The 72,089-nt window shown below is 37.8% G+C and overlaps 4 protein-coding genes and 2 non-coding genes across 8 annotated transcripts in view; 4 read left to right on the top strand and 2 right to left on the bottom strand.

Annotated features, from left to right (window-relative positions):
* The first annotated feature begins 21,182 nt into the window (after nt 1–21,182).
* Nucleotides 21,183–21,289, top strand: LOC130470967 (small nucleolar RNA R71). Its single transcript, XR_008931677.1, has one exon. It is a non-coding gene; the product is annotated as a small nucleolar RNA R71 (small nucleolar RNA).
* A 7,692-nt stretch (nt 21,290–28,981) lies between these two features.
* Nucleotides 28,982–29,088, top strand: LOC130470901 (small nucleolar RNA R71). Its single transcript, XR_008931617.1, has one exon. It is a non-coding gene; the product is annotated as a small nucleolar RNA R71 (small nucleolar RNA).
* Nucleotides 29,089–35,695: 6,607 nt separating this feature from the next.
* Nucleotides 35,696–44,591, top strand: LOC110799402 (homogentisate solanesyltransferase, chloroplastic). Of its 2 annotated transcripts, XM_056840070.1 has the most exons (11): nt 35,882–36,133; nt 37,314–37,435; nt 37,540–37,686; nt 38,465–38,690; nt 39,205–39,278; nt 40,254–40,346; nt 42,287–42,404; nt 42,548–42,610; nt 43,267–43,299; nt 43,438–43,492; nt 44,367–44,591. In XM_056840070.1, the coding sequence occupies exons 1-10, from the start codon at nt 35,933–35,935 to the stop codon at nt 43,471–43,473; spliced, it is 1,113 nt and encodes a 370-aa protein (XP_056696048.1). In that variant the 5' UTR covers nt 35,882–35,932; the 3' UTR covers nt 43,474–43,492; nt 44,367–44,591. The 2 variants fall into 2 exon arrangements, with proteins under 2 accessions (XP_021860357.1, XP_056696048.1); XM_022004665.2 differs by lacking the exon at nt 43,438–43,492 and having other exon boundaries at nt 35,696–36,133.
* Nucleotides 44,592–44,783: 192 nt separating this feature from the next.
* On the bottom strand, nt 44,784–48,502 carry LOC110799403 (IQ domain-containing protein IQM6). The gene is made up of 9 exons (XM_056840069.1): nt 47,550–48,502; nt 46,893–47,262; nt 46,689–46,803; nt 46,528–46,593; nt 46,361–46,449; nt 46,182–46,272; nt 45,831–46,070; nt 45,631–45,732; nt 44,784–45,546 (listed from the first exon to the last, which is right to left on the bottom strand). Exons 2-9 carry the CDS (start codon nt 47,159–47,161, stop codon nt 44,875–44,877), a joined length of 1,644 nt encoding a protein of 547 aa, XP_056696047.1. The 5' UTR covers nt 47,162–47,262; nt 47,550–48,502; the 3' UTR covers nt 44,784–44,874.
* Nucleotides 48,503–48,640: 138 nt separating this feature from the next.
* On the bottom strand, nt 48,641–54,571 carry LOC110799404 (mediator of RNA polymerase II transcription subunit 7a). Its single transcript, XM_022004668.2, has 5 exons — nt 54,348–54,571; nt 54,136–54,205; nt 50,935–51,101; nt 50,762–50,835; nt 48,641–49,010 (listed from the first exon to the last, which is right to left on the bottom strand). The coding sequence occupies exons 1-5, from the start codon at nt 54,480–54,482 to the stop codon at nt 48,950–48,952; spliced, it is 507 nt and encodes a 168-aa protein (XP_021860360.1). The 5' UTR covers nt 54,483–54,571; the 3' UTR covers nt 48,641–48,949.
* A 12,402-nt stretch (nt 54,572–66,973) lies between these two features.
* The window catches only part of LOC110799407 (pre-mRNA-splicing factor RSE1), a 16,846-nt gene continuing 11,730 nt past the window's right edge, over nt 66,974–72,089 (top strand). Inside the window, exons 1-7 of one of the 2 annotated variants that reach the window (XM_022004671.2) lie at nt 66,974–67,363; nt 68,086–68,220; nt 68,316–68,395; nt 68,539–68,622; nt 69,201–69,288; nt 69,461–69,690; nt 69,865–71,836. In XM_022004671.2, the coding sequence (XP_021860363.1) occupies nt 67,187–67,363; nt 68,086–68,220; nt 68,316–68,395; nt 68,539–68,622; nt 69,201–69,288; nt 69,461–69,690; nt 69,865–71,836 (2,766 nt within the window). In that variant the 5' untranslated portion in view covers nt 66,974–67,186. The remainder of the gene's footprint in view (nt 67,364–68,085; nt 68,221–68,315; nt 68,396–68,538; nt 68,623–69,200; nt 69,289–69,460; nt 69,691–69,864; nt 71,837–72,089) is intronic. The other variant, XM_022004670.2, reaches the window with a different exon arrangement.

Here is a 72,089-nt window from a genome sequence, read left to right as displayed (position 1 = left end):
GTTTCTCTCAATCAACGTGCACGTTACTGCTCCCAGTAACTGTTAGTGGCCGTTGAGGGGAACATGGGAAACTGACCAAGAAAGTTCTTCTATAAAAGGAAAAGGTTTTTCATTTCTCAAATAACAACTGACAACGTGCAATATTTCTAAAGAACTTAAGAGTTTTTATAAAAAGTCAGTTTGCGAAAGAGCGTGTTCCTAAAGTTCCTTTATTGTACATAAGCTTTATTGAATACTAGAGTTTTCATAATTCGAGTTGTAATTGTGGGGTTAAGGATCGAGTGATCCTTGAGTTGTGGGGTTAAGGATCAAGTGATCCTTGAGTTTTGAGTGTAAGGGTTGAGTGATCCTTAAAGTGACTTAGAGTCAAGTCAGCGAGAGAGTGTGAAAGGAGCAAGCACAGTAATCAACGGGGATTGCTGTGAGGAACTCGTGTTCAAGTGGAACTCGAGTTATTGAGTGTGTTGTATTCGAGCGATTACAATATATAAAAGAGTTTGAGGTTTTCGCTTCTTGATAAGGATCAAGAAGTTTCCTCAGTTTTCACATTCTTCGTACTAATTTGTTAGTTGTTCCTTTAATTTCTAAATTCCGCAAAGGAACACCCTAAGTTCAACGAAACAATTCACCCCCCCTCTTGTCAGTGTTCCTACTGGAATATCAGTGAGGTTGATTTTTCCCAACACAGGCCTTCGGGAGTTATCATAAGCTCGTACCCCTTGCGTGGAGGTTTGGAAGTCATCACTTCCTAGCCCCAAGCAATGGGCGGTTCGTAATGGGCAAACATTGACCGCCGAACCGTTATCTACGAGCGCTAGGGGGATGTTTTGTCCTTTGCATCCAACCACTAGATAAAGGGCTTTGTTGTGAGCACCCCCCTCCTTGGGCAAGTCTTTGTCAGTGAAAGCTATGGTCTTTTCTCCGGCATCTCTCGTGACATGGCTAACCAGTGAGTCAGGTGTGATATCTGTAGATACTGAGATGAGGTCGAGTGAGCGAATAAGCTTTTCGCGATGTTCCTTTGAAGTACACATGAGATCCCAGATGGTAATTTCGGCTTTGGTTCTTTTTAGTTGTTTCAAGAGAGGATTTTCAATGACTTCCGCGACAGTGGTGTGCCGTCCATTCTCAGGAGTTTGCCTAACTGGGATATCGCCCATAGGAGGTGGGTGAATATCCGGTTGGTATATCCTTTCGGATCGGGTGAGGTTGTCGACCTCGGGCTCCTGAGGGGCGGTGTCAATGAGAGCATACCCGGGCCAAGTTTCAGTAAAGAGGTCCTAGCCCGACACTTGAGATAGGTAAATATCTTCAGCATCATCATTCCACACACCACACACTTCTCTCTCGATTCGATCCATAGGGACCACAGCGAGTGGTGCACCTTGGGGTGTAATGTACACCGTAGGGTCGAAGTTCTCATTTTCTGGTTGGTCGAGAGAGATGTGACAAGAGCCGAGTGGCTCTTGTTGTTGTTGTTGGGCTTGCCAAAATTAGGGAGAGGTATCACTTCATCCTCTATCATGTCCTGGATCGTATGTTTTAGATTCCAGCAGTTTTCGGTGTCATGCCCATTTCCTTGATGGAATTTGCAGTAAGTACCTTCGACCCAATATTTGTTCTTGACACGAGGGTCACGGGTGGGGCCTATAGGTCTCAACTTTCCTTGATTGGTTAGTCTTTCAAAGGCTTGTACCAAAGTCGACCCGAGTGGGGCAAACTTTCGGTCTCGAACCCATCTTCCAGAGGTTCTTCGGGCGGGAGTCTCCTCTACGGCATGGACTTCTTGGGCTTGGGATGTGTTGCCCCTGTTGTAGGTATTGCTTTTGTATGCGGGTTTACTTTGTATTGTTTTTGCGAGATCATCCTCGATCTTTATTCCCACATCATAAACTCTTTTGAAAGTGTCAAGTCCCAGGTACCTAAGGTGCTGTCTGTAGGCCGGGTCCAGATTGTCAATGAATTTTTGGACCAATTCTGTTTCGGGAGGCCTATTGATTAGCTGGGCCGCCTGATCTCTCCATCTAGCAAAGTAGGTTGTGAAACCCTTATTTTTCTTTTGGAAGAGAACTTCCAGCTCGCGCATGGTGACTTGAAAATCCATGTTCGACGAGTATTGCTTGATGAAGACATTGACAAAGTCTTCCCAAGTGGGGAAGAGCTTAGGGTCCTGGTGATAGTACCATTTGAGCGGCACAGGTTCCAAGGACAAGGGAAAGGTAGGTAAATACATGGACTTGTCCACGCCTTTCAAGTTAATGGCATTCACAAAGCTCAATAGATGATCACGGGGATTGTCCGTGGCTTTAAACTTTGGTAAGTCAGATGAACTAAACTTTTCTGGTAGTTTGCCAGGAAAAGGTTCAGGATCGAGGGAGAAGTACTTGCTCCCCATGGTTTGCTGTAGGACCATTTTTTCAATCCTCTTCTCGTTATCGAGGTCGTTTTTGGCTTGCGCAGCCGCTAAGGCTTCGTTTTCCATTTTCAGTTGTCCCATGAGTTGGGTCATTTGAGCCATCTGCTCTTGCAATTCTTCGATGGACATGTTTGAGGGTGCGAATCGAGGTTGGGGAAACGGAGATCCTTGAAATGAGGGATGACGGACGGAGCTTGGAGTCACTAAACCTGGTGTTGGCGATGTATCTTCGAGGCGCACTAACCGTTGATTTCCTGATCGGCACCAAGTGGCAGGACCAGTCCTATGCATAAGATAAGCTAAAGTTTAGGTCCCAAAGTTTCAAGTATTACTTAGTCTAGACTTCGACTCTCTCTATTGGTTTTTCACTCTTTCTTTTGTTGGTACACTTTTTAGTTTTTTTTTTCTTTTGGTCATTCTTTGGATTTTCGAAACACTTGCCCGTGTTACACTCATAATTATTAGCATGTTCGGTTTTTAGTGCCGAGCATTGTCGTCGTAGGAGGCCTAACAACGACACAAAGAGTTATTAATTTTTTACGAGTCGCTTTTAAAATCGAGTGCTTTTCTTACGCCCCCGTAGCAATTCTTTTTACGAACGTTTTTTTGTGCTATGTATTTTCCTTTTGCGCGGGCACCGAGGCTGCTGCGCCTGACCAGAAGGCCAAGCAGCAACTTCAGCGCCCAGCGTAGGGCGTGAGAAATTCTGGCGCCCAACCAGGGGCGTTGAAAATGGGCCCCTGTCTGGTTCTCGTTTTCTGTTTGCGTCTACTTTTGTTTATGCGACTTCGATTTTGCGTGCTTGCCTAATAACGTCCTTTACGCGTTGTGTAACGTTTTGTGGGATTCGTTACAGGCCATCCCGAGCGTCGCTTATTTTTGTGGCGATCGTTCGGGTTTGCGGAACACGTGTTTCGGTATAACTCTTTGGCAAATTGGTTTATGAATGTTTGGGCAATTTTTAAGGTCGTTGGTTTTTCTAGGACGGTTTGTCACACACAATCATATATTTCGCTACACATAACTAACAATCCATCATGAGGCAATAATAATATGTCACGTAGTTTATGATAGGCTTCTATGGGTAGTTATTTGCGCCTGGCTTGGTACCGCTTCTATCGTAGATCCAACACATGCCCCGGTCGAGGTAGTGTCTTCAGCAGACGAATTTGGCTCAAGAGGTCAACCCGCAAGTGCAAGCCAAGGGGGCATGTAGGCGAGAGGGACCTAATGGGCGAGCGATTGGGTTTGGGACGGGTGTACTACTAGCGAAAGTGCCGAGTGGACAACATTCGAAGCGTATGCACCCCCCGGTTGGCGATGGGTATCCTTAGTCCCAACTCGCAAGATGAAACACCAAGGGAGCCAAGATTCGTTATGCGGTTCTGTCCTCACATTAATATGCTGATTTTCAGGTCGTCCCAACTTGATTGGGAAATAAACGCGGGGTAGGATCGTTTCACCCTTCGGCTATTTTGATTACCTACAAGCACGAGTATTTCCTTCACTATCCCCAGTGGAGTCGCCACTGTAAGGGGTCGAAAAAGAACGAGGCTAATGCGTGACCTCGTCCCTCGTGGGTGTGACGCTTCTTTTGGTCAAATCAAGTGTAATTGGATTTCCTGTGAGTTTACACCCAATTGACTAGTAATATAGGAGTCGCCATTCAGTTTTTAACGACAATGAGAAAAACTGACAAAACCCGGTTATCGTGACATAAAGGGAGTGCAATTATGTTTGACCACGACGGCCGTAGGTTCCCTTGTGATCCCTGGTGGTGGGGATCGCTCAACGTACACCCGCAGGGTAGAGATTGAGGGTTCGGGGGACTGTAACTACCGAGAGGAGTACTCGCTCTTCGATAACTCCAGAGGCAAGATATCCTTACTAGCTCAGCATAAATAATTGAAGGGACATGCGTTAACTATTAAACTAATCTGAGTTGATTTTATCAATATGCAACATATAGTACTAGATCGAACGCGATTATCTGATTTAGATTGTTTTAAGGGACCTAGCATGATAATCCAATTTCCCAAAAATATCATATTTATTAAGCGTGATAGAACAATCAGATTTTAGTTAGTTTAACAGTTCATAAAAGGGCGAGGAAAGCAATTAAACCATGGAAAAGGGACACATTACGACGCACCCTTGAGAGGTGCATCACGGTTCTCAGAAAACTAACCACTTTGACTTTGTTATTTCTCCTTTTATTTAACGAATCTCAAATTATGGGACGGGATACGTTCTGTTCGATTTATGGATCGATTGCGACAGAACGCGTGATCAGTTTTGCAGCGTGAGGCTTAGGCTTAGGGGTTTAGAGTCAATACTCAGAATATAATTGTGTGTTGTTGTGTTCTTTTCACGTCGAACTTAAGGGTCTATTTATAGGAAAGAGTTCGTGGAAAGATAGAATTGCAGAACTCTAATCCACGAGGAATTAGGAAAAAACACGTACCAGGTATTTTCAGCGCCCAGGCCTGGGCGCCGATGATTTCGGCGCCCAGAGCCAGGCGTTGAAAATAGGGTCTGGGCTGTTTTTCTTAGTCAGATTCGGATTCCTAGAATCCGGAGTATTTGAGATTTAATTGAGTCCTTTAGTGCTTATTAACCTTGTGACGGGATGCGTCTGGGCCCGTTACGAACTCTAGGCTCGTTAGGATTTTAATTAATACGTGACTCTTACTTTCGAATCATATTAGGAATAGGATTCTCTCGCAATTTCTATCTCATTTAGGATTTATGTTGGAGTGCAACACCTAATTCTGACAGGTTTCTATCTTTTATGACTTGCCACTTTTAACAACTACCTATTACGGCAGTTACTATTTTTAGCAGGTTTCCATAAATAGCAGGTTTCTATAAATAGCAGGTTTCGGGTGAAATGAAAAGGGGATTTGAGATTCATTATTTTATAGGAGATGCGTTGTCAAGTGGAGATTTATGTTTTCATCATCGAACCTTTCTCTTTCGGGAATGGGGACAAAAGTAGGTGTCAACAGTTAGCCCCCACTTTGACTGAGTCTCGGGATGAGACGATGGTCAAAGTACTGGACGAAGTGCGCCACACAAGCCATGGTGTATGTGACCTGTTTTGCGAGGGTCTCACGAGCCCCCAAGTGATAACATTTGACTTAAGGGTCATCACTTGAAATGTCGACATATCCCTCACGTGTCATTGGGATTTGTCAACGGATAGTATAGAATACTCCCTCACTTTGTCATTGGAAGTATCTAAAGAGGCGTAGAAACTCCCTAACTTTGTCATTGGGAGTAGCTACAGATGTTTTCGAAATCAAAGCTATAAAGTGTGATTGGGCCTGGCCAAGCCCAACCACGAGGTAAAAATGTTTTTTAAAGATTCTCATTTTCAAGGCTAGTTTAACGAGAAAACCCCCTTGTTTTTATGGGACGTAAAACGAAGGAAAATCCAACACATCGTTCTTTTTTGGAAAAACGGAAAACCAATCCTTTAATTTTTGGAAAAAAGGGAAAACCAATTTCATCGTTCTTTTTTGGAAAAACGGAAAACCAATCCTTTAATTTTTGGAAAAAGGGAAAACCGATCCTTTAATTTTTGGAAAAAGGGAAAACCGATCCTTTATTTTTTGGAAAAAGGGAAAACCGATCCTTTAATTTTTGGAAAAAGGGAAAACCGATCCTTTAATTTTTGGAAAAAGGGAAAACCGATCCTTTAATTTTTGGAAAAAGGGAAAACCGATAAAGGTTATCGCTGCAGCGACTAAGGACCTGCGCGGTTAGTGACGCAGACCCCGCCGGCTAAAGATGGCGAGCCTGTCCGCTAAGGGTGGACACCCCGTCCGATAGAAGTGGACGAATCTATTTTGAAATTTGTTTTGTGTTTATTTTTTGGAAAATGAGGACCTACGTGGTTTGTGCCGTAGACCCCGCCGGCTGAAGATGGCGAGCCTGTTTCATTTTGAATTTTTGAAAGTTTTGTTTTTTTGGAAAACTGAGGACCTGCGCGGCTAGCGACGCAGACCCCGCCCGCTGAAGGTGGGCGAGCCCTGTCCGCTAAGGGTGGACATCCCTGAATTCATTTTTTTCGATTTGGGAACTCGCGTGGTTTGTGACGCGATCTTGCCAACTGAAGATAGGCAAGTTCCTATTTCTTTTGTGCTTTGTGATTCCTTTTGAGGATTTATTTTTATCCATTCTTGCAAGAGCGAATTCTTTTGAGGGATGCTCGAATTTAGTTGTAACCTGAACGTGGGCTGACAACGTGTTCAGATGGACCTTTGTCTTGCGACCGTCCGCTTTCGTGGTTTTGAGCTAGTCTTTATGGCTCGATTTTTGCCACTACTTGGTCTTTGATCAGAGGACCATGTACAAATGTCAATGATGACCCTTTTCTGAGGTCGAACCTGTTCCTTTGAGATCATCCAAACATGGGGCGGCGTATAGCGCAGCCCGGGAATGTGATTTTGATTGCGCGCTCTCTGTCGGAGTATACTTTCGCGAGCCCCCAAGCACTCGGGCTTTGGTGGTCATTTTTCGCATACTTCACAACGTCTTTTAATCATGTTTAGGGTCGAGCTCGTATGTGCGAGCGACCTTTCATAGTGATATGCTACTTTGGCGAAGTCATGGGGTGCGACTTCAGTCTTCGGGCGACAAGATTTAATATCATTCAGTTTAGCTTGGCCCGATTTAATCCTTTGACAGACAAACATTTTTTTTTGAGAAACCAACGACTTATCAACATTTTTTGGTGTTTCGAAGAATGACCCTGATATTTTTTTATTATTTTTTTTTTATTTTGAAAAGTGTACATACATGTTTCTTGAGACAAGTCTAAGTTTCGACCAAGTTTTACCATTCATTTTTGCTATTTGGGAGCTGAAAGGTGCTTTTGGGCTTGATCTTATTTTTACATAGGGCCTCGTGTCTAGCAACACGGTTTTAAGTCTTTTCCTGCTCCGCGTTTTGTGAAATCTGGGCCTTGGGCTGCATTTTCGGCGCCCAAAAATATCATATTTATTAAGCGTGATCGAACAATCAGATTTTAGTTAGGTTAACAGTTCATAAAAGGGCGAGGAAAGCAATTAAACCATGGAAAAGGGACACATTACGACGCACCCTTGAGAGGTGTGTCACGGTTCTCAGAAAACTAACCACTTTGACTTTGCTATTTCTCCTTTTATTTAACGAATCTCAAATTATGGGACGGGATACTGTAATACCTCGTATTTTTATAATATTTATAAATATATTTTATTATATTTATAAAGCATTTTACGATTTATTAGCATTTAAATAATATTTAAATGTATTTAATGTATTTTAATTAATTAGAATAGTTATTATTTTAATAATTACGAAACGAATTTAATCCTTGAGTCGAGAAATTAAATGAGTTGCAAATGATTTTAAAGCTTCGGGTTTTAAATAAAAAGTCCAATTCGTTTTATTAAACGAGCCCAATCCAAACAGTTTAATTTAAATCCTAAGCTAGCCCAATTCATTTAATTCCTAAGCCCAACTCAAATATCCTAAGCCTAGCCCATCAAGGGATTAAGGAGCCTATAAATAGGACTCCCCATCATTAAATAAACCCCCAAAATTTCATAAAGCCCCTTTTTGATTTCTTGCACCTCACTCCTCTCCCTCTCTTCTCTCGTCCGCACGCACGCATGTCGTGCCTCGTGCCCTCGTGCGCTCGGCCTCACGCCCCGCACGCTGCCTTGTGCCCTCGTGTATTGTCGCGCCCAGCGCCCAGCACTCCCTCACCCCTTCTCTCGCCCTCGCGCGCCAGCGCCCACACTCGCTCGCTCGCTCTCCCTCGCGCCAGCGCGTGCTGCCCCTCTCGTCCCTCGCCCGCAGCCTCGTTGCGCTGCTGCTGTGTCTTGTTGTTGCTCGCGTGCTCGCGCACGCCTTTGCTCTCGCCCCTGCTCCCGCGCGCACGCCCAGCGTGCCGTGTGCCCTGTCCCGCGCGCAAGCGTTGCTGCCTTTGTTCCTTCGCTCGCGCACGCGCCCACACGAAGTGTGTGTGTGTGTGTGTGTGTTGTTCGTGTTCGTAATTCAATTCCTTTTTCGCCCAATCACCCTAATTCGTGATTGTTCCGTGCTATAGGCCGGATTGGTATAATTCTCTTCTTCCTTACCTATTCTATTTAAATTCCGTATTTTAAATTATTATGTTAATATTGTTTTGAGTAATTAAAATGCTGGGAACCGGTTATGAATACCGTGGTTTGAGGATTTGTGTGTTGTGATTCATTAGGTTTGTTTTAATTATTAAAGAATGAATTTTCAGATTTGTTTATTTAATAAAGCATGGATTTTTATGATATTAAACTAGTGTTATTGGGATTTTCAAGTTAGGGTTTTAACCTAGACCTAATGAGTCAATTGATTAGCATAATTAGGTGATGATTTTAATTATGATAATCAATTATATTTTCAGATTTGAATAAAGGTTTAAAGTGTTGATTTTTATTGATTTTAATTGCGGAAAAAGTATGTTTTTGTACTAGGGATTGACCTTGCAAATTGAGACGACTTTATTATTGAAAAACGATTGAATTCTAAAGTCTAAAGGAAGTTTTAAATTTTATAAAGTTGCTAGAAATTTAATGAACATGGAAATAATTTAAGTTTCATTATTTTGATGATAGGAGGTGATTTCTAGTTGAGTGCTCGTTATTGCAAAGTGGCCCCTACGCTTAGGTATTCAAGGTACGTACAAGTCTAGGGCGATCACACCTTTTTGTCCATAACATTACATGATTATTGATGATGTGAATTACATTATGTGAAATCATGTTTATCTTGGTGAACGAGCATGTGTTTTGTGATGTTGGATTTATTGAATTAATCATTGAACAAGCATGTTGAAATTATCATGAGTATGGATTTCATTGCCAATCGTGTTGTTCAATATTTATGCATGTATGGTTCAATTCACATGCAAGGGATGGATTAATTATTTGTATGCTATTGTACGGGATGTCTAGCATACTTTGAGCCATTTATTTGTACCTCGTTGTACTATTTATGTTACCACATGTGAAGGGTTAGCTCACGTAAGCCACCGCACATGTAGGGTTCAGTTGGGAATATTATGTATGAAATGAATTAGGATTTGTCGTGCAAGGGCACAACCCTCATGTTAATATGCATGATGTGGAGTCTCACTTTGGTGAGGAGGAACATGGTAGTAATATCACAAGTGTCTTGCTTGGTTGATCACAAGTCTTAAAGCATTAAAATAAGATTGTTTTGGTTGTCGTTTATTAATTGTATGTATGCATGTTGTCGAGTCTTGAGTTCGCCTTTATTAAAATATTAATAAACGTAAAGTGCAACCGGAACAAGCTTCAAAACTCTTGGAACGTATATACCTTGAGTATGAACAATGGGGGGAGTCTTGCCGGAAAGCTCGTACTCCTACTAATGATACAAGACGTTGTTTCATTTATATTATGCGCAGGAATTCCGTCGGTATGGCCCGACACTCGGTATGGCCCGATTTTATTATTATTATATTTGGTGTTTGGTTGGCTCCCATCACCTTTTTCCCTTTGTGGATTATTCTTTGGGCCCGTTCGAAGCTTATTCTAATTAAATTGTGAGTCAAGAGTCGAGTCAAGCGTCGAGTCTTGTATCTCATGATTGTTTGATTTGTTATTATATGGCTTTTGCATGTCGATTAGTATTTAGTGAGTGATGCATGCTTTAGTTTCATTACTCTATGCTTGTAAGTACTAAGCTTTTGCTGACTACGTGCTTTGTGTGTTTCCGGTCATGGCCTTTGCCTTAATGACCCTATGGTGATCCATCATTTGCACTTGCATTGTTGGGGAGTAGAATAATATAGCAGGTTGGTAGATCAAGTACGATCGAAATCATGTGGCTTGGGATGATTGGGAGAGTTGCATGTTTTCGTTCCTTGAAACTATTTTATTTAACTTTATTTTAATTATGTTTGAAATATTTGAATTACTTATACTTTGGGTTTTGGGCCATTATGGTTCCAAATTGTAGGAGGCCTCGATATTTTATTAATTATGGTTTTTAAAAGTTAGTTGACATTTAATTCCGCTGCGTAATTCTGGTAATAGCCTTAACCGTTATCACGGTGGCGGTAATGCTTTAGTAATTCCTTTATTATTTGGAAAATGGTTTTATAAAAGCAAGGAATTATTAGGGTGTTACAGATACGTTCTGTTCGATTTATGGATCGATTGCGACAGAACGCGTGATCAGTTTTGCAGCGTGAGGCTTAGGCTTAGGGGTTTAGAGTCAATACTCAGAATATAATTGTGTGTTGTTGTGTTCTTTTCACGTCGAACTTAAGGGTCTATTTATAGGAAAGAGTTCGTGGAAAGATAGAATTGCAGAACTCTAATCCACGAGGAATTAGGAAAAAACACGTACCAGGTATTTTCAGCGCCCAGGCCTGGGCGCCGATGATTTCGGCGCCCAGAGCCAGTGACAGGCTAAAGTCGTATTACCTAATCAAAAATAACCTAAGGTCCACTAGCTAGGTAGCAAGGGAAGTCAGGATCGAATCCACTGGGAAACAGGCGTTCTTTCTACTATCAATTAATTAATCTAGACTATTGTGAACAAAGTTGGTTGATGGTTTGTATACTAAAACTACGAACGAATATTAAACAAGGATGAATCAATATATTAGAGAATCTAGGGTATAGGTTTTCCAACAAATAATAATCCAGGACATTGAACAATCACGATAATCAACAAAGTAATTAATTAGATTAGCATGCTCTCTCAAGTCGATACTAATCATAGACTTAGAATTAACGGGCTCTCGCTACGTATTAACTCTAATTCTACCTATTGACACAAGCCTAAACATCAAATTGCATCTCTCAAATCTTAATTTGATATTACATAACTACCACAATTAAACCTGCGCAAATCTAATTGCATAGTGAAATAAACCAATCAATAGGAATCAATTACAATCCAACAATCATAATCATTCAATCATCCCTTCATATTATTCATGGATCCCCAACCCTAGAAATTAGACTACTCAAGAATGTTGACAATAAACAAAGAAATAATCATAATTGAAAGCATTATTGAAGCAAGACAATGAATTGAAATAAGAATTAATACCTATTTGAAGAACAAGGGAATTGAAAGCTTGAATTTTTATTGAGAATTAAACTAAGTGTTTTTGCATAAACTAGAGAGAAAATTAGGCTAAGGAAATAATACTAAGCTTCAATACTAGAAAAATAAAGTGTTTTCTAAAAACAATTAAGGCTTGCTTATATAGTTTGCCCAAAATAAAGCCCAAAAAACGGAAAGAAAACTCGCGCATAAGTGCTGAGGTTGGCGTCGCCCGATCGGGCGTCGCTTCGCCCGATCGGGCGATCCACTCGATAGTCGGCCCGATCGGGTCAAAATCCCCCCGATCGGGCGGTTTGTGAACTCTCCATTCAGCCTCCAGATTGACCGCCCGATCCGGATCGGGCGAGCTGGCCCGATCGGGCGCGCGTTGATGATTTCATATTGCTTATAATTCCGCCCGATGGTTGCATTTCGCCCTCAGCTTCCAAGGCGATTTGCAATCTTCAATGTAGCTCGCCCATATCACTGAGTCTAACTCTCGGGGCTCAACCATAAGCATCCAAGGCTCCCGAAAGTCGACGATGGAGGTCCCGAACTTCTCGGACTCATATAGTGGCCTAGATCAACAATGAAACGGGTCTAAAACGACCAATTTCTCATTATCAAACCTGAAACTCAAGGCACACTCAATAACACACATTAGTACTAGAAACGGCTCCTAAGAGCACGTTTGACGCATAAAAGTACTAAGGGACGGGGGTAAAAAATACTATATAAAACATGCATATCAAACCTCCCCAAGCTAGATCCTTGCTTGTCCCTAAGCAAGGAAATCATCGATGAACACAAAACCAACTTCACCCCCGACATAATTCAAAAATGAAAAACATAATTCGAGGCAAAATCCAACAAGCAGGCATCAATGTTAACCAATCAAATTCATTCAACCGCCAATCCACCTCAACAATCGTCACGCAAAGCGAACCACAAGTGTACAATGGAATTCAAGACTAGTGCTCACACACTCGTCACTCATTTATGTGGCGGATAAAAAATGTACCCGTTCGCTCCCCTCCCAACATATATGTGTACAATGCCCTCCCAAACTCACAACACTCGTGTGTCTAGAAAAACATGCACTCAACCTAGTAGTCGACTCGGAATGTGTCATGTCATAACTTGCATTGATAAACAACTACTTTCACATTAATATGACTCTATGCACAAAGGTCGGAAGGTCTTAAAAGCTTGTAATGATAGGCTTAGGTAGGGGTGCGGTGAATTTGGGTAAAATGTGACCTTAAAGCCTTGGCTTTGGGGAACATAAATCCTAGCAAAACCACGATCAACCACAAATGATGACCATAACTCTCCCACTCAACACATGATGAAACAACAAACAAACCACACTATACTTTCTTGCCTTTCTTTCACAATTAAAATCAATCACTCATAAAGATAAGAAATTACAATACTTGAGTGAAACAATGCTTTGAAATGTCTTGAGAAGAACGATTTTTCCTTCTTTTTTTTTTCTTGCTCAATCTCATTTTTTTTTCTTTTTTTTTTTTTGGAACCTTCACACGATTTTTTTATTCTCCTCATCTCATTCATTTTTTATTTCATTTTTTTTTTCTACAACAATCATGATAAGAAGAACTTCCCTTTTCAATACTCAATATGCTCAAAATGTACCACACTACAACTCCCTCACCTCACTACTATTAGCTCCCCCAAGCTAGGCTTGGGACTAGTAACCAATGGGGAATTTACGGGCTTGTAATATGGTTAGTCACCGAATAAATGGCACAAGCACAACATGGGTAGAAAAAGAGGGAACAAACGTATCTAATTTCATCTGAAGGCTACCTAAATAGAAAAATGCCTTCGTCCTCCACAATGTGCATGTATATGAGTCATAAAACATTACTAATAGTTGCAAACCAATACTCAAAATCAATGGCACACCAGGAAGCTATCACACATCCTAACCAAGTCAACTAGTCAAGCACCAAGTCCACAAGTAGTTAGTCGGAGTTGACTCATGTTTAGGCATCAAAACAATCAAACAACAAATCATGGCTAGCACATCTACATTGCCCATCATCAAACACCAAGAATCAAAAAAAATTTCAATCAAAGGGGCACAGGGAAGCATGATTTTGCATTCATCGGAACGTATTTTTGTATTTTTTTTTTCAAAGCAATAAACTAATCTAGAAAGCATTAAACACACCAAAATAAAGAAATGCGAAAAGAAAAGAAAAACATACCTACAATGTACAAGTAATGTGAAACCCTCCCCAAACCAAATCAGACAATGTCCTCATTGGCTCAAGGGTATCGAACCAACTCGATCTCATCTCCATCATTGACGGCCATTGCCGCCATCATCATCATCATCATCACCATCATCTCGGCCACCATGCCCACTAGGACCCGCTCCCCACCCTCCGTACTGGGTGGGTGTGAAGGTGCCCATAGAACCCGGAGCTCCATATCCCTCCGCGGGATAGGTATACCAGGTAGGGTGCTCGTAATCTGGGGCAATATAGCCCTGCCTGGCATACTGATCATAAAATGGGAACATGGTCCTCTGGTGGTCAGCTGCGAACTCGCGGAACCCGAGCTCAAGTCTGCTCAACCTCTCATCAATGGACCCCTGCTCCTCATGTACTACCGGGCCACTCTGGGGCCTCCTCGTGTCTCGACGCCCCCTCCTGAAGTAGGTGCGAGGCTCTGGCTGGTACTGATGGGGCTCTGGCTGAGGGTCAGGCTGAGGCTGGGGGTCAGGCTGAGGCTCTTGCTCAAATCCAACAAATAGATAATGAGCCTGACCGGGTCTGAAACTAGTGCGGCCCTGAGGGTCAGGCAAGGTGAAAAGCCTGTTTCCCTCGAACATCCAGTACATGGCTCCCGGCCTAAATAACCTATGCTCCCCCTGTAGCCTACGGAGTCCAGCAAAATAAGCCAAATCAAGCAAGTTGCTACCCAGAACTGGAATCTGGTTAGCCTCAGTAAAGTTGGCCGTGGCCATGGCTATGTGGGTGATCAACCCACCAATGGTAATTTTGGTAGTATGTGTGGAGGTGGCTATGGAGTAAAATTGAGAGGCTATGTGATGTGCAAGGTTCATTTTGTAGCTCTCCTCTCCTTCTGAAACGTAGCCACCTAGGATCTCTAGCTCCGTACTCCTAATGTTCTGGGTCTCATCCCTACCAAAAATTGTAAATCCTAGGAACCTGTAAAAGACAATGGGTACCGGGTGTTGTATCTTGGAAGCATGCAAATGTTGCATACTCCCGGGATTATCATTGCCCGTAAGCTTTCCCCACATGGTGCAGTTGTTATGGGTCTCCTTAGGTTTCCTACTATATGTGGTAGATAATCCAAAAATCCTACCAAAATCAGATAAGCTCATGGTGTAGGTTCTATTCATCACACGAAATTGAACCGATGACACGGTTCGATAGCCATCCCTACGCACATTAAAACTACTCAAGAATTCTAGAGTCAACCGTCTAAATGTGAGACGGAGCATACTATACATGTTACTCATACCAACACCAACAAAAACACGTTTTACATCACGCTCAATTCCCATTTCATGCAAGGATTTTTGACATATAAAGCGAGTAGGGATTACCTCCCTCAATTTGAGGTGCATGAATCGTGCTCGTTGCTCCTCCGTAATAAAGATGACATCCGGAAAATCCGTGTCGGGCTCGAATTGCGGGTGTGGAGGTGGTGGTGGAGGTTCCCGAGCTCGGATCGTGGAAGCCTCACGTTGATTTCTTGGTACCCTCGTGCATTTTCTTTGTGGTTTATTTGCCATTGATGAAAAATTTTAATTTTTGAGTTTTTGAGCTTTTTGGGTGAATTTGGGGATTTTGTGGGGATGAGATAAAACTCAAATCGGTTAGGTGTAGGTTGTTGAGGATGATGAGAGGATGATTTTGATGAAAGAATTGTTGAATTTGGTGGAGATTTGAGGGAGATATGGTGGTTTGAAGTTTTTGAAAGTTGGGGTTTAATGGAGGAAGTGAGAGAAAGTTAGGTTGAAGATGAAGAGGAAGTGAAGAAAGAAAGGGTGGAATCGTGGTTTATTGCTGAAATCGCGTCGCGCCCGATCGGGCGACATTCCGCCCGATCGGGCGAGATGCGATTCTTTTCTTTACATCCGTGCGCGCCCGATCGGGCGCACCTCGCCCGATCCGGATCGGGCGATTTGCGAATGCTCATTTTCTTGACTTTTTCCTGCCCAGAATCATCCTTGACTGTTCCTCGAAAATTTCATCAACCGCCCGATCGGGCAAAATAATTTCGCCCGATCGGGCATTCCACTCGTCTTTTGCGCTCGATCGGGCAAACAAACGCCCGACTCGGGCGTTCCACTCGCCAGACCGTCCGATCGGGCGAAATAATTTCGCCCGATCGAGCATTCCACTCGCCAGACCGCCCGATCGGGCATGCTGCGCCCGATCGGGCGGAAATAAACTCCAAGAATCTCATCCGTGCGCGCCCGATCGGGCGCACCTCGCCCGATTCGGATCGGGCGGTTTGCAGCGTGCTTGGCCTTGTGCGTAATTTCACTTTCTCGAACTTGGAGCTTTAGGCCTGCACATTATTAAACACCCAAACAGCGTAATGCCCTCTTCTCGCCTCACTAACACCAAAAACAATGCTTGAACACACTTAGGTATGGGAAATACTAACTAAACACACAAAAATAGAAAAAAAAAATCAAACTTATACTACTAAAGCGATAAAATACGGGTTGCCTCCCGCAAAGCGCTGGTTTATTTCTAGGTCTCGCTCGACCTTGTTACCTTGAATATGCAGTCTATGAGGCGGAGGGATTGAGGTGATGGACCTCAACCACTCCTACAGTAGCCCCATCATGGTACAACTTCAGACGTTGCCCGTTGACCTTGAATCGTTCACCATTCTCATTTTCTACTTCAACAGACCCAAACTTGCTTACCATAGTCACGGTGAACGGCCCAGACCACCTAGACTTAAGTTTTCCAGGAAATAACTTAAGCCTAGAGTTAAAAAGTAGAACCTTGTCGCCCACCGCGAACTCTCTATGCAAAATGTGATTGTCGTGCCACTTCTTGGTCTTTTCCTTGTAAATCCGGGCACTATCATAGGCTTGTAGTCGGAATTCATCGAGCTCACCTAATTGAAGTAACCGCTTCTCACCGGCTAGCTTTGCATCCATGTTGAGCTGTTTGATTGCCCAATAAGCCTTGTACTCCATTTCTACTGGTAAGTGACACGCCTTTCCATACACCAACCGATACGGGGAGGTACCAATAGGTGTCTTAAAGGCGGTTCTGTATGCCCATAGAGTATCATCTAGCTTATCGCTCCAATCCTTCCTAGACTTCGCCACCACTTTCTCAAGGATAGATTTGATCTCTCGGTTGGAGACCTCAACTTGACCACTCGTCTGAGGGTGGTAGGCTAGTCCAGTGCGGTGATAAACTCCATACTTGCGCAGGAGCGCATCCAGATGCTTCTCATGGAAGTGTGACCCTCCATCACTGATCAAAGCGCGCGGAACCCCAAATCTAGGAAAAATGATCTTCTTGAACAGGAAGATGACTGTCTTAGCATCGTTAGTAGGTGAGGCAACGGCTTCCACCCACTTTGACACATAATCTACAGCAACAAGGATATACAAGTTACCCTTGGACGATGGGAATGGTCCCATATAATCAATTCCCCATACATCGAAAATCTCAACCTCAAGGATCCCGTTCTGTGGCATCTCATACCTCCTCGAAATAGTGCCGGCCCTCTGACACGCATCACAAGCCATAATAAAAGCATGTGCATCCTTGAACATAGTAGGCCAGTAAAAACCATATTGTGACAGCTTAGCGTTTGTTTTAGACGGTCCATGGTGACCACCATAAGGTGAAGAATGACACCTACTGATAACACCTTGAACTTCCCATTCTGGAATACAACGCTTGTATAACCCTTCAGCAGTCTCACGAAACAAATAAGGGTCGTCCCAAAAGTAAAACCGGACATCATGTAGGAATTTCTTCTTCTGTTGATATGAAAGATCGGCCGGAAGAATTCTCCCTACAATGTAGTTAGCAAAATCTGCGAACCATGGTGACTGACTGGCAAGTGCAAGTAAATGATCATCCGGAAATGAATCATCAATCGGTGTAGATCCCTTACCATCGTCATACCTCAATCTAGACAAGTGATCTGCAACCACATTCTCAGCCCCTTTCTTGTCGCGGATCTCTAGATCGAACTCCAGTAGCAGTAGTATCCATCGAATAAGCCTAGGCTTGGCTTCCTTCTTAGAGAGCAGATACTTAAGGGCCGCATGGTCAGTATAGACTATCACCTTGGATCCAATCAGATAGGTGCGGAATTTATCCAAGGCATAGACTATAGCTAGAAGCTCCTTCTCAGTAGTTGCATAATTAACCTGAGCTTCATCCAAGGTCTTACTTGCATAATAGATGGCATGTAAAACCTTCTCCTTTCTCTGACCCAGCACTTCCCCAACTGCATAATCACTTGCATCACATATTATCTCAAACGGAATATCCCATTCGGGAGAACGAATTATGGGAGCCGAAATCAATGCCTGTTTAATCCTGTCAAAGGCTTCAAGACAAGCATCAGTAAACACAAACGGGGCATCCTTGAGGAGGAGCTGGGTAAGTGGTTTAACAATTTTAGAAAAATCCTTGATAAAGCGGCGATAAAACCCCGCATGACCAAGAAAACTTCTAACACCCTTCACATTAACTGGAGGGGGTAATTGTTCAATCACTTGGACCTTAGCTCGATCCACCTGAATGCCCTTATCAGATATCAAATGTCCCAAAACCACCCCTTCAGTAACCATGAAATGACACTTTTCCCAGTTCAAGACTAAATTGCACTCTTCACATCTTTTCAAAACTTTAGTCAGATTTAGCAAGCAAGAATCAAAAGAAGTACCATAGACGCTAACATCATCCATAAACACTTCCATGATAGACTCAATAAAATCAGAAAAGATACTCATCATGCAACGTTGGAAAGTAGCAGGTGCATTACACAGACCAAAAGGCATCCTACGATATGCAAAGGTACCATAGGGACGGGTGAAGGTGGTCTTTTCCTGGTCGTCTGGATGTATGGGAATTTGAAAGAAACCAGAATAACCATCCAGATAACAGAAAAACTTGTGACAGGCTAGCCTTTCTAACATTTGATCAATGAAGGGAAGGGGAAAATGGTCCTTTTTAGTAGCAACATTAAGACGCCTATAATCAATGCACATGCGCCAACCTGTGACTACCCTAGTTGGTATCAACTCATTTTTTTCATTTCTCACCACAGTTGTCCCCCCTTTCTTAGGCACTACCTGAACGGGACTCACCCACTTAGAATCAGACACAGCATCACTATACCCGCATCAAGCAATTTCATAACTTCAGCTTTTACAACATCTTGCATGACAGGGTTCAAACGACGCTGGGGTTGAATGCATGGTTTATGATTTTCATCTAGATGTATCCTATGCATACAAAAGTCAGGGCTAATACCCTTTAAATCATCAATACTGTACCCAATGGCCTTTTTGTGCCTTTTCAACACAATAAGAAGTTGGGATAACTGGTATGCATCAAGTGCAGTACTGACGATCACAGGGCAAAGTTGTTCATTATCTAAAAACGCATACTTAAGGTTAGCAGGAAGAGGCTTAAGTTCGGGTTTCTTTACCTCTTTAACAGAACAAACCGGCCGAACTAACCTCTTCAATTTGGTGCTCTCCGGCTCAGATTATCCACCATTAAGAGCCAACTCCAAAGCATCCACTTCAGCACTCCAAGAACTGCTATCACCTGCAGAAGACTCACAACAAAGCACTGCCTCCAAAGGGTCTCTTTCGAGAACTTGGGAGACGTTATCACGAGTAATAAGGTCAACTACATCTATGCGATAGCATTGTTCCTCCTCTAGCATGGGACTTTTTAAGGCACTGTTTAGATTAAAAGTCACCTTATCATCCCCAACAGACAATGTCAATTTCCCACTTTTAACATCAATTACCGCCCCCGCCGTGTGAAGGAAGGGTCTACCTAAGATTATGGGAATTTGAGAATCCTCCTGCATGTCTAATACTACAAAGTCTACAGGTATATAGAATTTACCTACTCTAACAGGGACGTCCTCTAAAACACCTAAGGGGTATTTGACAGAACGGTCGGCCATTTGCAGAGTGATATTGGTAACCTTAAGCTCACCCATATTCAGTTTAGTACAGACAGACAAAGGCATGACAGACACACTAGCACCTAGATCACATAAAGCTTTATCAATAAATACGGTGCCAATGTTACATGGGATGGAAAAACTCCCGGGGTCCTTAAGTTTAGGTGGAGACTTGTTTTGCAAATAAGCACTACATTCCTCAGTAAAAGCTACAGTCTCTACCTCACAAAAAGCACGTTTCCTGGTCAAAATATCTTTCATGAATTTAGCATAAGCAGGAACCTGTAAAATTAAATCAGTAAAAGGAACCGTTACCTGCAAATTTTTGACCACTTCCAAGAATCTGCCAAACTGCTTGTCTAGCTTATTCTTGAGTTGTCGGTTTGGGAAGGGGAGTGCAATAGGTGGTACTTGAATATCCGCCCCCTTCTTAACCTCAGTTGTAGCCTCATTCTCATTGACTACCTTTTCAGCTTCCTTTTCACCCATAACTATCTTCGGGATTTCCTCACTGACCAGATCACTAGCAGACACCCCGGAATCAACCTCAACCGGCATAGAAGGACCATCATAATCCCTACCACTCCTCAATGTAATTGCATTAGCAGTCTCCCTATTTTCGGGCTGTGAAGGAAGTTGGCCTGGTGGCCTCCCTGCAATAGTAGTAGCCATCTGTGCCAACTGTGTATCAATGATCTTGTTATGAGCAGTAAGAGCATCGATTTTTGCATCCTTTTCACTTAGAGATTTTTGCATTTGTAGCATCATGTTTCTCATCTCTACTAGCATAGGGTCAGGCTGTGTGGTTTGAGGTTGTGGTTGTGGGGGTGATGTGTGTTGTCTAGAGAACCCAGGTGGCCCACTAGACTATTGGTTGTAGTTGTTTCGGGGTTGGTAAGATTGTTGGTGTGGGGGTTGTTATGGTTGTGGTGGTAGGTGTTGAACTTGGTGAGGGTTTTGGATATTGTTGCTCCTGTAGGAAAGCAGAGGGTTATTTTTGTAGCCCTCATTGTAAGAGTTGGAGAATGGGTTGTTTTGTTTGTAGGATTGAAATGCATTACATTGTTCAATAGAGCTCCTACATTCCTGTGCATAATGACCAGACATTCCACAACTTTCACAAATAGTAGTAGGTTGGGCACTCATAGCAGCTACACTAACAGGTTGGGCAGATTGAGCATTGGCCGCTTGCATATTATCAAACTTATAATGTAAAGCAGTCAATTGGGCAGTTAATTGTTCAATAGAATTTAAATCATGCTTACCACCCCTGTTAGATAGACCTCTAGGATTTCCATACTGGGCATTGTGAATGGCTATCTCCTCAATCACCTCCATAGCTCTAGGCACCTCAAGTTGCATGAACCTCCCACTTGCAGCTGAATCCAACAAACATCTAGACTCATTGCCCAGACCATTATAAAACTGCTGAATCAAGAACCAATCTTCCAAACCATGGTGCGGGCATTCTCTTTGCAAATCCTTGAATCTCTTCCAGACCTCGAACAAACTCTCATCCGCTTGTTGTGAGATACCTAATATCTGACCCCTCAGACGAGCCGTGTTCTCAGGTGGAAAATATTTAACATAAAAAGCAAGAGCAAAGGATTCCCAATTATTGATTTTCAAAGCCGCCCGATTCAACCCATTAATCCACAGTTTAGCTTTCCCACTCAAAGAGAACGGGAAAAGTATCTCCATAGTCTGCTCCGGAGTCAATCCCTTTTGCTTGATGGTGGAGCAATATTGGATAAAGGACTGAATGTGAAGATTCGGATCTTCACCTGGTTCCCCACCGTACTGGCGTCTCTCGATCATGTTAATCAATGCAGGTTCAATCTTGAAGGTCTCAGCTGCAATAGAAGGCATGATCGCCTTTGGTAGCACGGACAGACTTGGCTTAGAATAGTCTGTAAGCCGTGGGGTAGGTGGCGGTATCAGATTTTCGTCACCCATCTCTATCTCTGAAACTGAATCTATATCTGAAGGAAAAAGATCGCCAATATTATGATCAGAATCAGAGTAATTCCCACACTGTGCAATGAAAGTTCTTCGTCTACGAAAGGTTCTTTCGGGCTCAGGATCGAATGGAGTAAGATTACTAGTACCTACGGTCCTGGGCATAGACAAAGACTACAAAACCATGTGAGATCTGGTCTCAAGGAACGTGAGTTCCTTGAGTAGTAACAAACAATAATCTAGGATAAGCAATCAACAACAGAAAATAAAACCGTTTCCCCGGCAACGGCGCTAAAATTTGACAGGCTAAAGTCGTATTACCTAATCAAAAATAACCTAAGGTCCACTAGCTAGGTAGCAAGGAAAGTCAGGATCGAATCCACAGGGAAACAGGCGTTCTTTCTACTATCAATTAATTAATCTAGACTATTGTGAACAAAGTTGGTTGATGGTTTGTATACTAAAACTACGAACGAATATTAAACAAGAATGAATCAATATATTAGAGAATCTAGGGTATAGGTTTTCCAACAAATAATAATCCAGGACATTGAACAATCACGATAATCAACAAAGTAATTAATTAGATTAGCATGCTCTCTCAAGTCGATACTAATCATAGACTTAGAATTAACGGGCTCTCGCTACGTATTAACTCTAATTCTACCTATTGACACAAGCCTAAACATCAAATTGCATCTCTCGAATCTTAATTTGATATTGCATAACTACCACAATTAAACCTGCGCAAATCTAATTGCATAGTGAAATAAATCAATCAATAGGAATCAATTACAATCCAACAATCATAATCATTCAATCATCCCTTCATATTATTCATGGATCCCCAACCCTAGAAATTAGACTACTCAAGCATGTTGACAATAAACAAAGCAATAATCATAATTGAAAGCATTATTGAAGCAAGACAATGAATTGAAATAAGAATTAATACCTATTTGAAGAACAAGGGAATTGAAAGCTTGAAATTTTTATTGAGAATTAAACTAAGTGTTTTTGCATAAACTAGAGAGAAAATTAGGCTAAGGAAATAATACTAAGCTTCAATACTAGAAAAATAAAGTGTTTTCTAAAAACAATTAAGGCTTGCTTATATAGTTTGCCCAAAATAAAGCCCAAAAAACGGAAAGAAAACTCGCGCATAAGTGTTGGGGGTTGGCGTCGCCCGATCGGGCGTCGCTTCGCCCGATCGGGCGATCCACTCGATAATCGGCCCGATCGGGCCAAAATCCTCCCGATCGGGCGGTTTGTGAACTCTCCATTCAGCCTCCAGATTGACCGCCCGATCCGGATCGGGCGAGCTGCGCCCGATCGGGCGCGCGTTGATGATTTCATATTGCTTATAATTCCGCCCGATGGTTGCATTTCGCCCTCAGCTTCCAGGGCGATTTGCAATCTTCAATGTAGCTCGCCCATATCACTGAGTCTAACTCCCGGGGCTCAACCATAAGCATCCAAGGATCCCCAAAGTTGACGATGGAGGTCCCGAACTTCTCGGACTCATATAGTGGCCTAGATCAACAATGAAACGGGTCTAAAACGACCAATTTCTCATAATCAAACCTGAAACTCAAGGCACACTCAATAACACACATTAGTACTAGAAACGGCTCCTAAGAGCACGTTTGACACATAAAAGTACTAAGGGACGGGGGTAAAAAATACTATATAAAACATGCATATCAGCCAGGCGTTGAAAATAGGGTATGGGCTGTTTTTCTTAGTCAGATTCGGATTCCTAGAATCCGGAGTATTTGAGATTTAATTGAGTCCTTTAGTGTGTATTAACCTTGTGACGGGATGCGTCTGGGCCCGTTACGAACTCTAGGCTCGTTAGGATTTTAATTAATACGTGACTCTTACTTTCGAATCATATTAGGAATAGGATTCTCTCGCAATTTCTATCTCATTTAGGATTTATGTTGGAGTGCAACACCTAATTCTGACAGGTTTCTATCTTTTATGACTTGCCACTTTTAACAACTACCTATTACGGAAGTTACTATTTTTAGCAGGTTTCCATAAATAGCAGGATTCTATAAATAGCATTTTTCGGGTGAAATGAAAAGGGGATTTGAGATTTATTATTTTATAGGAGATGCGTTGTCAAGTGGAGATTTATGTTTTCATCATCGAACCTTTCCCTTTCGGGAATGGGGGCAAAAGTAGGTGTCTACAGTTACAGACCAACAAACCAATCAAATTACTTTGCAACAATGCATAAAATTTCGAACATGATGGGGAAAGTGGAGCCACCTACTAGCCACCCCCTTGACTTGTTCGAACCACATAGCTAAGTGGAAACTAACCACGATGCACTTAGTTAATAATTAATTCGAGAAATAAAACACATAATCCCTTTGCGATACCCACGAAACTTTTAATCGAGATTTGAACTCAAGAGATAACAAAAGGAATTCGAAGCTTTTATTAATACTTCAATGAAAAGCCCTTACATCCATCAATAACTTTGCTTTTATTTCTCCAAACCATAATTGGACTAATAACCATAAATAGTAGCTTTGCTACTTTATTAATCAACAAAATAAATAACTAAGGATTACAGTTCTTTAAAGACTAATGTCATCACGACGATCATCTCTTTCTTTGTATTGTTCTGGAGTAAATTCTTGATCATTAGGATCATCCATGTTGTCTTCCCGATCAAAATATTTATCTATAACCTCATCATCCTGTTGTGACACTCTATTAACCTCATTATTAGCTTTTGGTTCTACTTCAAAGCCACTAGACAACTCAATAGTAGATTCATGAACCACTGGATTCGGATTTTTCAACCTCAACAACTTCACCATAATCATTCAATTTCTCATTTTCTTCCATTTCATACTCATAATCGTCATCTATGTCACCTAGACCTAATCCCATAGCAAGCATACCATCTTCATAGCACCTTTCTGCTAATTCAATGATAGTAGTCATAACCTCAGTGTCATACCTTCATCTACCATCTACAATACAATACTTCCTCCAACTAGGTGTATCATTCTCACAATGCATATCACTGAACTTATGCTTAAGCTCTATATAAGGTGTACTATAGGGTAAACAATATACAATCATCTCAGGCATAACATCAATTTTCCTCAAATGTGGCAATTCTTAAGCGTCCCAAAATAGTTGTATGCAAGCTCAATCTTCTTCACATACACATATGGAGTCTCACTATCAAGGTTCTCTAACTATCCTAGATTGGAAAACTTTGAAGGCAATATTCTTAAGTCCTAAAAACACACACTTAAGAGTCTCACTAATCGTGTTCCCAACAAAATTCAACCCCCAAGGATACAATAAATAGTTCGTGGAGCCAGACAATTTCAATGCACAAGTATATGCTCAACATGAAATATGATGCAAATAATCACATAAAGCAAGATAAAACATTGTCAGAACATATACATGGCAATTAATAAATCACATTATCATATAAAATGCATACTTAAACTAATATGCCCTTCTTAATCTACCCATTCCTCACTTGGAAGTAATATTAATTTTCGAAATTAATTAAGAAATAACTCCTAACTTAGTTGAAATTATTAAAATTAAAATCGAAAATTAATAAGAATTATTAATTAATTAAATAAACTAATTTCGGAATTTTTTTAAAAAAAAAAGAATCCGAAAATTAAATTAAATAAAAATATATAAATTCGAAAAATATTCGAATAAATAAATAAATAAAATAAATTCGGATATTTAAATAAGAGAAAGTCCGAAGATAATAAAAATAATTCGAATTTAATTCGAAAATTTCGAATAAAAAAAAGAATTCGGAAAAATTAATTAAATTAAATAATAATCCAAACTTTTCAACTCATTTCAACGACACAAAATAATTGGTATTTGACCTTTAAAATATTGAGTACTCAAAATAATACGTTTTGACTTTAGGAAAATAATATTTCAAAATCCTAAAGTTCCGCAAATACCACTTTGTAGTATGAATTACTACAAAGAAGCATTAATCTCCGATTACCACTTTGTAGTATTGCTTACTACAAAGAAGGAATGAAACTAAGCTCTAGTATACCACTTTGTAACACCCTAATAATTCCTTGCTTTTATAAAACCATTTTCCAACATAAAATAAAGGAATTACTAAAGTATTACCGCCAAAGTGATAACGGTTAAGGCTATTACCAGAATTACGCAGCGGAATTAAATGTCAACTAACTTTTAAAAAACATAATTAATGAAATATTGAGGCCTCCTACAATTTGGAACCACAATGGCCCAAAACCCAAAACATAAATAGTTTCAAACATTTCAAACATAACTAAAGTATTATTAAATAGTTCAAAATACGAAAACATGCAACTCTCTCGATCATCCCAAGCCACATGATTCCGATCTACCAACCTGCTATTTTATTCTACTCCCCATCAATGCAAGTGCAAATGATAGATCATCATAGGGTCATTAAGGCAAAGGCCATGATCAAAACACACAAAGCACGTAGTCAGCAAAAGCTGAGTACTTACAAGCATAGGGTGAATGAAACTAAAACATGCATCACTCCCTAAGTACTAATCAACATGCAAAAGCAATATAATAATAAACAATCAATCATGAATACAAGACTCGACTCTTGACTCACAATTTAATTAGAATAAGCTTCGAACGGGCCAAAAGAATAATCCACAAAGGGAAAAGGTGATGGGAGCCAACCATACACCAAATATATAATAATAAAATCGGGCCATACCGACGGAATTCCTGCGCATAATATAAATGAAACAACGTCTTGTATCATTAGTAGGAGTACGAGCTTTCCGGCAAGACTCCCCCCATTGTTCATACTCAAGGTATATACGTTCCAAGAGTTTTGAAGCTTGTTCTGGTTGCACTTTACGTTTATTAATATTTTATAAAAGGCGAACTCAAGACTCACCAACATGCACACATACAATTAATAAACAACAACCAAAACAATCTTATTTTAAATGCTTTAGGACTTGTGATCAACAAGGCAAGACACTTGTGATATTACTACCATGTTCCTCCTCACCAAAGTGAGATTCCACATCATGCCCATTAACATGAGGGTTGTGCCCTTGCACAACAAATCCTAATTCATTTCATATAATATTCCCAACTGAACCCTACATGTGCGGTGGCTTACGTGAGCTAACCCTTCACATGTGGTAAAATAAATAGTACAACGAAGTACGAATAATTGGCTCAAAGTATGCTAGACATCCCGTACAATAGCATACAAATAAATAATCCATCCCTTGCATGTGAAACAAACCATACATGCATAAATATTGAACAACATTATTGACAATGAAATCCATACTCATAATAATCCCAACATGCTTGTTCAATCAACAAATCAATAATTCCAACAATAATAATTCACATGATCGTCCACCAAATCAACTATGAATTCACCAAGTTCACGTAATACAATTCACATCCATAAACAATCATGTAATGTCCCTTGACAATTAATGTGGTCGCCCTAGACTTGTACGTACCTTGAATACCTAAGTACGGGGGCCACTGTGCGAATCACAACATACTAGAAATCAACTCCTATAAACACAATGGAGAAACTTAATTATTATCCATGTTTACTAAATTTCCAGCAACTTTGTTTAGTTTTAAAACACTTGAATTAATTAGAACTTAATCGTTCATTAATAAAATAATAGTCTCAATCAATCATTTAAAACCCTAACATGAAATTAATTTATTTTCATGTATAAAACCATTAAAAGTCGACGTTTTAAGTCTTTACAATATTCTGAAAAATATAATTGATTATCATAATTAAATTCATCATCTAATTATGCTAATCAATCGCCCATAAGGCTTAGATTAAAACTCCAATCATAGTTTTTAATTAAAACCATTAAAACTAATAAAAACTAAAGCTTTAATATATACTTCAAATCTGAAAATTATAATATTTCAATTCAAAACATTCTTCAATAATTCAAACATCCAAATCCTCAAAATTCGGTGTTCATAACCGATCCCAGCATTTTAATTAATCAAAACCAATAATAACAATATAATTTAAATACGGAATTGAAATAGAATAGGCAAGGAAGAAGAGAATTATACCAATCCGGCCTATAGCACGGTACAATCACGAATTGAATGTGATTGCTCGAAAAAGGATTGAAAATATACGGAGTATGATACACACAACACACGGTTGTGTGTGTGTGTGTGTGTTGCGTGCGGTGCAAGCACAAAGGCAGGGGCGGCAGCACGGCTAGGCAGCGAGCACGAGTGAGAGAGAGTGTGCGAGTATGTGTGGCTGTGTTGAGGGCAACAAGCAGCAACAAAGAGTGAGGGGCGTCGAGTGCTCGGGGCTGGGCACGACGCAAGGGAAGCCAGAGAAAAGGGGAAAGTGAAAAACTGCAGCAGGAATTTAGAATGCGCATAACGTTTAATCTACAATTCGGAATTGATCGATTCTTGAGGAAAAGTTCAAGAACTTTTCGAGATCTACAACTTTGAAGAAGAAATTTTTTTCTGAAAACGAATGGAAGTAGGAGAAAAACGGCCAAACATAAGTTTGATGAAAGAAAGAAGAATTTAGGGTTAGGGTTTTATTTTTAGGTTTAATGAATAATAAGGAGCGATTTTGAGGGTGAACACCTATATTTATAGGCTTAGGAAACTCAAAGATGGGCTAGGCTTTAGGATTCCCTTTCGGGCTTCATTAAACATAAGATGGGCTTGTTTAATTTGTTTGGACTTGAACTCGAAATTGAATTGGGCTAGATTTATTAAAAATCGTTTTACTTTTTAAACCCAATTAAATTCCCAACATTAAATAATAAATTCGTTTAATATTCTAATTAAATAAAATATATTTAAATAACATTTAAATGCGTTTTAAATTCTCAAAATCATAAAAATACTTTATAATATAATAAAATATATTTATAAAATACAGAAAAATACGAGGTATTACAACTCATTGCAGCGACACTAGCATGTTGGGTGGATTGGGAAGATGCGATCTGTATATTATCTAGCTTGTGATGTAGGGCAGTTAGCTGAGCAGTAAGCTGTTAAATAGAATTCATCTCATGCTTAACACCCCGGTCGGCAAAACCTCTAGGATTCCCATATTGGGCACTATGGATGACCATCTCCTCAATCACTTCTAAAGCTCTAGGCACCTCCAGTTGCATAAATCTCCCACTGGCAGCTGAATCCAAAAGACACCTAGACTCATTACCCAGACCATTATAGAACTGCTGAACCAGGAACCAGTCATCCAAACCATGATGCGGGCACTGTCTCTGCAAATCCTTGAATCTCTCCCAAACTTCAAACAAACTCTCATCTGCTTGTTGAGAGATACCTAATATCTGACCCCTCAGACGAGTTGTCTTCTCAGGTGGGAAATATTTAACATAGAACGCAAGGGCCAAGGAATTCCAATCGGTGATTTTCATAGCTGCGCGGTTGAGACTGTTAATCCATAGCTTGGCCTTCCCACTCAATGAAAATGGAAAGAGTATCTTCATAGTCTTCTCCGGTGTTAAATTCTTCTGCTTAATGGTGACACAATAATGAATGAAATACTGAATATGGAGATTAGGATCTTCACCCTTTTCCCCACCGAATTGGTGTCTCTCGATCATGTTTATCAGCTGGGGTTCGATCTTGAAATTCTCGACCGCAATGGAAGGCATGATTGCCTTGGGAAGCATATACAGACTTGGTTTAGAATAGTCTGTAAGCATGGGCACAAGTGGGGGTGGCGGTGGTGGTGCTTGGTCACCCATCTCTGAATCTGTTTGGAATAGATTGCTAATCAGATAGTCGGATTCAGAGTCAGAATAGTCTCTCAACTGTTCAACGAATCTACGCCGTCTACGAAAGGTCCGTTCAGGTTCAGGATCGAACGAAGTCAGATCGCTGGTATGGATAGTCCTGGGCATAAACAAGCAAAAACTAGAAAACAGTCGTGAGATCCGATCTCAAGGAACGGGAGTCCCTTGAGAAGTAACAAACAATAATCTAGAAAAACAATTAATAACAGAAAATAAAACCGTTTCCCCGGCAACGACGCCAAAATTTGACATGCTAAATCGCACTCCTATCAAAGATAAACCTAACGTTCACCAACTAAAAATATAGCAAGGGAAGCAGGGATCGTATCCACAGGGAAACAATGTTCTTTCTACTATTAATCGACAATTCTAGACCATTGGGAAACAAGAATTGGATTGGTTTGTATATTAAACTAAAGAAAATAATCAAATCGGAAAATAACAATATTAAAGGAATCTAGGGCAGCGGTTCACCATAAATGCAGATCGGCATTGGACAACGGACAGAAACAATCAATTAACAATCATAACTAGGAAAACATGCATCTCTCGAATCTTATGGATTCCTTAGGATAGAACAACTAGCGGGCTCTCGCTACGTACTAGAAATAATTCCTATCTAATAGCCACAGACCAAAAAAACATCAGATTTATACCTCTCGGCGCATAATCTAAGGTTAATCAAACTCAAATCAAAATAGTCCGGCCGAACAGAATTGATGAGCAATAATAATAAGCTATAGAAATTACAATCAATCAATCAATTAATCAAGTCCACATATAATCCCAATCATGCATTCATGGATCCCCTAAACCCTAGAAATTAAACTACTCACTCATGATAATAAATAACAACGCAATTAACATAATGGAAAACATTGTTAAAGCAATGAATTAAATTAGAACAAGAAATAATACCGAATTAAAGGACAATGGAATAATAAAGCTTGAATCTTTGATTAAAATTAAAACTAAGTGTTTCGAGAAAATAAAGAGGACTAAAATAAACTAAGTAATTTTTTTTAGACTAGAATAATGGATGTCACTAAAAATATAAGGGGCTAGTATTTATAGTTTGCCCAAAATAGAGCCCAAAATCGGAAATACAAACTCGCGAAATACGCTGGAGGTTGGCGTCGCCCGATCGGGCGATGTGCTCGATAGTCGGCCCGATCGGGCGAAATTCCGCCCGATCGGGCGGTTGCAAAATGCCCAGAACAGCGCCCAGAATGACCGCCCGATCGGGCGCGTGTTGAAACTGCACGATCCTCTATCTTCAAAATGTCATATCTCCTTCGTTATTCGTCGGAATTAGGCGAGTGACCACTTGTTGGAAAGCTATTGAAGTCTAGAATCCAACCCAATTAGAATTACATTATTTGGAGTTGTAGAATTTGAGTTATGCTTAAAATAGTGGACTATAGTCATTTTTGTACTTCCTTCGTTATTCGCTTTGCTTCAAAACTCTTCAAACTTAATGTTTGTGCTCTCGAAAGTACATAATCTCTTGTATTGATTCAAATGAGTAGGAAATGCACAAAAATATGCTAATTCCTACAATGATGAACCTGAAACTACAAACACACTACAAGGAGCACATTAGTACTAAAAATCGCTCCGAATAGCTCATTTGAGATCAAAAAGTACTAAGGGACGGGGGTAAAAACTCTATATAAAACACACATATCAGTGACATGCTTGCATACGGGATTAATGGAGAGTTCACTAGTTAAGATTTATTTTTCAAAGTTGGTTTCATTTGTGAGTTCAGATTTTAGTATTTAAATGTCAAGGGTTTATCAAATATATACTATTATTATTTCGGCTATTATTATTCAATAAAGAAAAGTATTTGAGTTATTCCGCTGCATTAGTTGAGTTAATTAGCCTTTAACGTAATCACGTGGCAGTAATACTCCTAAATTTCTCTCCATGTTGGTTTTATTCAAATAAATGTTGGTTTTAAAAAGAGAGAAATTTGGGGGTGTTACAATATGTGATCACTTGGCTTTAAGTCAAATTTAGGGAGCCTAAACCGGTTGTCAAATTTAGCACGATTTCCAACGTAAATCAGCACTAGGAAAGACCAGCATCTACGTGGCATGCGCTAGAAATGGATGGCGCCTGCATGCCAGCGCTAGAAATTTGTGGCAGTGGTAGGTTTTCGTTGCACGATTTCTAGATCCTTCGATTTAATTCCGAATTTCTATCTTTTTACGATTTTAGCTCTTGTAAAAGACTTGTTGGAATATAATTTTATCAAACTATAAATTTATCTTGTTCAGGTTTCGTATTTACCAGCTACTATGCTTGGCATTTACTAATTATGGAAATTACTCCCTTCGTCCCTTAATACTCGCCCCGATTTGACAAACACAGGGTTTTAGGCAATTTAATTGACTTATTAATTTAATAGATGGTAGTTGGTAGTGGGGTATTTTTTATTTTATTTTTAAATATAGTTAGATGAAAATGTGTCAAATAAAGGGGTTGGGATGGGGGGTTTTGAATTTTTTATTGCTTTTTTAGGAAGTAAGAATATATGTGGCCATATGGGTCCACGGTTAAGTGAGATAAATGATATAATTTTAGTAAAAGTATTGTCATTTATAGAAACGACTTATAAGGAAAGCGGGGTGAGTATTAAGGGAAAGAGGGAGTACTATAACTAGAACTTTTGCTCCGGGCGATCTTTCTAGTCAGTTGCTGGGATGCTCGTTTGCTTAATCAGGAGCGCGTTGTTGACAAGTGGCTTATAGTTTCATCATCGAACTTTCCGCTACGGGACGAGGGTCAAATGTAGGTGTCTACAGTTAACCCCCACTTTGATTAATTCGGTTTGGTTAAGAAGATGATCAAGGTATTGTCATACGAGGTGTGCCTGAGAATCTAGCCTTGAATGGACACATTCTGATGCGAGGGTCTCACGAGCCCCCAAGTGATAACATTCGACTGAAGGGTCAAAACTTGGAATATCAGTATATCACCATTTCCCCTCACGAGTCATTGACGATTTGTTGACCTGAACTGTACCTTGTCGCAAAGTCATTGAAGGTGTTTAGATGGTGGATGAAACTTTATGGAAACTTGGGAGGATAAGGCCTTTTGAAAACTTGGAAGGACATAGCCTTTTGAAACTTGGGTGGACAGAGCCTTTGCAAATTTGGGAGGACAGGGCCTTTTGAAAACTTGGGTTAACTGGGCCTTTTCAAAACTTGGGTTGACAGAGCCTATGACATCTTTTTAAAGAGGAATGAATAAACCTCAAAATCGAGACATTTTTACAACGAGAAGAGGAATGATGAAACCCCCTAAGACATTTTTACAACAAGAAGAGGAATGGCTAAACCCCCTAAATTTAGACATTTTCTGAAGAGAAATGAAAAAACTCTAAGATATTTTTACAACGAGAAGAGGAATGGATAAACCCCCTAAATTTAGACATTTTACGAAGAGAAATGAAAAAAAAAACTCTAAGACATTTTTACAACGAGAAGAGGAATAGCTAAACCCCCGAAAACATTTTCTCAAAAAGAAATGAAAAACTCCAACTTACACATTATTTTTAGAAAGATACGGAAACTCTACTTAAAAATATTTTCACTGATAAAAAAAGAATTTTTATTATTTTTATTTTTAAAATCAAATTAAAAAACTACCTTTTTGATTTTTTTAATTCTAATTTTTTTTTCGAAAAGCAGATAATTTTCTCACGAAGGGGAGTGATCGTGGTTAACAGTTATTTGCAGAGTAAAGTGGGCACGTGCCCCGCGAACCTTTTCTCAGCGAACCTGGAAGCGCTAGAAATATCTAGTGCATGCCTGGCCAACGTAAGAAAAATCTAGCGCTTGACAGGTAAGCACTAGATTTTTCTAGTGCATGTCGTCTTTATATTCGCGAATTTGGGCAGTTTGCTGCCGTTTTTGTCGAGCTTCTTCGCGATTTCCTTCATTTTCTCTTAACTATTCTTGCTCGTTTTTGCTCGGAACTTGTTGATTTGTTCACGAATCTTGATACCAAGTCATCCTTAATCACTAATACGTAAGTAATTTCGTATTTGCTTATGTATTTTTCTTGATTTGAGTTATCTTTGTTCGAATTTTCATGCTCAAATCGATTTGGAGCTTTTCGATTAAGGCCTATTTTTTGCAACTGAATGCTTGGAAATGACGTTTGTAACATGTATAAGTTCTTAGACATATTAATTCCTGCAAGTAAGTTGATTTTGCATCAAGTAGAGCTTACTTTAGGGAACCCCCAAGTACACCTACGAATTTGAACTGGGACGAAGTGTAGATGTTCTTGGCTTGTTTCTTGCAGTATAAATAGTCTATAGATGATAGAAAATGTATGGATTTGTCGTTTGGAGTTGTTTGTGCTGAATTTTGCATGTACGGTCATACTACCATTTTAGAAGTATGTTCATACTTAGGGAACAAACCTGCTTCACTCCATTGAGTAGAATAAATTTGTTATGAATTTATTTACTTTGAAAATCAGAATAGAATGTGCTATTCATATGGTTAAGGTAGTGTGCCTTAATATTTTCGTTTTTTTGCGAGAATAACATGTCGGACAGTTCTGAGCATTCTAAGGAGGGCGTCGTGATGTAGCCTAGTGGGCGTGATGTGAACCCGCAGATCGTACATCGGCGTGTGCGTACAGGTGTAGACACCTACATTTGACCCCTTGTCCCGTGTCCGAAGGTTCAGTGATGAAACAAAACATCCACTTGTCAAACGTATTCCTAATCAAGCAACAAACGTTCTAAGACTGACTGACTCTTTCCCAAACCCATATTCCTATTTATAGCAATTTCTATTTATAGTAGCTGCCATTCTAAGTATCTGCTAAATATAGTAAACCGTCCAATATAAATTAACGGGCAAAGTTGCACTCCAACTCAACCCCTAAAAGAGATTGAAAAGGAGAATTTTAGTTGCATTCCAATTAAACTCCTAAAAGAGATAGAAAAACAATAAATATAATTTTAGATGCATTTCAACTAAAAAAGATTGAAAAAACAGAGTTTTAGTTGGGAAAAACTCGAAATAAGGATGAAAAACGTAAAGAAGAGTTTTAATCCGGAAATAAAACCGGATTAATCTGGATAAAACGCGTGGAAAATAAAAGTGCGCAAGAATATTCTTGCGCACAAGGCCAATCACGACAATTTACTCACGCCAACTTCCACGCGTAAGAAATATCTCGCGCCCTAATTTCAGTCCAACTCAAATACAAATTCTAAAGTAAATCTGACGCATGAAACTGTGCGCGAAAAATCATTCACGCACATGTATTGTGCGCGAGAATTTTCTCGCACACATAAGTTTTTTAGCAGTTCTCAAACTGCGAACATCTCTATCGTCCACGACGCTCATTTTCTATAAATAGGACCTTCGACCATCCGAGTAAAGGGTACTAAATATTGTTTGAGAACGGGAAGTTATGGTGCGAACCACAAGAGGAATAAACAGAACAAAACATATTAAAAAAACATGGGACACGTGGCACTCTAGATGTCCTTTAAATTTTCCCGTAATTAAATAGTAGTATAAATGTAAGTTCATGGCTTTATAAGTGTTAAGATATTAAGTTTCATGTTTTGGCTTTTTAAAGGTTAAGGATGTTAGTGAGTTTATTTATTTATTTTAGACATAATAAGTCAAAAACTATAAAAGTGTAAAATGGGCCAAACAAATCTATTTCTCAAAAGTATAAAACATCGTAAACTATTTCGGTTTGTTAGAAGTATTTCTTAAATTTTGTGGCCAAACAAATCTATTTTTCAAAAGTGTTTCTTTAGAAACTTACTATAGAACTACTCATAGGGAACAAAGTAATTTTCTAGAAGTTTGGCGAAAAAGGTCTTTATAATGTACTAAGTAATATATTTGGATTTCACGTTTCTATCACGTTTCTTAAGAATGTTATTTTAGCATCTTCCATCATTTACGTCCGTTTTTTACGTATTCCCTCTGTCCCGGAATACTCGAAACGGTTTGACTGACATAAGTTTAATGCATTGTAATTGATTTATTATTTAATTAGATGGCAGTAGTTAGTGAGATATTTTTTTAATATAGTTAATGGGATGCGTGTCAAACGTTTAAAGGGATAAGGAGGTGGGGTAGTAAAAAATTTAATGTTTTATTTTAAGGGAGTAAGGATGTAGGTGGGTCCTTAGTTAAGTGAGAAATTGATGTAATATTAATAAAAATTTCTATTTTTAGAAACGTTTCGACTATTCCGGGACGGCCAGGAAAGCGTTTCGACTATTTCGGGACGGGGGGAGTAATACGAAATAAATTTTTATATTTTGGAGGACCAACGTTCGAAACTATATCCTCTCCTTACTTGAGTGACCAAACGGCTTGCTCCAGAATCCCAAATGGAGCTCTTACAGTGTTCATCCACTTCCACTCATCTTCATCCTATCCCTTCTACCAATCGAAATTCCTCTTCTCTCAATCAAAATTCCTCCAAATTTGCATTGGGGTTTCCCAGAAATTCCTCTTCACTTCAATTCAGAAGAAAATGCAGATTGCCCGCTATTACTCTAACCAGCTCTCGTGCCCATTTATCCATCCGGGTAATTGCAATTATATTTTACAAGTATTTTTCTTCTATTTGACAATGCTCATTTCATTTCATTTATGTAAATTGTTGTTAATGTTCTATTTTTAGAATTGATTTATGTATTTTTTATGAGGGTAGAGCTAGTTTTGGGATTTTGTTGTGATTGTGGGGTTGATATTGATTGATAGAGCTTACTGGTTGAATTGATGCGAAGACAAAAAGAATCTGGGTTTTAACCAAGATTTTATGACTAGAAACCCGAAATAAACCCAACTTTGATATTGGAGTAACCTAACCCACTTCTTTGGAGATACGTGGGTTGTAAAGTATGTATTGGGTCTGCATACAAAGACTCTTTCTTGTGTATGTCTTAGTGACCAAAGATGATGGTCATACATTGTAGTTTTAGCGGGTTATTCCAATTTGAGGACTAGGTATTCGGCGAATTTCAATAAGGGGATCAGTTTTGATGTTGTGGAAGTATTCACAATTCACAGAAAATGGGAAATTGTAATTCTAAGCATGAAAGGTTATGCAGTTATGCTTCGATGGTTCTTAGCTTGTAATCTGTCCTATATGTGTATCTGTTGCCATTTTCTTTCCTTGGGTGACCCAACAAAAAACATCAAAAACTTAGAAAATGGTGCTTTTGTTGCTTTAAGCCATACGGTCTTTAGTCTTAGTCTGTGGTTTCCATCTACGTTGGACCAGTATCTTTGACCTCTACTAGATAAGGTGAATTCCTGCCTTTGCCAAGCGGTTCTTTTTCAGTATTTTCGTTAGATATTTTTGTCCAACCAAGAAGTTAGGAGCTCTTCCTAATTATAAATCCATTTTGGTTCTCTTTGGAAATCCAGCGTATCAGCTGCCAAAGTGTCAAAAACATGAGTCGAAAACGTATGAGCCAACAGAATCCCCACTGAATTGCACCAGTTTATTCGCTGTCATGTCAAGTGAGGGCAGAATGGTGTTCTCATCTGATTTTACTCATATACCTCCATATCAACAATGTTTCGAAGTTCTTATCCTTTGAGGAAGTTGTCCACCTTGATTGGCATAATGTCGTTGATGTAGATTGTTATTGTTGTTATATGAACCTAAAGCTGTCTTAAATCATACAAGTATGACTTTTCTTTTAGTTGTGTTGATTTGTTCATTATGTTGCGGCTTTTATTGATTCAAGTGCTGTTTAGGCTTGTGCGCTAGCTGGAGCTTCTGGCTCTGATCCAGCCGTAAACAAAGTTTCAGAGTTCAGAGATGCATTTTGGAGATTCCTAAGGCCACATACTATTCGTGGGACAGCTCTAGGTTCCTTGTAAGTTTTTTCTGTGCATCCCAGAATTTCTATTGTTGTGGTGATAATTCTTATGAAGGCCTTTCAGGTATACTTAACTATCTGTTCAATTATTCTTTTGACAGTGCTTTGGTGTCGAGAGCACTGATTGAAAGTCCAAGTTTGATAAGTTGGTCGTTAGTGTTGAAGGCGGTTTCTGGTCTTGTTGCTTTGATATGCGGGAATGGCTACATTGTGGGCATCAATCAGATCTACGATATTGGTATTGATAAGTATGCAATTGTAGTTGTGATATTGTGTAATTTGGTTTGCAATTTTTCTATATGGTACTTATGAGGCTAATTGTCAATGGCACTGTAGGCAGATACCAGTTAGTCCCATGTTTTATGTGTGCCTATGACATTGAATTACAGTTTTATTGATTTTCTTATGGAAAAAGGTCAATTAAATTGTGAAGAAAGTCTTAAATTTCTTCCTAGTTTATGGGGTCCAAAATTGGACAGGTATAGGTTGTATAACTAATTATACGATGCCTTCGGATTTGGCTGCTGGTGATCTTGGCTATATAAAAAAAAACACTAAAGATTGAAAATGTTAGGTAATCTCAATGGCATAATTTTACCCATTCACTTCAGAATTATTGCAAATGTTTTATATGCACAACAATACGCACTCGACATAAGAATATGTGTCCTCTTACTATCTCATAAACTTTAGCAACGTAGGATGATGCAAGATATGCACATCCTTCTTTTCGATGTTTTGTTTTACTGTTTTTTTATGGTGAAAAGTGCAAAACTTGACAGAAAAAAAATGGCTAAATATATACCGCAGTTTGGTGAAATTCAGAAACTTAGATGGTAGAAAGTAGAAACAAATTGAGGCAGGGCCTGTGTTGTTTGACAGTAAGCCGGTAATCATGAAGCACTTGTGTTGTGTTTGTGTGAAGTTTTTGTTTGTTTGGCAGCCGTGTTTAGTACTCGAGTGCTGGATTTCCTAGTCATTGTTGTAGTTGAAATAGCAGGTGTGATTTTCAATTTTTGGTTGCAGGGTGAACAAACCTTATTTACCTATAGCAGCAGGGGATCTTTCAGTTGGATCTGCATGGGTGCTAGTGCTAATTTTTGCTGTAACCGGACTTTCCATTGTTGCATCGAACTTTGGTCCTTTCATAACATCCTTATACTGCCTGGGATTGTTTCTTGGAACCATCTATTCAGTTCCTCCATTCAGAATGAAGCGATTTCCTGTTGTAGCCTTTCTCATAATTGCAACGGTATACATTTTCATCTTCCCTTGTCTTCTTAAATCAGAAGTTTGTAGTTTGTCACTCCTCTCCATGTGGGGGGGGGGGGGGGGATTCTAACTTTGATATATTATCTGTGCTTATTGATGACCTTAGCATCATTATTTTCTTGATAATATTGAAAATGTTGCATTTTATATAGTAAGTACACATTTGCTTAATGACATTGGCGTTTCATTGATAAAGGAGTTTTGTACAATTTAATTTCTTTGAGAAAGAGTTAAGCTTTTCAATCATTTGCTTTGCTTCCTTGTTTTTTCCATGCCTCATACTTTCACTTATATACTCTGTCAGTAACTATTTAGAGCCTATCGTTATATGTTAACTTATATACTTCGATAGTAAATATTCAGAGACTATATGCTACGGAGTATTATTGAAAATTGAAATACCCGTTATTTGTCATACAACAGAGACACTTGTGCTTTGGTTACTTTATGAACTCTTTAATACAACTATGAGGATAATTAGATTGACCTTTCAGGTTCGTGGGTTTCTTCTAAATTTTGGAGTATACTATGCCACAAGAGCAGCTTTAGGACTCCCATTTGTGTGGAGGTGAGCCTTTGTTTTTCAACAGAATAATTTTCATAAAGCATGTGCCTATTCTTGCTAATTAGGTAAATGATATAGAGGGCTTTTATATACTTATTATACTCCTCTTGCTTAGAATCATGATTGAAACCGCGAGTTTCAAATTTTCAATAGCAGTTTGATGCAATAGAAGTGTTAAGGGTGTTATTATACTCCTCTTGCTTAGAATCATGATTGAAACCGCGAGTTTCAAATTTTCAATAGCAGTTTGATGCAATAGAAGTGTTAAGGGTGTTAGAAAACTGTGTCGGGTATCTCTGACATCTAGATCCAGAATTCTGATTGCAAAAACCTTCCATTCTCTATTTCTCTAATCTATATAGATGGATATTGTCTACCAATGACCTTAGCTAGAGTTATTAATTGCTTTCTGTTGAGTTCCTTTTGGCGGCATTGTTAAATTTTAGGCTTTTTATTTACTATGTATTTGGTAGTGGCCTGACTTTATGTTCAATAATATTGTGTCGACATCAAACATTATCCCCATGCTTTAAAAATATTTTCGCCCGAGGCAAGGGCTATGTTACTTGGAGTCTGCATCTTACCTCAAACACCTATGTTGGATATACGACGATTGGACATGGGTATAGGCATTTACATTTTCCGACTGAAATGATTTAAAATTTTCACTAACTAGTCGGGTTGGATCCTGGGCCACAGACTTGTATGTATTCTCCAGAAGTCAAGTTTGAGTAAAAAAACGGTGGGCTGAATGGGGTCAGATTTATGCAACCTTACCTTTGCTTTTCTATAGTAACAAATAAAGATTTCAATTAAATGACTTGCAACAACCATGTGCTATTTGACAATAAATAGGAAGTGCAAATCGTTTTAATTGGTTCACTACAATGCAGAACCACTCAAGAGTGCTACTACATTAAGTTCACTCTTTGATTTTCCTTATGATTGAACACTCAATGTTGTGATTTATATATGCAGTTATCCCGTGGTTTTCATCACAACATTCGTGACGTTGTTTGCATTGGTGATTGCCATAACAAAAGATCTTCCAGATGTGGAAGGTGATCGTAAGTAAGGCCTGCTTCAACCATCTTTTCTTTGTAATTGTGAAAATGTCTATGGTCTTTCTATCAATTACGTGTTGTCTTTATGTATAAAACTTAAAATGCTTTGAGCTGGTAAAATTTGAAGAACAGTTAGAGTACTTCATTTGAAATACTCGATGTTTTATTACTTTTGAACAAATAGATACTCCGTATTGAACAAATGGGAAATGAAAAATAAATAAATTAGTGGGACATTTGTTGTGATGTTTCCCACCATTTATATACTGTTGACCAATATCCACTTAGTTTTTTTTTTTTTGTGGCAATTAATAACAGATTTTAGTAGTAACCCGGGGATCTAATAGAAAGAAGGATGCATGAATACAGAACACCAGCACACCAAAACCAAAAGCTTGCAGACAAACCTGCAGAGTGACCAACTTACAAAAAAACTCATTTGAACATCTACAAAAAGACTTTAAAACAACTTTTGATTCAGCATTTTGCCTAAAATTTACAGCATTCCTATGTAGCCAGAGGTGAAATGAGTTTGTGTTCCTGATCATTTTCAAGCAATCAGCTCAGCATCAAAATCAGAACACAATCTACTAAACCCCAAATACCTCAATATCTTCCTCCATACTTCAGCATCTAACGCGCATTCAAAGAGCAATTGCTTCACTGTTTCAGGCTGATTGTTGCGCAGGACACAAATGGCAGAGAAATCAATACCCCAGTTAACTAGCCTATCAGCTGTGTATAGTCTGCATTAAATAGCTAGTTAAGCTATAATAAAACTCCACGGGATAGCCTTATTGTGGATAAAATTCTCCTTCAAGCCACCTTTTCAAATACTCTCTGCAACTGTTGATACATTTTACCAATACAAACGCTGTTCTTCTTAGCATTCATTCGGCCGCCAATTTGCTGAACATAGATAAATGCCCTTAATATTCTTCTTCAGAGCCCAAGAACAGTATCCTTCCCTTTCATATAATAACTGCCCACCCACCTCACTCGAAACATGTACTTATGAGCTAAGGTCCAATTGTCCAAAGAAGTTTTGTTACTGCAGCTCTATTCCGTATCGTTATATTTTTTACATTCCTCCTCCTGTTAAACTTGGAAAACGCATATTTTTCCAAGCAACCAAGGCTTTTTTAAATTAACTATATATCCCATGCAAAGAAACAACCTGCAATAAGATTCAACCTCTTTTATCACCTGATTATCAAAATCTGGCCCCAGATAATTTGCATGCCAAAAAGAATGGACGAATGGTTTTAACCAATTGTAGCCTTCCTGCTTAAGTGAGGTACCCAGCAGACCACACTTTATCTCTGGCCAAGATCTTTTCTACCATAAACTTACATTGGCTATAATTGAGCCTTTTTGAGGACAAGGGAACCCCCAAATTCTTGAAAAGTAAACACTCTTGAGGAATGCTCACATTTTCCATTTGGAATTTCACCATGCTAAATGTTTTAGCTTATTACTATTAGAAACTTCACAATTATTTTGGGGATTTTAAAAAAGGAAAAACTTGCGATTAAAACGGGATGGAGGGAGTAGCTAGTAGTAGTGCAAGATTTAGACTGAATGACTAAATAACTTTTGAGGTGAATCACTACCACGAATTTTTGCTTTATCACCCATCAAATTCCTGTGAATAATGAAGATCTAAGTTTTGAACAAATTAGAACAATCATGTTTTTTCCCTGCTAGGACGTATAGTGTTTTATAACTACTTTTGTAGTCGTGCCATTCGTTTCTCTGACACCAGGAAAGTTTGCTAAAAATGAAATAGGGAAAAACACTTCAGCTTCTCTTTTCATGGAGAAGTTCTTAATGTCATGGTGAATCAATATGTAGTACTAGACAACTAGTATTTATATGTTTTCCTTTCGTAGTTTGACGGTCTTCCTCCAATCAAATTTTGATTTGTGTGAGATAATGCTATTGCAGGTTTCAGATATCAACCCTAGCAACAAAGCTTGGGGTGAAAAATATTGCACTGCTTGGTTCTGGACTTTTGCTGGTTAACTATATTGGCTCTATAGTTGCTGCTATTTTCTTGCCTGAGGTGATTGCTGGTTTTTTCTTTCTTTTTACTAATCTATTTGCTGCCAGTTTATTTGCTATTACTTAAGATTTGTTTCTGGATAGTTGTATTCTTTCTGTGAGAAAAGTAGCAAATGTTAACATGACTGGCTTGGTGTTGTTCAGGCCTTCAGGCGGAGCTTGATGATACCTACACACACCATATTGGCAATATGTCTGGTTTTCCAGGTCTGCACTCTGAGCGATCAATCATTTTTCATTATCTTGTTAAACAAATTCCCCACCTCCACTTCCAGTCCCCCACAAAGACCTGGCCTGTGTAGCTGGGCCGGGTTGACATGTGAAGAGTTCCAGTGACTCCAGTAGTCCAGTCTAGTAGGGTGCTTTGCGTTACTTGTCAAAAGAACATGTTAGAGGGTTATGATATTATTATGATAACATCCTGTTGTAAAAGGGTCATGCTCTAAACTAGAATATTTTTTTCATGTCTATATCATCTCCAAAACCTGTGGATTACGGGATCCACACTGGGTTGTTAGTGTTGGTGTTAAATTGGTGACCAGAAGAAATTCAGCTGAGTCAATTGTTACACAGCCTAGGCTTAAAATGTCCAATATAGATTCATGTGGAAGTCTTGGAATTTGCCAAATTTTCAAACTTTTGGTGCTTTTATCAAATTGATTGAAACTGAAAAGTCACATTTCACCACCTGTATCAAGTACTGATATGGGTGCTAAAGCTAAAATGAACAGATCATCTAACATGTATGATTGGATGGGATCTTAATTGAGTCAACGGCTTATCTAAAATCATTATACGTACCATGTATCTTGAATTAATGTCTGATGTGAATTTTTTGTTTGCTTGTTATTTTTGGTTTTCAGACATGGTTGCTAGACCAAGCTAAATATTCCCAGGTAATACTTACTCTGCAGGTTTCTTTTTTAATATTATGCTAGGGACAAATTATTGTGATTATCATCATAGTTCAGATTTTCATGGAAATTATTTGACTTATTATAGATATGAAAGATTGATTGTTATCGTTGTTGCAGAGCTTTCTGATTGACTCCTTTCTCATCTTTTTCTAGGAATTCGTATTATTTCCGAGTAGGTGATCCGCCCAAATCACTATTGCCTCAGCTATACATGAGCATTTCATATTTTTAGTGTTGAATTGTTTTTGGATGGAGATATTGGCTGCTAATTTTGTGCCGCTGGGCTGCCAAAAAAAAAAAAAATTGTACCGCTTCTGAAAATTAGAGTCGTTCTTTCAAATGGTTGTCCAAAATAAGGATGAAAGTTTGATGCATATGATAGAATGTAGTAGTGTAGCCTGTAGGTGAGACCTGAGAGATCCTATTCTTAATAATGAGAAAAACAAATAGGCAAAAAAGAAAAGAATAATGAGAAACAGCAAAACCGATGCCATTGCTTTTCTCTCATGATGGCGTTGTACTTTAATTATTTTATAATTTATTTACAAATATTTCAAATTGGTATTGTTTTTATTCTAAATACTTATTTTGGATTTAAAATTTCATTAATTGAACTTCGATTCACCCCCCTAAAGAAAAGTTGTCAAAATCCGCTACTGAGAGAGTGCTTCCTAGTTCCTACCTCTTGATTTTAAAAGGTGATTGTTTTTTCTTCTCTGGTGTTTGTTCTAACACTGTAATTTTATTTCCATTTGCCAAAGACTGAACTTTCCAACTTCAAGCCTAATTTGATGAAAACAACTACTGACAGTGAATCCAGCCGTAGGCAGAGTCTAAGTACTATGTATTTTCCATAATGTTTTCTTCCTGCAACCTTGCCCTATTATGAGGGTACCTCGGAGTTCATAGTTCAGCAGTCTCCCCTTCCCTACCCCGGTGAAAGTTGTACATTGTTTTATTTTTGGTGAAGGGAAGTTGTACATTAATATATTAGATGTGTTTAGCAGCTTCCAATTTCTGATTATTCTTTAACCACCATTTTGCAGGAAGCAATCACAAATTTCTACAGATTTATTTGGAACCTGTTTTACGCAGAGTATGTCATATTTCCTTTGATATGAAAAATTGATATAGGAACATGGGGAATAAGTGTGATGTTCCTAATTCTGTTTATATTTCTAATAGCCGCATAACATGTACCCTTTTCTTCGAACCATGTAATGTACAAAAATGCATGATATTCTAGGTTTCAGTAATGGTTTCTGCCTTCATCGCCATATTATGATATCCAAAGAGATTATCGATGCAGTACAGTTTGCAGCAGAAAGCCAGTTTGGTAAAAAAAATTCAGCGTCTTCCATCACTGCTAGTTTTATTTTGTTTTGTTTTTCAGAGTTGATTATATCTAGTTTGTTGCCTAATTGTTTAGTTAAATAGACTTGTTCATTATCAAACAAGAGAAATGGAAGAGGATACATGGAATTATATGGCATAATTAAAGCAGATTTTCTGCAAAGTTCCAAAATTTTAGGTGTGATGAGCATCTGGAAAGATTTATTCAGGACAAACAGTAGTTTCTTGACTAGGAAAAGTTTGTTTATAGTTGAGGGTCCTAGGAGTGACATTAGTACCCCTTGGAGACAGTTGTACTTGCTCGAGCACTTGGCATTGCAACCTAGAAGGATAGTCCCTGACACAGCCAATCCTAGGCCCTGCTCCTGTTGTCCATTTGAACTGTAAATGTTCACCCAACTGGTAAGATCTAGTTCTTCTATGACTCTGTATCCTCTCATGGATTGTTGCGTGTGATATTGGCTCATCAAACTCTGAATCCTCATGTACCTCAAACAAGTTTAGTTTAGGACACATAAAATCATGCTCTGACAGAAGCGAATCTTCTGCTGTTGAGAAACTTTCTTCTTCTTCTTCTTCATTGTCGTTGCTTGGACTTTGCTCTTGTGGTGGTGGTGGTGGTGGTGGTGGTTGTGGTGTCTTGAACTCTTCTTCCACCGTATCATGCATGCTTGGAATTCTAAGCTTGGCAATCTTGGATCGTATGAGATGGGATCTTTTCATAAGTATGGAAGATGTGGCAACTTCTGAAAGCTTGGAAACAACATGTGGCCTTGGTTGATTCTCATCTTCAGTTAAGCAGCTTGAACTAATAATATCTTCATCCTCTCTTCTGAATTGACTCGTTCCATCTTCTTCATCCAGAGGTGCTCTCTGCATAAATTAATGGATCAAATTAACAAAAGTAGATGATTCAATATTCAAATTTACACGAGTTTGGGAATATATATAATGTACCTGGACACAAGTTAGATCGACATGATGTTGTTTAAGGAATAACATAAATGCCTGAAAGTTTTCTTCTGTAGGGAGGTAGTGACCACTGTGAGGCCAAACAGACTATTAACACAGTTGAACAGATTGATTGTTAGTCGAAATTAAGATCCATAATATAATTATATAAATATATTAATAATAAAATAAAATAAAAAGTGTACCAGTAAAATGCCATTATGAACAATCAATCTGCCAGCAGATAATGTAGCAGCTCCGGCAAGAAAACTGGAATGCTGAAACTTGCCTTTGATTTTCTGGGCAACGTACAAAGTTTTAGTTGTGCTTAAAACAAAGATCCATTTAGTACCTTTAGGTAGTCCCAGTGTATCAACAGTCTGTTGGGTTGCTTTGTATATGAGCTTCCCATTCTTCACTATTACTTCATATGCCTCCCTCTCTCCCTATTATTATTAAGTATAACATAATACAATCACAATTCACATACTTGGTCGAAACCTAGTACTGCATGTACATGAACATGAACAAACCTAGAATGTAGAATCGAAACTCACTGGATCAAGGTACTTAATACATTGTTGTTGAAGTCGTGATCGCGAGCATCTATCAATTAGGTCCACTTCTTTTCCATCTCCAATGTCAAGCCTACAATTACCAACGTAATTAACCAAGATTATTGTATTATATGTACTTGTTCAACTTGGGTAAAACATGATGATGTTGAGGAGAGTACCAGTAAAAGAAGGGTTGGTTACTGTCGCAATGAAGCCACCTTACGTAGTAAAATTGTAGGTTATGACCATAACGATGTCGAGGATCGACCTATCAACACAAGGAGAGCGATAAGATATTAATTGTGATCGATAAGATATGATGTTGATCCAAGACTTATCAACTCACTGCTTCTAGCCAATGTTGGAGGGCAAGTTTCCGAGATTTTGAATCCTTAGACGAACCTTTTCCAACCTGATTAACACACCACCCAATTGGACTATATGTCAAACCAATTTCAATCCTTATATGTAAAAGTATATGTAAATTAAATAAGTTTGATTACTAACTTTAGCAGCCCTTGTTCTTGCTCTTGACCACCGTGAAACAGCAGATTCAGGTTTCTCTATATCAAAGAATGATATAGAGCTGTGTTTGAGTTCAGCAAAGTCTAGCACCTGCCACCTACATTAATTCATCATATAATAGGCTCTTTAATTTAATTAATCAACTACCATTTGAAAATGTAAAGAAAAATAAGTAAGAAAACATGCCATTTTTGTTCAGCTAGAACAGCACAATCTGCAAGCTGCCTTCTGATCCTAAAACTCTTGTACACTTTCTGTAATTTTACTGCAGCCAAACCTCTATTCTCTCGCATTTTCGGCGTTAATGATGATGAAGATGGTGTTTTTGGATTAGTATGATGAAGTATTCGAGAATATGACGATTCTTTAGAATAATCAACTTGTTCTGCCTCATCAACATTTTCTATATTACAACAATGTGGAGTTTGCAATGTCACCTCTTCTATCAACTCCATTTCTTTTAACCTTTTACACCCACATCTTCTGATCTACATTCCCTCTCCAAAAGCTATATGATCCTTCAAACACGGTCTTGAGCCTTCGATTATGAAGATGGCTACAGAACATTATTCCCATAAATATAATGTCAAAGCTGCACATTAAAGTTTTTTTTCTTCCATTTTTGCAATTTAAATATTGTTTGTGAAAACTTGATGATTTTATATGCATGACGTAGAATCAAATAAATTAACAATATTCATCTCTAATAAGGAAAAAAAACCACATTTGTTGCCTTTTATGTTTAACAAGATTAATCAAGCAAAAAAAAAAAGTTCAAGGAATGCAAATTTTGACTCGTTGTGATGAAGAAACATGCGGAATAATAATGGTGAAATTACATACCATACCATACCATACCATACCATGAAAGGAGATGGCTGCTCTCAATCCGTAAACATATTGTAAGCAAAGAAGGAAAGATGAATAGGAAAACATAAAAAAGTATGCAATGGTAGAGAATAAAAGGAAAACGGAACTAACTAGGATGTTGGATAAAAGAAAAATTCAACGCGGGAGGGAGAAATTTTCGTAAAATGAAAAAGAAAAGGGTTAGACAACTAGCTTCTTAATTGACATTTTAATATTTTTTAGAGGATATTTCTATTACAGAGGAGATAAGTAAACTCTTGTATAGTCTGGTATCCATCTAAAATACTCTCATTTTCTTAAGTACACTTTTAAAATTAGTATAATGCGGATTCATATCATGATGGGTTTGATGTTCAAATTATATTTTGCCAAAAATACCCATATTCTCACATCAAACTGTTGCAAGTCATTAGAAACGGTAGTGGATGATCTTTCAGTTGTTTGTGGTGGTGATGGAACCCATGGTGTTGTAGAACATATTAGGCGTACCCGGGTACACGGTTCACCTTCCTCACATTTTTTCTTATATGTGATGAGAAAATGTGAGAGGGATCACCCATGAGCATAAAAATACTCTTGAGTGCACGGTACACCGTATAATTTTCAATGGTGTCGAGGAAGAAGAGACCACTAACCAACCATCCAACATAGCGGATCCTCACAATATATTTATCTTCACAAGCTCGCATGAGTGAAAAATAAAAATACTCATTTTGCATTGATTTAGGGAAACAAAAAATATAAATTTCTCTATTTCAACGTAATCTACCCTCCAAGACAGAAACTTTAAAAAATAATTTCTCCGTTCTTTTTTAAATGACACAATTATTTAGACACGTTTGCCAATACACGATTTCAAACACTAATATCTTCAATTATGAATAAGAATTTTTTTTTAAAAGTTGATATTTAAAACATATTTATAGAGACGAATCTAATAAGACCCCACACGACTATATTTTTTCTTAAGTATAAATCACATAATAAAGTCAAAGGAGCTTGTATGAATAGTATCCATTGCCCAATTTATGTCATGTAAATAAGAACAGAAGAAATATAAAAAATAAATAAAAATTTAGTTATGTATAGTAATTGCTAACCAAGTTAGAGCTTGTAATTGAGTTAACGACACTAGTCCAGACACGGTATTATCATTCTAGTAGTCCTAATATACAAGGTAACCTAATTGTTCATGTTAATTTCCTTACAAGTAAATGGGATAGCCAAGCACCGTGATTTAAACTCCAGCACAAGGATCACTATTGTATCCATCCAGTACCACAGCCATCAAAACTTTGGTTGACGTAGACCCACTGGCATGAGTTCCTATGTAAACGACAATACATAAGCAAAGTAAGAACAAGTTCATCATGTTACTGTCCTTCCAAAGTTCCAAGTGCCTCCTTTAGAAGTTTTTGTGCCTCTTCCCGCCTCCTACACAAACAAGGTAACAAATTCAATAGTGTCTTAAATAAAATAAGTAGTGGTTGTAAAACGATTGTATATGTAATATTTTAGATTGTATATATTTTTTTTATTTACGATAATGCCCCTTTATTTATTTCGCCAATCAATGAGATTGACTAGCAATTGCTCCAGGTTTGAGCACAGACAATTACAAATTAACATGGTTACTATTCAGAAGTTATCACAAAAATTGACAATGAACTTAAATGGGGGTGATGATAGATCCGACACAGGTTCACATCTGATCCAACATAGTTGATATGCAAAGGCGATGGTCTTAAATTGAAGACAGACATATTTGACAAAGAGCAGAGCGATCTCAACGTAAAGGGTGGGTATAGGTACCTGAATCAGAAAAAACTGTACATGTTAGTTGAAAATACGTTCAGAGTCCTAATGGCAACACTACTGGATCATCTTTCTAGCCCCAATATCTTATGGCAAGTTGCTTCCATTTATTATGTTCCGTATAATACGTCTGTGACATCATAACATGCAACACCAGATTCAGTTGTCGTTAACTTCATTGGATGTTAGACAATTTCCTAGGTCCCATTAGATGTTAGGCAATTTCCTAGGTTTCATTGGCTCCAAAGAGAGACATCAAGTAATCCCAGCTAGATCAGATACAGTTTCATTGAACTCTTCTTGAGCAATAGCTAAAACCAGATGCAGCAATCAAGCTTTTGGACAATACTATTTGCACTCTTCCCAAGGTACCAAGGAGGAGGCAAAGTAGAGGGGAAAATATACTGGTTAACTATGTACAGTAGACCACTAACAAGGGTGCTGTAATTAGAGAAAGAGGCTGGATCCCAACTCAAAATATGTGCTCCATGCAGCAGCAAGCAGCAATCGCTTTCTTTTTTTATTCATGGACCAACTCTTTGCGACTGAAGATATATGTACAAAGATGCTAATGGACGGAAATCAACGGAACAACTATTGCCTGGTAATCCTATGGCCATAAAGCACTGCAAGTTAAGTATAATTTAAGTGAAAGCTGTTGAGATACAAAGTGTCATTTGCTGCCTAAAAGGGTACGTACGAAGTACTCCGTATAATTTACGGAAGGAAGCAAACTCTAAATTTTTTTGAAGGGAAAGCAACTCAACACTAAGACGAAATTAACATGGGAAGTTTGCTAATTTCATGTAATTGATGCATGCAAATTGCATGCACAGCCTGACTGCCTAAGTGCACAATCTGTGTCCTGAAAAAAGGTCTTCCCAGAAGATAGATTTGGGTTTAACGGCAGTGATTTTTTTGTTTGAAACAAGTAGTACTCTAATAGTCTCAAAATCAATTCGCCTTTCTTTGGTTGGTGTGAGCCAGTGGGATCAGGTTGATTCAACTAATATGTAATTTTCATGCATTTGGTAACTTAATTAAAACATTTGTTAACTAACCACATAAAAATTGATCAATTAGAAAATATATCATCTTGAAATCTCTAGATGTAAAATTACAATATTTGTTAAATACCCACACAAAATAAATTATTGATCCATTTGAAAGTATGTCATCATCTTGAATTTTCCAGATGGAAAATGAAAATCATATGCAAGTCTTACACCATTTCTTCACTCGTAATCCTAGTATTGAAAGTTTTTCTACAAAGAATGTACTATAAATCTATTGTCGAAATCGTTTCAAATGGATCGACAAACTTCTATTTCCAGGGGAAAAAAAAGAGGATCAAATCTTAAGGAGCATACCTTTTAATATCCTCGACAGCTTGTTTTCTTCGTTGTATTTGAAGCTCAAGGATGTGTATTAGTGTTGCTCTGGCCTAAAATTTTTAGAGTAAATGAATAAATACATGTAGCAACGGGAGACTAAAAAAGGCATAAAAAGAAAAAAAATAAAAACTCAACAGATTGAACAGTACCTGGTGAGGACGCAGTGAATTGAGCAGGTGATGTAGATTCTTAAATATAACTGAAATTTCTTCCACTCTCCTAGCATACTGTGATGGCCTTTCGACAAGAATGTCAGCTAGCTCCAATAGATGCAGCTGCAACTCCCTATTGAGGGACTTCAATTCTTTCTTGAAATCTAAATCAAATCATTAGACACACTTATACAAACAAAGTATACAGAGAATAAGACCAAATATATTATTGAGGAATGAGAAACATAAGATGGAAGCAGAATCTCAAGAGATAGTTTAAGACTAGAGTGCAGTATGGCATAGTGGTATGACAATTGATCTTCATCATAAACAACAACAACAACAAAGCCTTAGTCCCAAAATGTTTTGGGGTCGGCTAACGTGAATCGTCGTATGAGATCGTCATTGTTACCAATCAAAACATAAAGGAGCGGGAAGTTAAAAGAATACACAAGGAAGAGGGAGCAAGTGGAATTAATGAAAGAAAGATAAGAGGGGGGGAAAATAAAAATAAATAAAAAAAAGCGCAAGAACTAAAAGTAAGAAGAGTCAAAATGGAAGCTGTATAAGTCAAATGAAGTCATCAACGTATATTCTCTCCCTCCACTCTGTCCTATCCAACGCCATATGTTCCTCCATCCCAAGAAGGCTCATATCGTGCTCAATCACCAAGTTTCCTTATGTCTTCCCCTACCCCTTGCAATTCTATAACTTTTCCACCCTTCTAGCCTCTAGCCTCCTAACCGAGGCATCACTTGATCTTCTGCTTACATGCCCAAACCATCTCAAACGATTTTCCATCATCTTAAACTCAATCGGTGCAACCCCTACTTTCTTCCTAATAATCTCATTCCTCAAACGATCATTTCTTGTATGCACACACATCCAACGTAACATGCGCATCTCCGCCACATTCATCTTATGCACGTTACAATGTTCCATTGCACAGCATTCGGTGTTGTAAAACGTCGAATTGAATTGTCGTGCGGCAGAATTTTCCCTTCAATCTTTGGGGCATGCCTGGATCACATAGGAACCCCGTTACACTTTTCCACTTCAACCAACCTGCTTTGATTCTATGAGCCACATCGCCAACCAATTCCCCATCCTTTTAAATAATAGATCCTAAATAACGGAACATTTCAAAGCATTGGACAATTTTCCCGTCTAAGGTAATCGCCCCTGTCTCGCTGTCTTGGACTCCACTAAACTTACACTCCATGAATTTCGCCTTGTTTCTACTCAGCCTAAAACCCCGAGATTCCAAAGTTTGTCTCCATAACTCCAACTTACTTTCCACTCCTTTTGTTTCATCAATCAACACAATATCATCCGCAAACATCATGCAACATGCACCAGGGTAAACCATCTTGAATTGACCTCGTCAATTCGTCCATGACTATAGCAAAAAGAAACGGGCTAAGTGTGGAACCTTGATTCATCCTCATCATTCTCACTAATTTTTCAGTGTCTAAAAGACTAAATTTTGACACATATGATGAAGACTTTCATATAGCATAAAAAATGATATTTCTCACACAACACACCATAAGCTCTCTGGTCAACTGAAGTAGTATTTCCTTTTTGTCATTTTAGTTGGCACGTTTCTTTAGGCATATTTGCCAATGCATGATTACACATGTTAAATCAATAAGAAAAACTATAAAGTTGATATTTGGAAAATATACATTGAGACAAATCTAACAAGATTCATATCATTATATGTGACTTAGTTTTACTGTTGACCGCCACCAACCTACCGCAACCCTCCTTTATCCGAGCTTGGGACTGGCAGTGAATGCCGCATACGCGACACTCACAGGCGGAGTTATTACGCACGGATAAAAGAGGAGGGTTGCAGTAGGGGAAGACCTAAGAAAACTTGGAGAAAGGTGATTGAGCACAATATGAGCTTTCTTGGGATTGAGGAAAATATGGCGTTGGATAGGGCAGAGTGGAGGGAGAGAATATACATTGATGACTTCGTTTGACTTATACGCTTCCATTTTTCTGTTTCTTTTTATTTATTTATTTATTTAATTCTTTTTTAAAAAAAAATTCTTTTAAATTTTTTTAAGTTTACATGCTATTTTAAAATGTACATATTTTACTTATTCATTTATTTTAAACTTTACTTATTTTTATTATCTCTTATAATATTTTTTCTGTATATATATATATATATACACATTTTCCTCTTATCTTACTTTCATTATTTCCACTTTCTCTTCCTTGTTTTATATTTTTTAACTTCCAGCTCCTTTCCGATTTGATTGGTGACAATGACGATCTCCTACGACGATTCATGTTAGCCGACCCCAAAACATTATTGTTGTTGTTATTGTTGTAGATAAATCTAACAAGATCCTACAAGACTATATTTTTTCTTAAGTATAAATCACAAAAAGGAAATCAAAGTAACTTATTGTGAATAGTTTCAAAGTTAAAATGTGTTAACTAATTTGGAATAGAGAAAGTAATTATTATGAAGAATGACATACTTACGCGTTTTGTACAAATAAAGATTATGGAAAAAGGACATGCACTAATTTTGAACATGTTAGATTATAAACTAAAAGTATGCATGATATGCTTGACTAAGTAACAAGTCTACAAATACAGATGTACTGATTGCCACAAGAGTTTTTTCCCTCCCAATCCTTCCCAATGTAATGAACGAGGACGTACTTTATCACGAACAACCCCAACAGTAACATACAGTTAACCGTTCACTTTCAGAAGAGAAACCTAATAGTACTCGAATATGTTTCTATTTTCAAATTGTGTAGTGCCATTTCTACGACATTAAACCCTTTCGAGAAACACAGCATGTGAACCACAAAGCTTGCTCAATTAGTCAAGCTAAAAGAAAATCAGTGTCAAATAACAAAAGATAACCAGAAACCCTAGCACAACCTTTCTCATTTTCCTTCTAAACAGAAATTGCATCAATATCTCCACTTCCCTTCAACCTTCTTTCTAATAGAGGCCACAAAAAGTCACGTTACTCTTGTTTCAGGATTCCAGAACTCAGGAAGCAAACAGCATTATGTTAAACTAGCATTACATAATTTCCCCCTTTCTTACTAAAACCCAAACAAATTTTGAGAAAATGTACAAAATTTTAATCAGAAAATTACGCAAATATACATAACTACACCCAGAAATTCAACGAAATTAATGAGAAGAGTTGAATACCTATACTAGGTCCTTTAGGGTACATCTGACGAACCCCTTGATCCTCCAAACTCGGCATCACATCATCAGTCTACAATGTTTACAAACTAAATAAACTAATCAATCTTAAGCTCAATTAATCTCAATTTCTCCCATTTAATCGTCAATTATATCAAAAATCAAGAAACAAGCCAAACATCAAGATAAATCAGAAATTAGGAGAGAGAACTGACAGTGTAAGTAGCGCCATAGCAGGTGTAGGTGCCTTCAATGGGAGGTGGTGGTTCAGGTGTGGAATTAGGGTTTTGCGAATAGTCCTTGTATAGCCGGTAATACGGTGGTGGTGGAGGATATGTTGCAGTCGCCATTTGCGCTCACCGAGAGGAGGAGTGAGAAAATCGAAACTGGCTTCCAAAGTCTAGGCCTTTCAATTGAGGTTTTTCTTTGCTGTTTTTTCCCCCTTTTTCTACATAATTTCTAAATCAGAAATTGTAAAATTAAAAATGTCATAACTACTCTTTATATATTTTTACTAGTTTGAAGTCTGTGCGATGTACGGGTTAATTTAATTGTTTTTTTTAATTTTTTATATACATTATTGCAGTCCAGCTTTTTATTGGCTGATTTAAAATCCAATATTACAAGGTTTGTATTTATAAAAGGAAAATTTGGTAATATTAATCCAACCTTTGGCCGATTTTCTTTTATTAATCCCACCTACGACATATTTTTTAATAATCCCACCTTTACTACCCGACGACTTTTATTGGGCTTAAGTGGCCGGTAATCGGTGAAAAAGTCAACGAGATGGTGATGAATTGATGATGATGACTGAATATATCGAGAGAGAGTACTGCCATGTAGAGAAATAATGCCGCTTACAACAGTTTTATAACCTGTTGGGCCCAATAAAAGTTGTTGGGTAATAAAGGTGGGATTATTAAAAAATATGTCGTAGGTGGGCTTAATAAAAGAAAATCGGTCAAAGGTTGGATTAATATTACCAAATTTTCCTTTATAAAATATCAAATTCAAATAATACAGGATAAGGGTTAATTTATGTTATGTTGTATTATTTAATTCTTCATCCTTTTTTCAATCCATCAACTTAATTTATATCTAATTTTATCTTTTAAAAAATAATAAAATATATATTTATCATATTATATCTTTTACATATTCGTTTAATCTTATCTTTTCATCCTAAACGTATTTACTTTGTTTTTACAATTGCTTGATTCATTCATAATTATTTATCGTAAACTATTTTAGTTATCGGATTCAGTTTTTAATCTTATCTTTTCATCCTAAACCAAATATGCATTAAGAGGGTGTTTGTACCAAATATGCATTAAAAGGGTGTTTGTACCACTTAAAAAAGTAATAATAATTAAGATAAAAAGTAAATAGATTAGAGCTGAGTGAGATAAATAAACTACTGATTTATCAATCTATATAACTCAACTTAATTTAGTAGTTACGTGGATTTTCTCCTTGAGTTGCATAATACTCTGTATACATCAGTACATAGCCGATAGCTTAGATCAAGGTTACAAGAATATTTGTTACATGACTTATAATTTTAACCAAGGGGAAAAAATGAATGGAACCCTTATCATTAAGGTAATTGAAATTACAATCACCATTTATTATCGATAACTACAATGGATTTGCTTAAAAAAATATACTAACTATCCAAGTTTCTTGATGCATTTTCTTATTTCTGGATGCATTTTATTCGATAAGTATCTCGATCCTTAATCTTGAAAACTATACAATTTGTGCATTAGTGAACCTCTAAATAGTGTGGATAAAGAACGTCAAACAATATTTTTTTTCCACCGAGTATAACTTTTTGTGGGTTCTTGTTGAGATTTTTACATCTCCCATCAAATTGAATTGTCAAACAATTAATCTAAAGTTTTGTAGCTTAATAGAAGTTACGAAAATCGACAACTTTTAATTAAATTTTCATTCACCCATTTAAAGCTCAATGTTGAGTAGGCAAAGCCTACATAACTTTATTACCTTATTCTTGTTATCGATTTTGATCGTGTTGGTCCCGAATTCAGCAGCTATGGTAATCGCGTGTACGGGCTTAAACCTCTCGTCCATGAACTGTAGAGTAAGACATGATTTCCCGACTACCGTATCTACAATTACGATGTATTTGAAAAGGTAATCGTATGACGATGACATCTTCACCGACCAGTACTTATACAAACTACATAGTAACAATTAACAAATATATATACACATATATATATATATATATATATATATATATATATATATATATATATAGTGATCGAGCTTTAATTAGATTTATTCTATTCAATCGGTCAATGTTTTTTCTATATATTAAAAACTATTATTCCTAATTTGCATTGGAATATATATAACTTCATCTAACACTTAGGAGTTCTAATCCAACACATGTTCGTAAATACAAACTCGTCTAGAATTTCCATTCATCAATATTTATACAACTTACATACAATGAGAGTCCTAGTTATTTTGGAATCAAAAAAAGGTTCATGAACTAAACCGTAAGTGCCGACCTTGATTCCCCACTGCGTGGCGCGTTGAGATTGGAGGAGATTGATTGCACTTGCTTGGCAGCTGACCAATGCTTGGCCACGCTCCACGATAGAGACTTGAAGCTCAGCCCGTGGTGGTGGTCTTTTGATGACGTGCCGCTTGTGCGCTTGCCGAAAGACCATGATCGCTCGGTCGACTTGCCTGTTTGTAGTGCTGCAAGTGCTCTTCTTGCCCTCCGAATCTGTCAGCAAAATCAGCAATGTTCAAAATTAACAAACTCAATAGATAAACCAATTTAAAGGTTGATTGTAAAATATAAAAATAAAAGATTGATATTTTAGATGAATTTAGGTCCATCAAAAAAGATGAATGGTGGATACGCCCTCCTCCAGTATACCACATACTATTCTATCGGGAAAAAAAACGTAATTTTTTTTTTTTTTTTTTTTTATATGTGCTTGGTGAGGGTGGCTATGTAATTGAAACAGGAACTTTTATATATATATATATATATATATGTATATATATATATATATATATATATATATATATATATATATATATATATATATATATATATACATATATACATATATATATATATACATATATACATATATATGTATATACATATATACATATATATATGTATATACATATATATATATATATATATATATATATATATATATATAGGTTTAGGCTCACATGAGAAAGAGATTTATCGTGAGAAGCGTGAGAAGTATTTTACATTGTCGGATTAATTACATCCAATGGCCACAAATCTGCGCGCTCCTTACATATTACTCGGTACAATTAAACATATAGGAGATGCTCATGTCTTGCGGGCCTCCTTGTATAAATGAACCCCATTATTTAATTGGTTACCCATGCACTTTTCTATACCATTCTGTCTCCTCCTTATCTCTTTCTCATCCAAATTCGTATAATTAACCCAAATCCCCCATAATCCAAATCAACCAAAATTAACCCCATTTTTATTTTTGTCTCTCCTCTACTCTATCCCTTTTTCTTGTCAAATATATTGCTTTTGTTCGAGATGATCAGTGGCATACAACCCATCCAGAGGGGAGCTTAGTGCTTGTGAGTTTCCATCCATATCGATCCCCTGTTTCATCCTAATGTTTGGAGCTTAATCAAACTGTAAATTCTTTCACCAGTGCATTGATCTCGGGTGCGAAAATGGTCTTTGGTTGTCCATCATCTCAATTCCCTTATTTTTCTTTTACTTCGTCCTCAAGCCATTGAGATGTTAAGTTCAGTTAGTCATAGTCAACTAGCTGTTAGTTGAATCCTACATAGTAGGATTAGTTGCTGAGAATAATGGCAGAATATTAGGAGTTTGTTTTGGAGTTTTAGTTTGGGTTTGTTCCTAGTTTTGTGGTAGTTAGTTGTCAGCAAGTTCTATATAAGGAGCATGCTAGTGTACTGTTTTAGACGTATTGAGTGAGCAATTCAATTTCCCTTTTCTTCTCTATATTCTTCATCTTTAACAGATTAACAGTGGTATCAGAGCTTGGTTACTGAGAAGAGTGAGTTTGAGCGTCCACAAAAATTCTGAACAATTGTATTGCAGACTGTAGTAGCAGTCCTTTTTCATGGCATCTGAGAATTTCGTTCAGGCTGCAATCCCTCGGTTTGATGGTCATTATGATCATTGGAGCATGTTGATGGAGAATTTCCTAAGATCAAAGGAATTCTGGGCTGTAGTAGTCTCTGGCGTAGCAGAACCAGCCAATACAGAGCGGCTGACAGATGCACAAAAATCTCAATTTGAAGCCTTGAAGTTGAAGGATCTCAAGGCCAAGAACTATCTGTTTCAGGCTATAGACAGATCAATCTTGGAGACCATTCTTTGCAAAGATTCCTCCAAAGATATTTGGGATGCCATGAAAAGGAAGTACCAAGGAAACGCAAGACCAAAGCGGGTGATGTTGTAGGGACTTCGTGAGGATTTTGATGGTCTGCGTATGAAGAAAGGAGAATCAGTTGATGATTTCTTTTCAAGGATGATGACAATCGTCAACAAGATGCGGGTCCATGGAGAAAAGAAGGATGATGCCATGGTCGTAGACAAGATTCTTCGATCCCTCACAAAAGATTTCAACTTTATTGTCTGCTCCATTGAGGAATCAAAGGATCTGGATGAACTCTCAATTGATGAATTACAGAATTCATTGCGAGTTCATGAGCGGAAGCTAGGCAGACAAGATGACGAGGAGCAGGCCTTACAAGTAACAACCAATATTAGTTCGTCATCTAATAATGACAATCAAAGTACAGGCAGAAGCTACAAGGGACGCAATAATCAAGGGAAATGGAGAGGTCGAGGAGGACATCAGTCATGGAGAAATAAATCAAGGTCAGTAGACAAGTCCAAAATTCAATTCCATAGATGTCATTACTTTGGACATTATAAGAATGAGTGTCGAACTAACTTGAATGGTCGAGGAGGCGAAAACTCCAATTATGTTGAAACTGAAGAGAAATCAGAAGAGATCTCTTTACTGATGGTGTCTCAAGAAAAGGAAGATACTCCAAAGAGAATGTGGTATCTAGATACTGGTTGCAGCAACCACATGTGTGGAGAAAGGAAGGCATTCTCCGAGTTAGATGAATCTTACCGTGATGCTGTCAAGTTTGGTGACAACACAAGCGTGAATGTCATGGGGAAAGGAAAGGTAACAGTCCAAACCGAAAGAAACTCAACCCACACTATTTCTAATGTTCTTTATGTGCCTATTTTGAAGAAGAATTTGCTGAGTGTGGGTCAACTCCAAGAAAAGGGGTATGAGATTTGCATAAAGAATGGAGCATGTACGATAAGAGATGAAAAGTTGGCCTTGATAGCCAACGTGAAGATGACTGCAAACAGAATGTTTCCACTCTACCTTCAGAATGTGAGTCACTTGTGTCTCTCAGCAAAATTGAAGGATAAAGCGTGGCTCTGGCACCTCCGGTATGGGCACTTAAGCTTTGGTGGTTTGAAGACATTGGTGCAGAAAGATATGGTGAGTGGCCTCCCTTCAATAACAATCCCATCTGAAGTGTGTGAAGACTGTGTAGTTGGCAAACAATATAGAGCCCCATTTCCGAAAGGAAAAGTTCGCAGGGCAACGAGAGTGCTTGAAGTGGTGCATTCTGATCTTTGTGGGCCAATAAATCCCACATCCAATGGAGGTAAACGATACTTTATTACCTTTATTGATGACTTAAGTAGGAAGGCATGGGTATATTTCTTGCAGGATAAATCTGAAGCCTTTACAGCTTTCAAAAATTACAAAGCATTGGTTGAGAAAGAAACAGGGAGTTATATCTCTATGCTTCGCACTGATCGGGGAGGTGAATATAACTCACAGGAATTTAAGAATTTTTGTGAGGAGCATGGTGTCAAACGACAGCTCACAGCAGCCTACACACCTCAACAAAATGGTGTATGTGAAAGGAAGAATCGCACGATAATGAATATGGTGCGTAGTCTCTTGGTGATGAGTGGAGTACCTAAGAGTTTCTGGCCCGAGGCAGTGAATTGGAGCATTCATGTTCTGAATAGAAGCCCCACTTTTTCTGTTCAGAACATGACTCCTGAAGAAGCTTGGAGCGGACGAAGGCCTGATGTTGATCACTTCAGAGTTTTCGGAAGCATAGCATATGCTCATGTTCCAGATCAAATTAAGAAGAAAAAAGTTAAACGACAAAGGAGAAAAATGCATCTTTCTTGGTGTTAGTGGTCAATCGAAAGCCTACAAGTTATATAATCCTATCACTAAGAAGATGCTCACCAGTCGAGATGTTGTCTTTGATGAAGAAAACTTTTGGTCGTGGAAGAACACAGGTAATGTTAAGCAAATTCCAGTGCATCTTGACAGTGAAAAGGATGCTGCAACAATTCAACCCCAACAAGAAGTAGTTACTCCTACTGAAAATCAGCCTGCAAGTCCCATTATTATAGTTGCAACTCCCAGCAACGATGATCAGCAACAAGGAGCACCTGGAAGCGCTCGATTAAGAAGGCGGCCAAGATGGATGTCAGACTTTGAGGTACAACTACCTGGTCATGATGATTCAGATGATATCCTCACGCATTTTGCTTTGTTCTCAGATTGTGATCCCACAAGCTATGAAGATGCTGCCAGAGAACAAAAGTGGCAAAATGCTATGAATGAGGAAATAACATCCATTGAGAGAAATAATACATGGGAGCTGGTTGATCTTCCGGAAGGATAGAAGTCCATTGGTGTGAAATGGGTGTACAAGACAAAGCTGAAAGAGAATGGAGATGTGCAAAAATACAAGGCCCGTCTTGTAGCTAAAGGATACAAGCAAGAGTTAGGGATTGATTACACAGAAGTGTTTGCTCCAGTTGCTAGACATGATACAATTCGGTTGGTTGTTGCATTGGCAGCTTGTAACTCATGGCCCATCTTCCAGTTAGATGTGAAGTCAGCATTTTTGCATGGAGAACTACAAGAAGAGGTATTTATTAATCAACCTCCTGGTTATGTGAATCCTGGTAGTGAACACAAGGTTTACAAATTAAAAAAGGCCCTATACGGACTGAAACAAGCACCAAGAGCTTGGTACAGCCGTATAGATGCTTATTTTTTAAGGGAGGGATTTAAAAGATGCCCATATGAGCATACACTTTACACCAAAATTGACAATGGTGGAAAGATGATTATGGTATGCTTATATGTGGATGATTTGATTTATACTGGAAATGATAGAGCCATGTTTGAAAATTTTAAGATATCGATGATGAATGAATTTGATATGACTGATCTTGGGATGATGCATTATTTTCTTGGGATAGAAGTGGTTCAATCTGCCACTGAAATCTTTTTGTGTCAGAAGAAGTATCTGCTGGAGGTGTTGGACAGGTTTGGTATGACCAATAGTAACCCTGTCACAACTCCAACAGAACGGAGTATAAAGCTTGTGAAGGATCCTTCAGGAGACGAGGTTAATAGTACTTTGTACAAGAAGATAGTAGGAAGCTTGATGTACTTGACAGCAACTCGTCCTGATATAATGCATGCTGTGAGTATGATTAGCAGGTACATGGAAAGCCCAAAAGAGATTCATCTCTTAGCTGCAAAGAGAATTCTTCGTTACCTACGGGGGACTACAGACTTTGGGCTTTTCTACAGCAAAGGTGGAAAATCAGAGTTGGTTGGATTTTGTGATAGTGATTATGCTGGAGACTTGGATGACAGAAGAAGTACTACTGGATATGCTTTCATGTTGGGTTCTGCAGCTGTTTCGTGGTGTTCAAAGAAGCAGCCTATAGTCACTTTATCAACCACTGAAGCGGAATTTGTAGCAGCAGCAACCTGTGCAAGTCAGGCACTTTGGTTAAGAAATCTTCTTGAAGAGCTTCAGTTCAAGCAGGAGTATTCTACTCAATTATTTTGTGACAACAGTTCAGCTATTAAGCTCTCAAGGAATCCAGTGTTTCATGGAAAATGCAAGCACATCGATGTTAGATATCACTTCTTACGTGATCTATCTAAAGATGGAATCATTGATCTAGTTTTCTGCAGGAGTGCTGATCAAGTTGCTGATGTGTTCACAAAGTCTCTCAAACTGGACAGCTTTGTGAAGTTTAGAAGGCTACTTGGAGTCTGCACCATGAAGAATCCTGTTTGATAAAAGGCTTTATTTATGTAATTAAACTGATCCTTTGCAAAGTTCAGTTTAAGGGAGGGTATGTTAAGTTCAATTAGTCGTAGTCAACTAGCTGTTAGTTGAATCCTACATAGTAGGATTAGTTGCTGAGAATAATGGCAGAATATTAGGAGTTTGTTTTGGAGTTTTAGTTTGGGTTTGTTCCTAGTTTTGTGGTAGTTAGTTGTCAGCAAGTTCTATATAAGGAGCATGCTAGTGTACTGTTTTAGACGTATTGAGTGAGCAATTCAATTTCCCTTTTCTTCTCTATATTCTTCATCTTTAACAGATTAACATAAGAAACTTAATATCTCCTTCCTCAATAACAATTATGGCAACAAATACATATACGACTATCCTAGAAAATTTGATGTATTTGTGATGTATTTCCAGTGTATGTTCAATGTATTTTCGATGTACTTGTAATACACAGTCGATGTATCTCTTTTTCTCATTTCCTTCTCTTCTCACTGTGAAATAAATGTCTACTATTGGATGTGGAGCACGAAAATGACGCTAAGAAAATGCAGAAATCTAGTCTTGTCACATTCTTATGAATGTATTGGTTAAGTATTTATGATGTATTTCCAATGCAGTTGTGATGTATCTTTATTATATTTTGATTGTATCTATATATGTTTCTCAACTCACACTTTGAGGGGACGAAGAAGATGAAGATGGAGTATAGGGGGTGGGGCTTTGGCCAGTTGGAGAAGAGAAAAGGAGTGTGTCTTGAACTCGGGATGACGTGATGTTCTGCTTTATTTTAGTTGTCCAGGCTTCGTTATTTCAATCGCGAAATATATGTCATTGGATTAATCCAATTACACGGACAGGCTTTTATAGCCAATCGATCTACTTAATCTAACAGAGGAAAATAAATGCACGTCGCAGCTTTGGTACTTTGGAAAGCATTTGATATTCCTTTCCTTTAACAAATTAGCCACTTGACTATCTTACTAGTACCGAAAGTTTGTCCCCATTTTTTTTCCTCTTCCTCTCCAATATATTAAATAAAACACAAGCAATTTTATTTCTTTTCTTGATGTATCTAGTTTGTAGGTTTGATGTACTTTTATTCCTTGCTTGATGTATCTATGCCTTCTATGGTGTATTTTACTTGCACCCGTACATTGATGTATCTATGATGTAGTAAGAAAAGGATACACTTTATTCTTATTATTATAATACTTCAAATTCGATCGCACAATTGAATAAACTACACTTCTCAATTCTCATACACCAAAAAATTTGAGCTAATTGCCACAACTGGAAATCCGTATAGAATCACTGTGATTGCGGAAAATCGCAGATAAATCAAGAAAGATTTATAGAAACAATTAACAAAAAGACCTGCTGCTTCTTGTCTCGTTGGTAGATAAGCTCTTCGCCTCTTCCAGACCAATCAACAAACATTGAATATGAATTCGGAACTTTTGCAAAGCGTTTTTGCAGGGGTCAATCGACATTGTTTCCCTCTTTCTGTTTAAAACGTACAGGATGTCAGTAATTTTGAATGAAAATTTACCAAAAATCTATATCCCCCTCCACCGAATTCCAACTCCTTTAGCAAAATCTGCATTCCCTAATACGATGTATCTGTAAACTAACTGTGATGTATCTCCAATTCATCGTTGTTGTATCTTTGTGGTATTCCCCATGTATCTGTATTTACCATACTCTCTAGATGAGGAACGTGAAGATGGAGGAGAGAGAATGAGGAGGATGAAGATAGAGGAGAGGAGAGGAGAGGAGAGGAGGAATGGAGGCTGTAGTATTTATCCTGTTAATTTTTATTTTTTAATAGTCCCGGTTGTTGCAATGCAGATGCCGAATATGAGTAAGATTAGCTCATTTGTACGGCCAGGATTACTTCTCACCGTTCTCACCTAAAATCACTTCTCACCGGATCTCAACCCTATGTATATATATACACACATATATATATATATATATATATATATATATATATATATATATATATATATATATATATATATATATATATATATATAGATTTTTTCCCGTGCGATGCACGGTACTATTAAATTGTTATGTTTAAATAAAACTCCTATGTATGTACCAAATTTATTTATTAGATTAGTTTTTTTTTTTTTTTTTCCATTGAATTTCATTTTAGATTTTTTTTAATAATGAGAGTGTTTGTTTTTGGATGAAATTATATATGCGTAATATTAATAATTAATTAATAAAAATATGTACGTTGCACTTGACTATTTATCTACGTGGCACTCGAATTTTTTAATTCAAAATTTATTTTAAAATGTTATTTTTCATTGACCGATACCATTAGAATTCCTACGTGGCGCTCTAATATTGTATTAATGTTTGATTTTAAATTGAATTTTATTTATTTGATTTTAGATTAGTGTTTGATTTTGGATGAATTTTATTTTAACTTTATTTTTTAATTATTAGAGTTTTATTTTAGATGGAGTTGTATATATTAGTAATTAATTAATTAAAATATCTACGTGGCACCTAATTATTTATCTACGTGGCAATCAAATTTTTTAATTCAAAATTTATTTTAAAATGTTATTTTTCATTGGCCGATACCATTAGAATTCCTACGTGGCGCTCTAATGTTGGATTACTGTTTGATTTTAAATTGAATTTTATTTATTTTATTTTAGATTAGTATTTGATTTTGGATGAATTTTATTTTAACTTTATTGTTTAATTATTAGAGTTTGATTTTAGATGGAGTTGTATATATTAGTAATTAAAATATCTATGTGGCACCTAATTAATTATCTACGTGGCAATCGATTTTTTTAATTCAAATATATAAAACTCCTATGTACCAAATATATAAAACTCCTATGTATATATATAAAACTCCTATGTATGTACCAAATACATATATATATATATATATATATATATATATATATATATATATATATATATATATATATATATATATATATAAAACTCATGTATATATTTAAAACTCCTATGTATATGTATAAAATAAATTAGAAATCTTATTTTTCATTGATCGAAACCATTAGTAATCCTAGGTGGCGCTCTAATATTTCAGCAAATATGCTTCCTTTATATATATATTAGATTAATTAATTAATTAAAATATCTATGTGGCACCTAATTAATTATCTACGTGGCAATCGATTATTTTTTAATTATTAGAGTGTTTGATTTTCGATGGGGTTGTATATATTAATAATTAATTAATTAATTAAAATATCTACATGGCACCTAACTAATTATCTACGTGACACTTGATTTTTTTATTACAAAAAAAAATTAGAAATCTTATTTTTCATTGGCCGAAACCATTAGTAATCCTAGGTGGCGCTCTAATATTTCAGCAAATATGCTTCCTTTATATATGTATATTAGATTTACACTCAAATGAGAAGACACTTTATAATGAGAGGAATGAGAAGGAATATGAAGCGTTCATCGTAATTAGATCTAACAGCTCCAAGCCTCTAGCTACCCTATTCTAGTAATGGTAAACTTGTAAATATTGCAAAAAAATTAGATGTTTTCATTTTCATGACTTCTCGACTCAGGGAAAAAAAACCGCATAAACAAAAATTAGAAACAAACCAAAAATCAAACCTATAAAGAATGTTAACACTATATAAAATACCGAAATAGTAATTGACAAATAATAAGATTAATCATACCAACACAAGTTTCTTATAGGTCGAGGAAATTAAATTTTTTAAAAGGATCTGATCAAGAGGAAAGAGTTTACAGATTAATTTATGGGAAGGGAAAAAATGCTTTTGATGGAAACATGAGATAAAATATAATGGGTAATCCACAATTCCATTCATCTGGAAAGCGAAAGGGGGGAGGGGGGAGTAAGAGCAACTCCAATGGTCACAAAATGGACCCGCTCATAAAAAAATGAGCATGTGAGCAGGTAGCCCACCATTGGTACAACAATGACATAAGCAACTGTTAAAACCTTGTAGCTATTTTGGGCTACGTAGCTCAAGAAAAATATAGCTCAAATAAATAAATTATTTAAATTAAATATTATGGGGAGCTACAAAGTATTGTAGCCCACCAATGTGATAATTTATAGTTTTAATCAATTGTAGTTAAAAATTTGATGTGGCAAACTTAGCCACAACATCTTGTAGCTCACCATTGGTGTTGCTCTAAACACATTGGGAGGGGACTGGAACCTATCCACCCAGAACTCGCCCCGAATCCGGATTAGCCCTAAGGGCAAACCGGGTGCTAACACCAAATAAAAGAACACATAAGTATTTGGGTGAAAGGAGAGAGGCAAAATAAGTGTTAAAGGGAATGGGAAGGAGGAAGATGAAACAACATGAAGGGAAATTATGCTTTTGATGGAATTGACGGAAAAGAAGTTGCGAACCTTTTCATTTTTCTTAAGTAAAATATAATAAAATTTTAAATTCCAAGAGAGGATACATGGCTCTCCAATTTGCCTTCTACTCGTATTAAATATAAGAATAAATTTTCTTATTTTATATCTTTAGATAAGTTTTTTTTTTTTTTTTTGAGGAATATCTTTAGATAAGTTAGTATACGGTGTTTGAGAGAAGAGAACACAACAACAAAAACAAAAAAAAAAACAACAAAAAGAAAAAATAACAACAGTAATTGGCATTGCTCTTGTTGAGCAAGAAGGAAGAGAGTGAGAAAGCCAAACAAATAACCGTCGCTTGTCCCCCTAAAAGTTCCACACTCATTTCGACACAATCACAAGTTCACAACAATTCCTACACTGTTCTAATTTCGTCAATTTACTTATTCGATACCAAATCATCTATGAACCCTAAAGAAACTTGCAGAAATTCGCAAAAAAATGGCGGTTACTGAAGAAGAATCATCTTCCTCATCAACATCGGCAGCAAAGTCCCGATTTCAATCGTCTAATGACGTTCATTATCTCGCCAAATGCGTTCTTCCGAGCTCCGTTGTTCTTCAAGTTGTTCATGGCCACATTCGCTCCCCTTTTTCCTACGACATCGTTCTCGCTAAGGTCTTCTTTTCGTTCACTTCAATCAATGTTGATTAGTTTTAATTTCAGCGAATATTGATTCCCTGCTATTGTTTTTAATCAATCTATTTTGTTATTTTTTTTAATTCATTATTGGAGGTTTTATTTGATTTTGTTCAATTTTATTGGGGGTTTAGTTTTAATCAAACTAATGATGTTCAGTTTATGAAAAATGAGTTCTTTATATCGGTGACGAAGACTGTGCTATTGTCTTTACGAAATTCTTTGTATTGATGACGAAAATGGCTAGTGTTTTTATTTGGGATGTAGAACTCCAAAGTTACTGCTGCTTCGCTTCTTTTAAGTGAAGTGTAGCTACCTCATTTTGTCTTCTGACGGTGTTTTTGGTAAAAATTGTAATCCCCTATATTATATTTGTTTTCGTGTTATTTACGGAGTACTTAAGTGGCCATGAGGGGATTTTGTTTTTCCTGTTAGTTTATTTCTTTATTCAGTATTGAAGTTTAATCTTTGTGAAGTGAGGTTGTGTTTTTCTTTTCTCTTGTTTGTTTCTCTATTATGTCCTGTTTACCATTTACATGGATATTTATTTTGGCTAAAAAATACATACCGGGTTAGTCATAGGTCACGAAATGGCGGTATCACGTAGAAATGAAACAATTGGAGTGAATTCAAATTGAGCTAGGAATAGTCACTTGGTAGTCTATGAATTTGTCTAAATGGTTTGAATGTGACTCGTGCAGGAGACATCTATTGAGTTGGTAGTTATTGGTGAGGATGGCGTGGTGCAATCAATATGTGAGCAACCAGTATTTGGTGTGATAAAAGACGTGGCTGTTCTTCCCTGGAACAAGAAACTCCGTACCCAAAATTCAGAGGTTTATCATGATATGCACCCTCATGTTATTGTTCATTATGGATACATCTCTCTTTATTATGGGGTAATTGAAAGCAAATTGTATTCCTTTCGCAGGTTCTTGGGAAAGACTTGTTAGTTATTATTTCTGATTCTGGAAAGCTCTCTTTTCTCACATTTTGTAATGAAATGCACAGGTTCTAATCTCAGTTTGAGCCTCTCTCTTTGGGTTCTCCTCTCCTTCTAATATAAAAAATTGGATGTATTCGTAGTTTTTCATGCTTGTGAACTAATTATAACTTAGTTGGAGACTTATTTTTGTGTTTTTTTGTCTGGGTAGGTTCTTTCCAGTGACTCATGTTCAACTTTCAAGCCCTGGCAACTCCAGGCATCAGATTGGTAGAATGCTTGCTGTTGATTCCCTGTAAGTATTTGTTCCGAAGTTATTGTAATGTGCTTCGGCCACCTCTTTTAAAGCTGTATCCGGAGACTTGATCTGGGCCATGCTTTGCCCTGTTGCTAAATTCTGGTGCCTCATCATTAATATTAATTAGCTTCTTACTACTTTTAAACTGATTAGATTAGGGTGATGGATTCTCTGCTGAAGCACCATTCAGTTGTTAGTTTAGCGATTTGCTGGATTCTTTTTTCCACGAGTTGTGCACTAGAAATATTACTGTGTAAATGCATCATTACTCACCAGTATCATGAAAGGCATATGAGAATGAAAGTTTGATTGCTGGATGCCTGGATGTTTGATCTTGGTTCATCTGACTAATACATTGACACATACTTTGTTCTTGTGTGCCTGTTGTATGTACGACTGTGCCACAATGCCTGGATTTCAAGATTGTGTCCCAGGAATTGCATCTTGTTCTTGAATTTCTCTTCCTAATTATAGTTGACATTCAATACAAAGCTTGTTTTCTTTTTGTACTGTTTTCCATCAATTTCTTCTTCTAGCTGAGGGTGTTGTATGTTGACTTGTGCTATTTGTTCCAGTGGCTGTTACATTGCGGTTAGTGCATATGAAGAACGTGTAGCTCTTTTTTCTGTTTCAGCATCAAGTGATGTTGATATGATTGACAAGGTATTCGTCTTTTGAGATCTCTTTAATACTTTATAAAAAAATCTTTTCAGCCTGGAATCTACTTTTGAGCTTGGAATGCACATTTAACTTTTAATTTTAGTTAGTTATTTATTTTTGTTATGTATAGGGTTTGATTTCGAAGTTGAATTTTTTTTCCTTTGTTTCATTCTAGCGTATAATCTATCCTCCTCAACCAGAGGATGATATGATTGACATAGGACTCCAGCAAACCAGGCAGTCTGTCTTGGTTAATTCATTGCCTGCAGAGAAAGTAGGTGACTCTGCTCCAACACCTCCAGTGGGTTGTATAAATGGCACTATATGGAGTATGTGCTTCATTTCAAAGCATTCAGACGAATTGAGTAAGGAGCGCAATCCTGTACTAGCTATTCTTGTCACTAGGTATGATGATCAGCTATGCCAAATATGTGAAGTTCTCTATTCTTATCTATGCTTGGGGGTCTTGTTTTATTTTAATATTTATATATACTTTTTACAATTTTTATTTTATGTCTAGTGAGATGACTGAGATTATCTTTTTATGTCCCTCGAATAAAAAAAAATAAAAATCTGTAGGATGGAATCGTTCTTGAATGAGCTGCTTCTTTTGGGATGGGATGTCAGAGAAAATGCTATCCATGTTCTTTCTAGGTTTATGGAAAGCGGACCTTTAGCACATACTATTGCTGAAGTTCCTGGATCCCGGGGACTTGCATTTTTATTCAGGGTTGGTGATATCCTACTTATGGATCTTAGTGATGCCTGTAACCCATGTTGTGTGCAAAGAACAGACCTGAGCACTCCAATTGATTTGATGGAGGAGAGTAGTTGTATGGAAGACCCTTTCAAGATTCAGGATGGTGATGATGAAGGTTTCATTGCTGCGCGTGCTCTGTTAGAGTTGCAGGACTATGGCATGGATTTTAGTAAGGGTAATGATCCCATGAGCATTGATGCAGATATGCGCCGTGCTAAATCTGTACCCTTGTATGTGTGTTCATGGAGTTGGGAACCAGGAACAGATATGAAACCAAAGATGATATTCTCGACGGAGTCTGGGGAATATTTTTCTATTGAAATCACTTATGGCCCTGATGGTCCTAAGGCCTTCTTATCTCTTAATCTTTTTGTTGGTCTCCCCAGTAAAGACTTGTTGTGGACCAAAGGTGGCTTTCTGGCAGCAATTGTGGAGATGGATGATGGTATGGTCCTAAAATTGGTAGATGATGAATATCTTCAATATATAGGTCCTATTCAAAATGTTGCGCCCATCCTAGACATGTCAGTTATGGATTACCACGACGAAAAGCAGGATCAAATTTTTGCTTGCTGTGGAATGGCTCCTGATGGATCATTGAGGATAATCAGAAATGGTGTAAATCTAGAAAGATTAATAAGGACAGCTCCTATATATCAAGGAATAACTGCCATATGGGCTGTTAAGATGAGGGTAAAAGATTCTAATCACTCTTTTCTCGTGCTTTCTTTTGTTGAGGAAACCAGGGTGTTGTCAGTCGGTGTAAGCTTCACTGATGTAACTGACTCAGTTGGTTTTCAACCTGATATCTGTACATTAGCATGCGGTCTTGTTGTTGATAATGTGTTGGTTCAGATTGATCAAAGTTCTGTCAGACTTTGCTTGCCTACTTCAGTTGCCCATCCTGAAGGCATTCCAGTGTCTTCCCCCGCAGGTACCTCATGGTCTCCTGATAATGTTGGCATCAGCCTAGGTGCAGTTGGACACAACATGATAATTGTTGCTACAGCGAATCCTTGTTTCCTTATAATACTTGGTGTTAGATTGCTATCATTGTACGAGTATGAAGTATATGAGATGCAACATGTTAGACTTGATAGTGAATTGTCTTGCATATCTATTCCCCAAATGCACAGCATAGGAAAAGAATCCGGCCCTATCCCAGCTGGGTTTGATATTGGCAATACAGTTGTGATTGGTACACACAAGCCATCTGTTGAAATTCTATCTTATGTACATGGTCAAGGCATACGAGTTCTTGCCACTGGAATGATATCACTGACAAATACGACTGGTACTGCTATCAGTGGCTGTATTCCGCAGGATGTAAGGCTTGTGCTGGTTGATAGGTTGTATATCCTCTCTGGACTAAGAAATGGAATGTTGTTACGCTTTGAGTGGCCTACAGCATCCCGTGTATCTGATTTTCCCAGTTATAGGACCTCTTTGTTTTCAAAATCTGGTTTGTTGAAGGCATCAGCTCCAGCCATTGTTGGTCCACAGCTTAGTGGTGTCAACTCTTATGAAAAGCCAAAGGATAACGATCCTGTTCATCTCCTAGTAATCGCGATTCGTCGGATTGGTATTACTCCCGTGTTCCTTGTTCCTCTCAGCGAGTCATTAGATGCTGATGTTATTGCTCTCAGCGACAGGCCTTGGTTAGTCCAAGCTGCCAGGCACAGCCTCTCATACATTTCAATCTCATTCGAACCTTCAACTTATGTGACTCCTGTATGCTCAGCTGAATGTCCGAAGGGACTTTTATTTGTAGCAGAGAACTGTCTGCATCTGGTGAGTCTTCATTACTGTAGTATGTTGGACTATGGGGTTAATACTATTGTTAGATGCCTTTTTCTCCTTTTTTGTTGCTATTGTTTTTTTTTTCCTTTTTTCTTTTTGGCAATAGTGTTCCATAATCCATGTGTTAGGCCAATTAAGTGAATCTGATTTTCATGGCAGCTAATTCATGCCTTCATGGGGCCTTTTTCTGGCAATGAATGAACAGTCTGACCTAAACTTTGTTGATAAGAGCACAAGGTTCCTC

This window comes from Spinacia oleracea, chromosome 3, assembly GCF_020520425.1.
Source record: "Spinacia oleracea cultivar Varoflay chromosome 3, BTI_SOV_V1, whole genome shotgun sequence".
NCBI lineage: Eukaryota > Viridiplantae > Streptophyta > Magnoliopsida > Caryophyllales > Amaranthaceae > Spinacia > Spinacia oleracea.
This window is presented reverse-complemented; position numbering and strand designations above follow the sequence as displayed.

Excerpts from the sequence above, each read along its gene's own strand:
- LOC110799402 (XM_022004665.2), top strand. The coding sequence starts at position 35,933 with ATGGAGCTCTTACAGTGTTCATCCACTTCCACTCATCTTCATCCTATC. Across the intron at positions 36,134-37,313 it reads GTGCCCATTTATCCATCCGG|GCTTGTGCGCTAGCTGGAGC; the intron begins GTAATTGCAATT and ends AGTGCTGTTTAG. Across the intron at positions 42,405-42,547 it reads CTGCTATTTTCTTGCCTGAG|GCCTTCAGGCGGAGCTTGAT; the intron begins GTGATTGCTGGT and ends GGTGTTGTTCAG.
- LOC110799403 (XM_056840069.1), bottom strand. The coding sequence starts at position 47,161 with ATGGAGTTGATAGAAGAGGTGACATTGCAAACTCCACATTGTTGTAAT. Across the intron at positions 46,071-46,181 it reads GTATTAAGTACCTTGATCCA|GGAGAGAGGGAGGCATATGA; the intron begins GTGAGTTTCGAT and ends TAATAATAATAG. Across the intron at positions 45,733-45,830 it reads TTCATAATGGCATTTTACTG|TCTGTTTGGCCTCACAGTGG; the intron begins GTACACTTTTTA and ends CTGTGTTAATAG.
- LOC110799404 (XM_022004668.2), bottom strand. The coding sequence starts at position 54,482 with ATGGCGACTGCAACATATCCTCCACCACCACCGTATTACCGGCTATAC. Across the intron at positions 51,102-54,135 it reads CCCTAAAGGACCTAGTATAG|ATTTCAAGAAAGAATTGAAG; the intron begins GTATTCAACTCT and ends GATTTGATTTAG. Across the intron at positions 49,011-50,761 it reads GCTGTCGAGGATATTAAAAG|GAGGCGGGAAGAGGCACAAA; the intron begins GTATGCTCCTTA and ends TTGTTTGTGTAG.